Here is a 72,089-nt window from a genome sequence, read left to right as displayed (position 1 = left end):
ATAGAAGGGGTGCTGGGAGAATTTATTAGCTGATGTGTTCCTTTATTGCAAGTTTTCTATGTTTTTTGGCTTCCAATTCTGTTTCTGCTACACAAGTGACTGTTGCAACCTGTCCTTTCCCTTGAACTATTTCTGTCATTTTTGTGACCTTGCTTAGCTTTCAGCGTTAGGAAACTTACGTAAATGTATCCTTCGGCCATCTACTTTACCAACATGGCCCAAATATACACTACCTATACACATCGGCTGTATAGGTATGTATATTATATGTATATCCAATGTAAAGTATACATTGGGCTATAATTTTCCAAAAGTAACCTTTCACTATTTAGGTGGGCTGATTTGACAGTATATCATTTAATGATTAATTTCTTGCTGTAATAGAAAAAATGTGAATATTATAGATACTATTATGTATTTTACCAATGTATGAAATTTATAAAAAGAAAATGTTTAAGCCATTTATAAGATTTTCTTTATAATATATATATATATATATATATATATATATATGTGGAAACCCCAACATTATTCTAATGTTATTTCATCTGTTAAAATATAAAACATTAGTCTGGGGAAAAAGTTAAAAAGATTTTGAATGATTTAGTTGGTCACAACACTATAATAACATGATGAAAATACACCTAAACTATCACTTAATATATTAAGAATACCCATTCATTTATTTAAATATTATTAATTATTTGATAATACAAATATTTAATTATATTTAATTGTTGAATCCTCTTGACAATAAGGAGAATTTCCCATATATAAAGTGGTAAAAGGTTGCTCAAAAGTTATTTTAGATTGCATACGTTCGATCCCAGTTGGGACACAACATTGTTTGTTTTTTCAGGATCCTTCAATTTGTTAGAATTTTTGACTTCGTCACTGGTCCTCACTCCGCTGCAATAGTGTGATGATGTACATTTTCTGTACTTGGCTCTGGCATTACTCTTTTCCTTTTCCAACTACCAGTTCGTATTCTTACTGGGGCAAATCGATTAGTCTTCTTGAATCTTGCTAAGGTAGCAAGTTGATCAAATGATTCCACCATCTTTATTGTATAAGAAACTATGTCTATGAGTAATGAAGCTACTGTGGCAAGTGGAATGACATCAGAAAAATTTATATCTTCCCATGAACTATTTGTGTGGAGCAAGGTTTTGAGATTTTCAGCAGCAAGTTTTGCATTGTCAATGTGGACCATAATGGTGAGTGGATATGTCATTGTCTTCATAGCCAATGATAATGCTTTCAAAACATGACCACATTCTGTACTCACCTTCATGCATGGTTCTTGAATTCTAGTTCTAATTTCCTGTTCAATCTGCAATGATTGTAGTAGATTAATTAGTCATTTCACGTGTTTAAGTAGGACGATGCAAAGTGGTTTTGATCTTTTGACAGTCTTTGGCCAACAAACATTCAAGTTCAAAAGTCAAAACCTATTCAACTTTGAAGTTCTGCATATGAGAGATAATCGAGGTCAAAAGTTCAAGACAGCGACCATTAAGGACATTCTTATAAATAAGACTTTTGACACATGTCGATGAGTGGTATAGTAATAATTAGCCTCTTTTATTTGTTTGATAAATATAATTAGTTACCTGAGTTTCATAGTTAAGATAGGCATTTAGGGCGTGAATTCGGTAAGCACAATCTCTAGCAGTGCCACCAATTTCCAAATATTGAGCCCAAGGATGGCGATACCTAAATTTTCCATGCCTAGGCTCCCATTTTGCAAAATTAGCCTGCAAAAGAAGAAGAAAAATAAACTTTAGAAGGAGAAAATTACGAGTATTTAATATTTTTGAATGATCTTTTTGGAAGAAGATCATTGAAAATAACATAAGAATTCTCCGTATGTGATTTTATTTTAACTTCAAATTGTAAGTGGTTATAAGAGATCATATCTCCTCCTTCGAATCAGTATCACTCATGCTTCTAATCTGCGTTGACACAATATAACATCAAACAGTTGTGACATTAACATGCACACTCCCATTGTTGTAACACGTTACTTATCTTAATTTCAGATCACTAAATCCACTTATCGTAAAAGTATTACTTATAATTACTTTTAGGTGATCTGACAGTCAATATATAGAAGTTAAACCCGTCGATTAAGAGAGCTGTTACTCACCAGTACTTCTTCAGAGCTTTTTGAATTAAGCACACTTTTATATCCCTGCAGATCCGATCCCTTTTGTTCACTGTCTGCCCCATGTGCGGTGTTCAAGTATTCAGTCCCAAACACTGTCAAGTTCACAAAATTGTGGATCTAATAAGTCTCTCCTCTTTTTGGATACTTAAATATATGTCACGTCAGTACAGAAAAATGGACTACATACCTTCAAGAAAAGATCCAAGTTTTTCAAGATTGGAGGAAATTTTGTTGTGAAGTTCTTCACCAGCCCAAACAGGACATATGAAAATGCAAACAACTAAAGCAGAAGCACATCCTATAAGAATTGTGGACAACCTCGTATGCGCAATTTCCAACACTTGTTTATCGTGATACCCCGAAACAGACACCAATGAGAATGTCAAAATAAAAATAAGGACACCATAGTCATATCTTGCCTTCAATTTTGGCAGAAATCTCAAATATGACACAATTGCAGCTGCATATCAAGTTACAAAAAGGACATTACAACGCACATTATACGAAAAAAAAAAATTCAATTAAGGGTATGTTCAGTACAGAGGAAAAAGTATTCGTGTGATAATGAGTTTCTTTAATAATTTAATTAATGTTGTTGAATTACCAATCGAGAAGAGAAAAATCCCAAGTAAAATAGGTTCCAATGTCTTTGAGCTAGAGAAACAAGCTAAACGATGAACTCCACCAGCTAGTGAAGCACCTAAAAATGTTGCAACCCCTCTATTTATAGCTCTTCCAAGTGTTGCTCCTGCAAAAAAACACAAATGTTAAAGAGATATATAATCTTAAAAAAAAAGAAATTATATGGGAAAATTTAAAATATAGCCTCGTAAAAAGAGCAAAAATTCAAGTGAAATGTGTAGTAACATTAGTACGTTCTCTAGATTGGTTAGTTAATATGATCTTAAAAGATAAACAAACGTTCATAAAAAACTTGAAACATATATTATATGACTATGTTGCGTTAAAGATAAACGTATTATCAGTGTATCTAAGTTGAATCCGTATTTCTCGAAGATTGATAATAAGTTAGGATAAGCTAGCTTACCAACAGTAAATTCGAAGACGAGGACGACAGTGAGAACAGCCCACATTGCAGAAACACCAAAACCTTCGTAGTGAAATTTAGGTTCGAAATAGTAGAAGAGTGAGACTAGAGTTATGGTAAATCCTACTTTGAGAGAATGAACAATTCTTCGAGGATCTTCTTTTCCTAATTTCTTTGCACTTTTTGCATTATCAACAACCTTAAACATTAACTTCTTTACAAATTTGTTGAACCAAAGCCATGCATTAAGGAAACATCCACACTCAGCAACTTCTTGATTTTCAACAACAGTCATTTTAGCTTTAAGTTGACCCTACTTGTTTGTACCTAATTTGAAGAATAAAGATTGGTTGGAACTTAATATTAAAACTTTCCTAATGCACTTCTATTTATAGAAAAAGATGAGAAATGACTAAGACTTAAGTTGACGACAAAAGAAATTATGAGTATACATACTTCTATTTATTATTATAAAAAATTATTGTTTATTTTGTTGGGATGCATTTTCCAGCTTTCTTTTAGCTACAAGCCTCTAGGAACACGTTTTTGTGTGCTAGCTGTATCATTATTAACAATGAAATATAATTATTACCAAAAGTTGTAGGTGGGTGGTAAATATTCGTTCAACCTAGTTAATTAATCAAAGATCTCAAGTTTGAGCTGTTATGTTTATGGACTTAGGGTTGCAAGGGGCGGAAGCTTCCTACAATGTAGGAAGCAAGAGGATTGGATCACATTGAGAAACAAGGGTTACTTATTGTATGTGTATTATCTTTCATGGAGAAATAATTAAAGCAAGTGACTTGCGTGAAATTTCTTTCCTTTGAGGATTTTTCACGTAAAATTGTGTGTTCATTCTTTTCATCATGTTGATTTCATTAGCGGATGTATCATAAGATGAGAATTACATAATTATCAAGAAATTAAAAATGTACATTTTGAGTCTAATGAGAATTACACAATTATCAAGAAATAAAAATATCATATTTTGAGTCTAATATATATGCTTCATAAATATTCTTCTATCCATCTTCTTATTTTACTTTCCTTTTTAGCCTATTTAAAAAACATCACATGTTTAGATTTAGTAATTTTTTCATTATTTCAATGGTGTAAATGACATCATAAGATTAAAAGAGTTTAAGTTCACAAATTAAAATTTAAAATTTCATTCTTCGCATTCTTTCATTAGTCAAAAACTTCTCAATAAAATTAGTGACTTAAAATTAAATTTTAATCTGAAGCTTTAAAAATATATATATACATAATAAATAAAAAATTAATGTTGCTTTTTCGTGTTTTCATAATTATTGTTTTTAGTGTAATATTATATTTCACATAATAATATCATTATTTATAATAATAAGAATTGATTCAAGTTACTAAGACATTAATCATACATTTTCAATATATTACCTTGTATGTAATTGTAAACATATCATATATTATCATAAAGATTTAATTAGTTTAATCCAAAGTGATAAAATATTTCTCTATATTCAATATTGTCAAAAAGAAAGAAAATCATAAAATTAACAATTAAAATTTTTAAGACCTTGAAATTTTGGGAGCCTAAAAGCAAAGATTTTACCAAACTCATTTTTGAGCAACCCCTGAAAGTAGTCCATTTCAGTCATGGAAAAACACATAAAATTATACGGAGTGTGTCGGTTCTATAATTATAATAAAGTAAGTAATAAAATAAGATAAATGTGGCATCAACGTTCACATACACATATATAGTCACTAGCTAATTACTGATGTTTAAGTGACCTAAATCCTAATTATATTATATAAATATATATTTTCACCATCATTACGTGACACATAAATGTACGTATAGTTAAATTCAAAATACATTCAGATCTACTGATCAAATATCGAGTCCTAAAGATCATGAAATGTGTGTCTTCTTGCTGGTCTAAGTTGTACAACGTAACCCTTTGTCAGAATATCACACGGTTTATAAAAATAAATAAATAAATAAATAAATGTACAATATAAGTCAGCAATTTGTTTCTTTCTACACAAGAATTTATACAGGTATGGATAATTTGTCTGGAATCTTTTCTGAACTACCATATACTAATTCCAAGAATGATTGAGCACCTAATATTTGAGATCTGTTTTTCAATGTTGCCATGCTAAAAATGGGAACTCAACTATATTTTAAAGAAATATATGAAGAAGCTCTTATCATCGAGCTTAGACGAGTTTCATGAGTTCAACTGAATCATCTTATATTGCTTTTGACTCAAATCATGCATGCAAATGATATAACCAAAAAGTAAAAATTTGTACAGTAATAATAGTACATTAGTAAAACTTATTTTGGAGATCATAGATCTTGGCATTTTTAGCTCTAATTGTTTGATCCCGGATATTGGTTCATTTTCTGGAGTTAGTTAGTATATATATATATATAGTATAAAATTCCTTCATGGCATTTTAGAGTAATTGCATGATTGCAAAGTTCTTCCGTACATACTTTAGCACTTGTGTGAACATGCCTTCAAACTTTAAAGTAGATACAATATAGGATATGCATGTGTGGAAAAGGGAATAGAATCACATGGTAGATCTACATCATCCCAAGCATACTTGTTTAGAAATTATTGGGGGTCGGTTGACTGTACTTGCTAGTTAATCATCACTCCCAAACGACCCCATTTCAGGTGGCACAAAGACTTTTGAAATCGGTGGTTTAAAGTAATTCTTAATATTTATGTTACTGTAAATTATTTCATTAATTAAATCTATTTTTTAGGCAGATTATAAAAGGAATGGGTGTTACATAATATTTTTTATATATTGAATACATATTTTATTGAGTATAAATTTTGCGTTAGTAATTTGTTTCTTCAAAGAATTCAGCATTATCTGACTCAATTACCGTATTTTCATTGATATCCAAATGTTTGAATTTATGAACCAAAAATCGGCATGCTTTACTACTTTTAGCATATTCTATGAAGACGTAGTCCACTGTCTTAGGTCCTATCTTTATCCTTTTAGGCATAGGAAACTTAGATCTTCGCTAGACACCCCCACACTTTGAAATATTTCAAGTTGGGTTTCCTTCCTTTCCAGTTTTCATAATGGAATGATTGTGTCTTACTATGGAGCACTCTATTGAGTAAGGATAGCTTCTCCCCACAAGTTTTGCGGTAAACTTGAACTTATAAGTAACACATTCATCATTTTCTTTAAGGTTCGTTTTTTTTTCTTTCCGAAATTCCATTAGATTGAGGTGAATACAGGGCCGTAGTTTGATGGACAATTTCTTTCTCTACACATATTTACGCAATGGGAGATTCATATTCTCTGTCCCTATCACTTCTTATCGTTTTGATCTTTTTCTCTAATTGATTTTCAACTTCTGTTTTATATTGCCTAAACGCATCTATTGCTTCATCCGTACTATTTAGCAAATAGACATAACAATATCTAGTGCAATCGTCAACAAAAGTTATAAAATACTTTTTTCCACCACAAGATGGTGTTGACTTCATATCACAAATGTCGGTGTAGATTAAGTCTAAGGGATTGAAATTCCTTTCAACGGACTTATATGGATACTTAGCATACTTTTCTTCCACACACGTTTGACATTTTTATTTATTGCACTCAAAGTTTGGCAAAACGTCTAAGTTAATCAGTTTTCGCAATGTTTTGTAATTGACATGTCCTAATCGTTCATGCCACAAATCATTAAACTCAAGCAAGTAAAAAGAAACTGAATTTTTATTGATTTCAACATTCATTTTGAATGGGCCCTCAGTGAGGTATCATTTTCCTACATACACCTCTCTTTTACTAAGTATAATTTTTTCGAAAGTAAATACATATTTAAATTCATTTTTGTCAAAAAGTGATACAGAAATCAAGTTCTTCCGTAACTCCGGTACATACAGGACATTGTTCAAAGTCAACACTTTGCCTGATATCATTTTCAAGCAGACTTTCCCTGTTCCTTCAACTTTTGCAGTTGCGGAGTTGGTCATATATATCTTCTCTTCGCCCTGAGCCGGAGTAAAAGCAGCAAATAACTTATAATTAGCACAAACGTGGCGGGTGGCACCGGAATCCACCCACCATTCTCGAGGATTTTCCACCAAGTTGCATTCAGTCGGCATGGAACACAGATCATCCATTTCTTTCTTGGACTCAGTCATATTTACTTGATTCTTCTTTTTTCTTTTCTCTGGGGTACGACAATCTGTTGACTTGTGCCTAATCTTGCCACAGTTAAAGCATTTCCCCTTGAATTTCTTCTTGGGTTGATTGATTTCTTGTCTAGCTTTCTTCCACTTTTTGGAGTTATTGCGACCGTCTTCTACAATATTTGCTCTACTTATTGCAGAATTTTCTTTCAACCTTCTTTCCACGGTTTTATTATCTTTTTCAATGCGCAGTCTTACTATAAGATCTTCAACTGTCATCTCTTTTCGCTTATGTTTCAAGTAGTTCTTGAAGTCCTTCCACATAGGTGGTAACTTCTCTATTATTGTCGCGACTTGAAACGCCTTATTCACAACCACACCTACAATAAATTTTATGTGAATATTAAGAACATTTTCAACATGTTCAACTAAGGTATTCATTAAACTCATACCTTCCGCGAGGAGATCGTAGATGATTACTTGCAGTTCTTGGACTTGAGATATAACAGATTTGTTGTCAATCAATTTAAACTCTAGGAATCTTGCAACGAAGAACTTTTTGGTTCTGCATCCTCAGTCTTGTATTTTCTTTCTAGCATCCCCACAATTCTTTTGTCGTCTTCATTCCACTATACACGTTGTATAGTTCATCTTGGAGGCCATTTAGAATGTAATTCCTGCATAGGAAATCTGAGTGTTTCCACGTCTCCATAACGATAAATTTCTCCTGGTCCGAAGTTCCTTCGGGCATCTCTCGAGCTTATTCAGATGTAAGTCGTTGAAGACATAAAGTTATAAGGTAGAAAAATGTCTTCTGTTACCACCTTTTGAAATCAACACCCGTGAATTTTTTGGGTTTCTCCGCTAGTGCCATTGCCTGCAGAGCACTCGTACGACTCGTTGTGGCAACATTAGTTGTGCCACAGTTGTTGCAGGATCATGCACATGACTATCCGTAGTCATTTTCCTGTCACAATGAGAGTAAATTTTAGTATATGAAAATACTACTTATAAAGTTTTATCAACTTTAAACACCTCTTGTTTCTAGTTTAATGATGAAGTTTTTATGACTTCCAATCGTCAATCGAGTGATCTTTAACTTGTGATGAAGATTTTATTTCTTCAAACCACTTGTTAAGTTAAAACGGAGTAGAAAGCTTAAAACTTTAATCTCCAGAAATCAAACAATATAGATTATGAAGAAAAAAAAACTTTAGTGAAAAGAAAATTTCACCAAACAAGCAAAAAAAAAAAATAATTTCTTTCCCAATTATTTCCTTAAGATTATTGTTTTCGGGTAAATAAAATTCTGTATTTTGGCAAAATAACTTCAACACAAATTCAAGAATAAATCAAGAACACTTATGAAGTTTCCAACACCTTCAACACAAGATAAAAAATGACCTTTCAAATAAGTGTGTTTTCAGTATTTTAAAGAAAATTAGATGAAGCAGAAAAAGTCAAGTCCTCCGAATTCTCGTAGTGTCCTTAAGGAAATAATTCCCCTCAAGTGCCCGAGGTAGCAGAATTTTCCTCCCATGATAAAATGGCTTAATAATCCAACTGTAGTGGTACCTCAAACGATCGGATTCTCTTCGAACTCACTCAACAGTTAGATGATCACACAGAGTATTTTAGAAGACAAGAAATGTTTTCAATTGCGAAAAAGTCATACTAAATCTGTGAAAAAATACACGTTTATATAGCCATTAAGTACCCCTTCCGAAAGGTGGCAATGGTTCACCGGAAAGGTATATCCTTTTTGAACAGCCATGTCTGTTCATTCGAAAGAGTGTTTTTTTTTCAAACAGTCACAACCATCCAAACAGTCATATCTTTTCTCGAAATAGTGTGTCTTTTACTCGAAGAGTTGTGTTCCTTCCAAGCAACTTTTTATTTTTTCATTCACACGAATATACTCTTTCCGTTTCGTTTTAGTTGACCCACTTTCTGAAAATATTTATTTCAATTTAATTGTCTATTTGATGAAATCGAGAGAATTTTATTATGTTTTTTCAATACTATCCTTTTTATTAAATAACTAAATAAGATGTATTTACTTAAATTTGTATTTTCAGAATATAATTAATAAAATTAATTTCATAAAATAAACTTCTAATTAATATTTTGTTATGAGTGTGTCAAGTTAGGGGTATCGGAGGGAGTATTATAATTCTATTTATATGTACTACTAGCCATAAAAAAAGCCGGAGAAGGAAAAAGGTAAATAAACATGAATTCAGGCATGTTCACTCAACCCCAGTTGGAAACAAGACCAAATTCTTGTTCCATCACTAACATATTTCACCATATTTGCAACTCAAAGAATCTCAAATCCATTAAAGTATTTCATGCGCACCTAATTACAACTGGCTTAATCTTCATCTCTCCTAATCCTCAGTTCAAACTCATATCAACATCCGCAACTTCACTTCAGACCTTAAACAATTTCTTCAAATTCCTCCAACCCAAAAAAAACCCTTTGCTCTTAAATTCAATTCTTTCTCATTTTTCAAAAAATGGGTTTCATTCTCTTACTCTTCATACATTCTCTTTCATGCATTGTAGTGGCATTGACATTGATTCATACACGCTGTGTAGCTCAATTACAGCTTCATCTGCGATGAAGAATGTAAAATATGGGCAAATGATGCATACCCTTGTGCGGAAATCGGGTTGGCTTTCTAGTGTTTATGTGGGGTGTGCTTTAGTTGATTTGTATGCGAAATCCTCGTGTATCAAGAATGCAGCTATGATGTTCGATGAAATGCCTGTTAGGAATACTGTGTGCATGAATGCACTTCTTTCGGGTTATTCTGAAGCTAAGATGTGGATGGAGGGACTGGCACTGGTGAGGAAGATGCCATGTTTTAATCTATGTTTTGATAATTTTACTTTTTCGGCTGCTTTGCGTGCTTGCGTTGGGCTCTCTGCATTTGAGTTTGGCAAGCAGGTCCATGGATGTGTTATTCGAAAAGTTCATGACATGGAATCTGATGCGTTTCTACAAAGCTTGTTGGTTGAAATGTATGGTAAATGTGGGTTAGTCGATAAGGCTAGGCATGTTTTCGACATGGTAGGCTTTAGATACGGAGAAAGAAAGAAGGATGTTGTTCTTTGGACATCAATGCTCGGTGTTTGCGGAAGAAATGGGAAATTTGATGAAGCGATTAGTTTGTTTAATGACATGGTAATGGAAGGAATCAAACCAGATTGTATAGCGTTATTGACTGTTCTCTCTGCGTGTAGTCACACTGGCCATGTAAATCGTGGAATGCAGTATTTCGAATCAATGGCATCTCGTTACGGTTTGGAACCCAGTCCCGAGCACTACAGTTGTGTGATTGATTTACTGTGTCGTGCAGGTGAGTTGGATAGAGCATGGAATTTAATCACAGACTTATCTTACAAAGAGAATGATAATTTCACTGTTACCATGTGGGGGACCTTGCTTAGCGCCTGCCATAATTTTGACAACGTCGAACTAGGTAAATTAGCTGCTCAAAGGGCACTGGATTTGGACCCTCATAATGATGGGGTTTATGTTCTGCTATCGAACATGTATGCCAGGAACAGCATGTGGAATGAAATTGAAATATTGAGGGAACAGATAAAAGAGAAGGGATTAAAGAAAGACATAGGACATAGTTTAGTAGATATAACTAGATGAGATAAAGGCAATGATCAGAAATAAGCCACATTCTTCTTCTCATGGATTCATTTAGTTAGGAGAAATGGTTTACGAGAGAGTCCTTGTTGATTTCCTTTGCAATAAGGTACATAGCTAAAAGTGATTAGAGCATACTGTAAGAGCAGTTATGATGTTCGAGGCAGTTGACAAAACATAGATTCTTGAAAAACCATGCTTCAGTGTGGAGTAGTTTCTTGAATGTGTTGAGTGCCCAGCAATTAAGGCTGCCGAATGCTGGGGAATATTCTTGAAAATCCAAATATTTCGGGACAAGGAAACCTAAAATACTCATCAAATTGACATTTACCTAAATAAGGAGCTTCCTAGAGCAGAGGAGCGCTTTTTCATCTCAATAAAGAGCTACATGGAAAATCTTCATTCTACTGGATCGGATAGTCTTAAAATTCAATTTTCATTGGAGCTCTTAAAAATTTTGCTGGGCTCGAGGGGATGAACCAAATTCTTATTTGTGAAGTGACAACAGAGAGGATTTTGGCTGGGCCATGACTCTGAAATGCTTGGACTTGGTGAGCAATGTAAATTCTGTTGGACATCCAGTCGCCAGGTCTCGATGAAGCACACAAGATGACAAGAACTAGCTCATCTAGAAGAGTAAACCATAATCCTTCATAAATCTCCTCATACTTGAAGTGTAAAGATTACAACTAAATATCTGAAAATGACTTTGTAATTCTTAAGTTCTCTGATAGTGTGGAATCAAATGAAATGGGTCCTAATTGGAGATCCATCTGACATATGATGGACAGATGAGCTAATATGAAAGGAAGATGTAATCATATTATGATACAAAATATGCTTGCCTCCTGATACAAGATCGACAAGGAAGACACGAAAATATACACCAAAATAGTCAACGATTTGAAGAATCGAGGACCCCTTTTGATGACCTCTCTCGGATTCACAAGAAGAACAAGAAAGGAAATGATATCAAGAGTAAAACACACCAAAAACAACAACCCTTGATGAACAAGATGCAATAACAACAACACACGGTTACAAGACAAGAACTCAAATGGATTACACTAGATATAGACAAACAATTACAAGAAAGTAAAGATAGATAGATAGGCAAATGAAGATGTCATATTAACAATCCAAAAGCTTATTCCACTTTTGGACCTTTAATATCACACACAACCTAAACCTATCTCTTACGTGACCTCAAGGGAACCGGAATGTCCAAGTAATCTCCGTTTCTAAGCAAATCATCAACACAAGGATTCCACCTTACCCAAGGATTCCACCTTGAAAGAGGCTCTCAAAAGAGGCTACAAATACGTCATCTAAAATCTCCCTTAAAATGAAGGCAAACTAGCTATTTATAGGCCATGGGTCTTTATTACACAATGGACCCAAAAGTGACCCTAAAAGATATTGGGCCCAAAAGAGACCCAAAGCCCAAAATAATGTCATGAGCGTCCATACTCTCTCGAAGCCCACGCTATCTTCCAAACACGTCGTGGCTCAATGCTTCCGTGGATGACATCATCAAATGTAGCTTCTCCCGCGCTCCAAGCTATAATCTACACACGTATTTGTTCCCCTAAAACAACCAAATCTTGGATCCATAGATGTGATCCTTAAAGCATCGATCCCAAAGGAGTGAAGCCCATTGATCTTGTATCATCCTCCTTTTCTTGAAGAGGATTCGTCCTCGAATCCAACTCCTTTATCAACATGTCGTTGCACCTTTCAAGTTTGGAATTCTTTGGTAAGAACTCCGTTAGGCTTTCAAGCTCATTTTCATATGGCATTCTTCTTGCATCTTCCTTTAATATTATTTGTTCATGAACCTGCACAAATGAAGGAGTGATGCTAGGTAAAATGCTAGCATCTTGGTTAGCGAGTAACAAAGGTTTCATGTTAGAATTGGTCTTATCAATTTGGATTTGGGTTGGATGAATAATATCGTCGGGAACTTGGTTTGTAGTGGGAACATGTTCTTGAAGTGGAATCGAATGTGGTCTTTGGTAATGAGGTGTTTGTTGGTGGAATTGTGGTGGTTGGGGTACATTTGGTGGGCTTTGAGTAGTAAGACATGTCACCTTTTTCATGTTTCCTTCCAAACATGACCCATCCTTCTTCCAACTATTCAATTCTTGTCACCAATCCATGAGAGCTTTCATTATCGCCTCTTTTAAGATAGGTTGGATCTCATCTCCCAAAGCCATGGTACCTATAAATTAGGCACTCAACATAACTTTTTCTTCAATTCTGAGGATCAAACACCACCTTTTGAAAAGAATTCAAGATGAAGGTTTGAATCTTCTCAAGAACATCAAGAACTTCAAAAATCTCTAACTCTTGAACCGATGATTGGAATGCGATGAAATTTTGAAACAAGACTATTTTCAACCTTCTAAACACATTTCAAACATCAATTTGTTCAATTTCTCAACCAAAAATTCCAGATCTCGAACCCACCTCTCTTTCTTCAAGTTTAAGCCCATATCAAGGGTAGAACACTCAAATCAACTCTGATTTAGCTCAAATTCGAACCCTAGATTCCTATAGTGTTAGAGAACAATAATCTAGCACTAAAAACACAAGAAAACAACAAAATCAAAGACTCAAATTTTGACCTAGGGTTAAAACGAGAATAGTACTTTTTTTTTTGAAATTTTTGATTTTGACACTTCTTTTCTTTTTTGCAATTTTCAAGATAACAAACCCAAGATTGACTTCGTAGGAACAAAATCAAGCTCGTCTCTGATACCAAATGATACAATATCGACAAGGAAGACACGAAAACATACATCAAAATAGTCAACGATTTGAAGAATCGAGGACCCCCTTTGATGACCTCTCTCAGATTCACAAGAAGAACAAGAAAGGAAATGATATCAAGAGTAAAACACACTAAAAACAACAACAACCCTTGATGAACAAGATGCAATAACAACAACACACGGTTACAAGACAAGAACACAAATGGATTACACTAGATATAGACAAACGATTACAAGAAAGTAAAGATAGATAGATAGGCAAATGAAGATGTCATATTAACAATCCAAAAGTTTATTCCACTTTTGGACCTTTAATATCACACACAACCTAAACCTATCTCTTACGTGACCTCAAGAAAACCGGAATACCCAAGCAATCTCCGTTTCTAAGCAAATCATCAACACAAGGATTCCACCTTGCCCAAGGATTCCACCTTGAAAGAGGCTCTCAAAAGAGGCTACAAATATGTCATCTAAAATCTCCCTTAAAATGAAGGCAAACTAGCTATTTATAGGCCATGGGTCTTTATTACACAGTGGACCCAAAAGTAACCCTAAAAGCTATTGGGCCCAAAAGTGACCCAAAACCCAAAATAATGTCATGGGCGTCCATGCTCTCTCGAAGCCCACGCTATCTTCCAAAGATGTCGTGGCTCAATGCTCCCATGGATGACATCATCAAATATAGCTTCTCCCGCGCTCCAAGCTATAATCCACACACGTATTTGTTCCCCTAAAACAACTAAATCTTGGATCCATAGATGTGATCCTTGAAGCATCGATCCCAAAAGAGTGGAGACCATTGATTTTGTATCATCTCCTTAGTGAAGAATAATTTATTGCTTGTTTTTCCATCATTGTGTTTTTAGATTCATTTGGTAAGTTGTGGAGGACTAGAGTATTACTAATAGTAATTGGAAGTTAGAGAAGTTGTGGAACCTGATAATTATGTATGTATAAGGTAATCCTTATGGTTTAGTTGGAATGTTCAGTTTTCGTGGTATAGCAAGATTAAACAAGATCCAATTCATGAAAAGATCTGGATTCCATCTACTAAAACCATATATCTAGATGGAATTGAGCTATGCTGTTAAAGATCCCCAGATATCTCCAACAGTACTACCATTAGCTACTAATGCATAATTCTTCCAAATAAAGATTCTACCTTAACAAGTTTTCTCTGTGAATTTCTTTTAGCTATTTATTGTAATAAATGTACTGCTGCATTTTTGTAACGCCCCAAAGTTTTTCTTAGCTAAAATTTGTCCCTAAAATATCAAGCATTGGCTTCTAGAATGATTTATACTTTTTTTCCGGTAGAATCCCTTAGATTTCAACTTTTTATTTCGTAGATGATTGAATAAGTTTTCCGTCGACATAAGATGCGTCCAAAACGGACACTCGGTGAAGGAGTTATGGTTAATTTAAGTCCTAGTTGAAAAACATTGTCATTCCTGTCCTTGGCCCATCGCGGAGAGGGTGTAAATGACGATGGTCAATTTCCAGTAGGACTCTGCGATGGTGGTGCATCGCGGAGTGGGCCAAATTCCCATTCGTCAATTTCCAGTGAGCCACCGCGATAGTGGCGCGTCGCGATGGCCCATGAAATCGGTCTCTAATTATATTTTAATACCGGTCTCATAAGGGTATATTGGGTATTTTCCCACACCTTTATCAATCCAAACACGAGTTTTCAACCCCAATTGAGCATATTACTCATACATCCACCAAAAATATTCAAGAACACTCTCTAGGGTCCATATTGATAATCTAAATAAATCAAGATTCAACCGTGGGTTTTCAAAACAAATTGAAGATTTGGAATCCCCAAGCCGTGGAAATCAAGAAGCATCCTTTAAATTTCTAGATAGAGGTACGTGGGGTTTATCCTAAAACTACATGGGCTTAAAACCATTAGAGCATGATTTTAAGATTTTTATGCATGAATTTCAAAGGGGTTTTGGAATCTATATTCTAAATTACGTACTCCGAATGTTTTAATGTTACTATTGTTTTGACCTTGTGGTCCTATCCCCTAAATTGATTTACATGTATACGTATATGTACGGAATTTGAGATTTAAGATCATTGAGAGCATAAATTATGAACTTCCTCTCGTATAACGAATTAAAGATTATGATTTTGTGATTTGGAAGATATTTTCGTAATATTATAACATTTGAGCATGATTTGAAATTGTTGAGAGGGTGTTTCTTGATATAAATGTGTTTCTTGTGTTTAAGAGAAAGAATTGCATGTGAATTGAGAACTTTGACATGACCACCTTGTACTGTACTACTGAAATACTTGACAAAGATGAGTTTCTTGCATGTGTTTACATGAGGTTTGAGAAAGAGTTTCTTTGAATTGAATTATTGAAATGGTGGTCCCAAAACTTGTGTTTTGAAAACAGAGATTTACGATAGACTAATAATGGCTCAGAGATGTGACTTGCAAGTCAATGGTATGACGATATCATATGTATTTATGTCATAACAGATTATGTTTTCAGAGCATGTTTTCAGAGTATGTTTTCAGAGACTGTATGTTTTGATAGAGTTTTAAAAAAGGGCTTAAAGAGGGTTAGGTGGTTACCCGAAGAAGGCGCGAGTTCAAGCAACTCTTAGCCTGAAATCGTATTTGCTGATACGGGTAGATTATTATTGTACACTGGCGACAGTCGTGTGGCGTAGTTGATTCAGAGACTCCGACCCTTGCGGCACACTTGGGTTGGGGGCTTCATTGCCGAGTTAATAGCAGTTTCCATATAGCCCATGAAATTTTTCAGAGTTGTAGGGTATACTACCAAGTGCAAAAGTAACACAGATTTCTCAAAGTTAAGATGATTTTTACAGAGTCTTTAAAATGCCCATGTGAATTCTTACTATATGATATACTTATGAACTGTTTTAAATTTCTCTCCTATATATTGAATAATAAATGATTATTTTGGATATGCTCTACATACCAGTACATCTGTATTGACCCCCCTCCCCCTACCTCTCAGGTTTTGAGACTCAGTCTGGGGGTCCAGATAAGCAGTAGATAATTCAGACAGCTGATCAAATTGTGTAGTGGTGAGCCTTCTCTATTCTAGAAGGCCTGTCTTTTCAGATTATGTCACTGTAGACACCTAATTTTGTCACTCCCCGATATCACTTCTACTTATTTTTACTTTATCCTACAGTGTACCCTTAACCATGTAATAACCCCTCCATAAAATAACAAAAATAAAAACCCCTAGCTAATTTTATCTTATCCTAACAACCTACCTAATCAAAATAGGACACCTCACCCCTACCCCACATGACCCCCGGGATATTTCTTCTTCATAAAGGAAAAGAAGGCGGGGATTTTTTTGGGAAGGGGGAGATACACAGAAAGGACCATGAGAGAGAAAAATGGACAGGATTTTCACTCTTTTGCTTAGTAGAATAATCCACATACACAAAAAATAAAAATGAACAACAATCTTTTTCTCCATAGAAGACACAGAGAACTAATACAGAGACACACAATTAGAATACCTCATATACAGATACTCAAAAATTACACTTCTTCATTTTCTTTTTCTTGGACTATTCACCTCACAAATCGAACACACATAGGAGATGTACAACTCGCTCTTGTGGTCACGCATACACGCACAGATCGGGAGAAAAGAGAGAAGAGAGAAGATTGAGTGACAAAGAGGGGGGTTTAAGAGAGAAATCGAAGTAAGGAGAGATTGGGGAGAAAAACAGAGAAGGAATAACGGTATAAACCCAGCGCCTCGATTGTTTTCTGGTGAACCTTCTCGTCGGAATTGGTTTACAGATTGTCTCGCTGATCGGCCAAGCTTGAAACTCAAAAAAAATTCTTGGTTTTCATTTTTCAGTTCCCTGTCGTGATCGATAGTTTCGGGTTTAGCTGTTTTCGCATCTCCTTGTCGAAATTGTGTTACGGGTTCATTGGTTTTTTCTCCAGGTTTGGAATTTGGTTTTTCTTTTCATTTCAATCAGTCCATCAAGACCAGTTTTGGGGTTTCAAATCTCTCAATATTGAATTTGGAGTTGGTCGCTGCTGAGGTTCTATTGGGAATTCTAAGTCCGGGTTTTCCTAACTTTATTATCAATGAAATCGGCTCTTCAAAGGTCCATCTCTTAACTCTATTTTTTTATTTTATCAAATTTGTTTAATATCGTGATTTTGTGGTGTGATTTCAAATATTTTGAACAAATGTTAATTATTATTGCAGATATGAATGATTGGTATACTTAAATGTTTGAATCTTTGTTCGGGTATGGGTTTGATGTTGTTTCAGATTTTAAAAAGGAATTTGACAATCGAATTGGTTTAATCACGTGGTTAAAGATGGATTTGGGGGTGAGAATTGAAAACTTAATAAAATTGGAGAATTTTTTCTATTTTGACTCATTGGTTGTTTGATTTGAAATGAACATTTACTCAAATTTGATAACATCATGTTTAGGTCGATATTGAATAAGGCAAAGAGTAGGTTCGGGTAAGCAAAAGTAGGACTGGTGATTTTGAATGTAAAAATATTTGTTGAATGGTTTTGATTTTATGAATTTGATTCAAATGTATTCATTTGGCCGGGGAATGCCTCGAAGGATCTGTATTGATTTATCCGGGGAATGCCCCGAAGTACCTTGTACTTTGAAGATGTTCGTGGTGAAGGCCCGAGGCGTTGGATGAAGCAATGGAGCGTAGTATAGGATTAATCTAGAGTAGAATAGATTTATATTTCCGCATTATTTATTCCCGGACTGTATAATTTGAACTGAACATTATTTTATTTTTGAATTTTGTTTGATTTGTTTGTTTGCTTGTTTTGCATGTTTGTGTGATTTATACATCCGTAATGTCAAATTAGCCGATACACTTCACCAAGAGACTGTGGTTGAACCACGGGATCAAGGGGTGCCTAACACCTTCTCTTCGATCAACAGAATTCCTTAACCGGAATCTCTGTTCGTGGATTAGTTTTAAAGTCAAACCGTTTTTTGAAAAAGAATTTCCAAAGGTGACTTGGCACACTCGATTTATGCCAAGTGGAGATTCTGAGTTTAAATGTAAAAAGTTCTTTTCAAAATAAATTTTCAATTTTCAATCATTTTGTCACTTTAAAAATAAAACCCTTTCAAACTTAAAATCTAATTCTTTTTTTTTTGAGTTAAAAAAAAGGGGTGTGACAGCTCGCTTATTTCAGTTTTGGTCTACTGGGGGCCTTGTCCTAGTTTCAGACAATTGTCAGATTTTCATGTAGTACAGATTTCACAGACTGAGTCATATGTTGTTTAGATGTAGTCGATTTACAGTTTCCATACTTATGTTTAATTCAGAATTGACCATGTTTTCGTTGAAGATTATGTTTCTGCATCTTTTTCTATTATATGAATGTTGTGCATGATTACCAGATAGAGAAGGGCGTTCCGGGCCTTCATGGTTTGGGATGTCCGTCACGGTCAGGCCTTAGTTTGGATTGTGACAAACTTGGTATCAGAGCACGGTTCATGGTCCCAGCGTATCTGCGAAATCTTGTTTAGTAGAGTCTTGTTTATGGGTATGTAATGCGTCACACTTATAAGCAAGAGATTACTAGGTGTTTAAGAATGTTTCTCTTCTTTGTTATTTAGTTCGTGCTTCAGAGTCTAATTTGTCCCCTAATCAATGACCTTTGGCTTTTAAAAAAACTAGCGATTCCTCCCCGTCGCACCAACGTTAATGCTCAGGATGATGAAGTCCATCCCACCCATGGGACGCGGACCCTAACAGAGCTCATACCCCAGAACCTGTTCTTACTTCGGTAGTGTCTCCTGTACCAACCAGTCCTCCTAAAGATCCTCGAACGGGGGCCAATCGCACTCATTCTCGTGAAGGAGAGGTTTCAAATGTTGAATTCAGATAGTCTATTCATATGCTGGCACAGCTGGTAACCATACAGACTCAGAGGTAGGAGGATACTAGGTCTACGTCTGTTACTTCTGAATTTACTAGAGTGGGCTAGTTCATGAGAATGAACCCGCCCAAGTTCTCTGGCGTTAAGGTAAGGTAGAAGAGGATCCGCAGGAGTTCTAGATGAAATGGAGAAGATTTTCAAAGTAATGCATGTTGATCAGGCGAAGGGTGTTGAACTAGTAGCATACCTTCTAAAGGATGCAGCGAACCAATGGTACAACGAGTGGGAAGATGCGAAGGGTGACAATGTTGAGTCCACAGTTTGGGACGAGTTCGTGGAAGTTTTTCTTAATCGATTCTTTCCTCTGGAGCTGAGGAAAGATAAAGAAGAAGAGTTTATAAACCTTAAGCAGGATAAGATGAGTGTTCAGAAGTATACTTTAAAGTTTAACCAGCTGGCCCGTTATGCTCCTGAGATGACGAGTAGTATGAGGGCCCGAATGAGAAAGTTTGCTTTCGGCCTTTCAGATGATCTGGTGCTTGAGTGTCAGGGAGCTATGCTGAAAGAGATATGGACTTTGCTAGACTGTCAGTCCACATGCAGCAAGTTAAGGAGAAGAAGAAGAAGATAGCTGACTCTAAGGAAAATGAAAGGCAGGCAAAGAGAGTCAGAGCGACAGACCAGAGTCAAAGTCATCAGCAAAGCGATAATTGGGGTGGCAAATGGCAAAAGAAAAAAAATTGGGGTAATGCACATCGGCAGCTAGTGCTCCTGTGTCCAGACCCACAGCTGAGCAGCGCACCCAAAATTTTCAATCTAGTCAGGGGCCGAGGATGCAGGGTACACAGTTGCAGGGAAGTGTAGCCCAGACCTCTCGGTCCTATCCATGTTGTGAGAGATGCGGGAGAAATCATCTAGGGAGATGTCAGTTTGGCGCTTTGGTGTGTTATTCATGCGGCCAGCTAGGCCATATCCAGAGAGACTGTCCGACAGCAAAGAGTGATGTTGGAGGAGCCAAGTTGCAGGCGAATTCATCTGCACCACCACCTCAGAAGGGTACCACTTCAGCCGCCGAAAACTGTCAGAATCGGTTGTATGCTTTGACCAACTTCCAGGAAATAGAGGCCTCACCAGATGTAGTCACCGGTACGTTGCAAATCTTTTCTCATGATGTGTATGTATTACTTGATCCCGGGTCTACCTTGTGTTATGTGACCCCATACGTGACTGTTGGTTTTGGGTTTGAGCCTGATGTGATTGCTGAACCTTTTATGGTTTCTACCCCAGTGGGAGATTCCGTTGTGGCTAGGAGGGTGTATAGAAATTGTGTTGTGTCTATTTTCAGTCGGGATACTGAGGCAGATCTCATAGAACTTGATATGGTTGATTGTGATGCCATCTTTGGGATGGACTGGCTCCATTCGTGCTATGCCACCTTGAATTTTAAGACCCAAAGAGTCACCTTTTCTTTTCTGAATGAGTCTATGATAGAATGGGAGAGACATTCTCTAGCACCTAGAGGGCATTTCATATCTTATCTCAGGGCCTGTAAACTTATTTCCTAAGATTGCTTGTATTATCTTATTCAGGTTTAGGATTCTAGTACCGAAAGCTTCCCTCTTCAGTTTATCGCCATAGTGAATAAATTCCCGGAAGATTCCTGGGAGATGCGGGAGAAATCATCTAGGGAGATGTCAGTTTGGCGCTTTGGTGTGTTATTCATGTGACCAGTCAGGCCATATCCAGAGAGATTGTCTGGCAGCAAAAAGTGATGTTGGAGAAGCCAAGTCGCAGGAGAATTCATCTACACCACCACCTCAGAAGGGTGCCACTTCAGCCACTGAAAACTGTCGGAACCGGTTGTATACTTTGACCAACCGCCAGGAGGCAGAGGCCTCACTAGATGTGGTCACCAGTACATTGCAAATATTTTCTCGTGATGTGTATGTATTACTTGATCCTGGGTCTACCTTGTCTTATGTGACCCCATACGTGGCTGTTGGTTTTGGGTTTGAGCCTGATGTGATTGCTGAACCTTTTTCGATTTCCACCTCGGTGGGAGATTCTGTTGTGCCTAGGAGGGTGTATAGAAATTGTGTTGTGTCTATTTTCAATCGGGATACTGAGGCAGATCTCATAGAACTTGATATGATTGATTTTGATGCCATCTTAGGAATGGACTGGCTCCATTTGTGCTCTGCCACCTTGAATTGTAGGACCTTAAGAGTCATCTTTTATTTTCTGAATGAGTCTGTGATAGAATGGGAGGGACATTCTCTAGCACCTAGAGGGCACTTCATATCTTATCTCAGGGCCCATAAACTTATTTGTAAAGGTTGCTTGTATCATCTTATTCGGGTTAAAGATTCTAGTGCCAAAAATCTCCCTCTTCAGTCTGTCCCCGTAGTGAATAAATTCCTGGAAGTCTTTCTAGATGATCTCCCAGGTATACTATTTGATAGGGAGATAGATTTTGGTATTGATTTATTGCCAGATACCGGTCCTATTTTTATTCTGCCATATAGGATGGCTCCTGCAGAGCTAAAAGAGTTGAAAGAACAGCTAGCAGATCTTCTAGATAAAGGTTTTATCCGCCCCAATGTGTCTCCCTAGGGTGCACCTGTACTTTTTATGCGAAAGAAAGACGGTTCCCTTCGTATGTGCATAGATTACCGCCAGTTGAATAAGGTCACGATTAAAAATAAATATCCCTTTCCTAGGATTGATGATTTTTTTATCAACTTCAGGGTGCTAAATGTTTTTCAAAGATAGACCTTCGTTCGGGATATCACCAGTTGAAAGTTAGAGAGTTAGATATTCTCAAAACAACTTTTCGAACCAGATACGACCATTATGAATTCTTAGTCATGTCCTTCGGGTTGACTAACTCCCCTGTAACTTTTATCGATCTAATGAATAAGGTTTTCTGTCAGTTTTTGGATCTATTTGTCATTGTATTCATTGATGACATTTTGGTATATTCTAAGAGTGAGGAGGACCATGTCAATCACCTCCGAATCATCCTTCAGACCCTTAATGATCATAAGTTGTATGCAAAATTTTCCAAGTGTGAATTTTGGTTGAATGCTATTGTGTTCTTGGGGCATATTGTGTCTAGTGAGGGGATTAAGGTTGATACCCAAAAGGTTGAGGCAGTGAGGAAATGACCCAGACCCGCAACTCCAACCGACATTCGGAGCTTCTTGGGTTTGGCGGGTTAATACAGAAGATTTGTCGAGAGTTTTTCTTCGATAGCTGCACCACTGATACAATTCAAATGGCCACCTTAATTTTTGAAGACATGATTGGAGGTCATCATTTAAAGTCTCAAGACTTGGTCACCCCGAGGGCACAAGAATATGCAAAGAAGACCCGTTTTGAGCACAAGTAAGGCCGTGTGTGAAAGATTGCTTGGAGCATTGTAGACTTGAGGACTCACGGTTTTGGACAACACTTAATGGGTCATGATTTGGTCATCTTCATTAAGGGTATTTTGGTCACTTCATTGGGTCCAAATGCACTCCATGACCACCCCATCCTTTAAGGGCATTGTTGTCATTTTGCCTTGTCTTGTAATAGAATATAAATTAAAAAATTTAGGTATTTTTCTCATTAGTTGTTCATTGATGTAAGACTTGAAACATGAAGCACCTTTAGTTGTAGGGCTTGGAATAGCCACCACACCAAAATGAGGGCAACAAGTGTGGATATCACTTGTGTTGTAATGTTGGCTTGAGACGTTGGTGTTTAGAGGAGGTAAAGTTCCTCTTGTGTCAACATAGGATTTAGGTTAACCGTTGTGTGTAGTGTTAAGGGTCCAAGATTACCATATTCTTGGATTCTTAAGATTATACCAACTAAGTTCTAACTATCTATCCATTTTGTTTATGTTGTAATCGTTTGTTTGTGTTCTTGTAATTCAAATTCACGACTTGTTGTTCTTGTTCCATTGTTGTTGTTCTTCATCTTGTTGTTGTTAACATAGTTTGTTGTTAGCTATTTTTAGGTGATAAACACATCAATACATTGTGTTCTTGTTGTTGTTTGTTGAATCCGAGTGTGGTCTTCAAAAGGGTCCTCGAATCTTTGATCTTGTGGACTGATTTTGAAGTATGTTTCATGTTGTCCTTGTAATTATTGTATCATTTGGTATCAGAGCCATCTTTGATTTTGTTCTAAATAAATCAATCTTGGGTTTGAGAGTTGAAAAAAAATATCAAAAAAAAAGTTGAAAAACTGAAAAAAAAAATTTCAGAAAAGGAGTAATCTGCCCGTTCTTGTTGTTCTTGGCCGAGAAAGTTGTTGTTCTTGTTGTTGTCTTGGTCGTGACATGTTTATTTGTGATTAGATCTTGTAGTCTTTTGTTGTTTAGAGTTTTTCTAGTGTTGGTTTTTTTTCACCAACACTAAAAAGTGTCCAAATCTAAGCTTGAACTTGAACTTGTTGATGTTGTTAATGCGAACAAAGTGTGGCTGATTTAATGTTGTTGTCATTCTAAGCCATGACCGCGTTGAAGCCCTTGTTGTTGTGGAGTTGGGCATTGGAATTTGTTGTTGTTCTTAGAGAATATTGTTGTTGTTCTTGGTGTTGTTATTGTGTTCTTGTTGTTCTTCACCCTTCTCATCTTTGGTTAAAACAAAAAGTGAACATTAGATCCACAAAAGGTGAAAGACCAAGTTGTAGTAATTGTTAGTGAAAGACTTGATCACATCACTCAAAAGACTTGACAACCACTTTTCACCTACTTTCCTTGATTTAAGGACCTTGTTTCAAAGAGAAAGTACCAAGAAGGTCAAGTCTTGTTTTGAACTTGAAAATGAAGCTCCAAGACCAAATTTCCCTTCATTAACCAAATCCACCATTTCTAAATTGTAGATTGGTCAAGACTTGAAATTGGAGAGTTAAATTTTGACAAAACCGAGGCCAATAGTGAACTGCCACATCACTAAATTACTGTTCACACAACATTTTGAGTTCAACTTTTAGATTTCTTAGTTTCATTTTATTATTTCTTAGTTTCGTTTGTTCGTTTGAACACTAATTGATGACCTAATAATCTCCTACTAGCTTGTTAGTTAGTTTTTGTTCCTGTTTGTTCGTGTTAGCGTTATTTTGTGCTTTTCTTGTTTTTAAATCGTAGAATTTCTTGGTTCAAGTTCGAACATTATTTCCTTGAGTCTTCAAATAAAGAATCCATTCCGACCAAGGAGTAGACTCACTCTTCGACTCATTACGAACTACAAGCCGACTTGCAACACTTGTGAATCCAAGTGTGAAACGATCAAGTGTGTGAGAGCGTGGTGAGGTTGTTTTGAACTAACTTGTGTTTTATTTTGTAGACTTGAGGTTGTTTTGAACTAACTTGTGTTTTGTTTTGTAGACTTGTTCTTTTTTTTAGGTGCAATTACGATGGAACCCGCAGCTGCAAGTGCTATTTTGGCTAAACTTGAAGCCATTACCCGTCAATGGGAAGTGATAAATGAAAGGTTGGATCATATGGGAGTTTCAAGGGAGCAAGTGGGTTACCTGGACACACGTCAAGATGAAGACCGTAGCTCAAGTGAGCTATGAGGTAAAAATGTTATCCCCTACACTCATATGAACGTATTTGTGGTTTTACCTAGTGTAGGAGTGCATGCGTCTTCATTTTATGATACTCTTGATATTGTTAGGTCACATGAGAACCAAACTCTTGTTGTAGGTACACAAACACGAGTTGATCCTTTAGATGATGAAATTGATTCTCCTCGTGAGAATGATTTGTGTCCATCTGGTGCTAGCACTTCAACTTGACTAAGGTTCCATTACCAAGTGACGAGAGTATTCACACACTCGTTGACCCTTGTGGAAAACAAGGTGAGTCTACGTTGGTATGCGAATTGCCAACAACTAGTGAGGGTGAGAAAAATGATCAACCGAGAGTAAATGATCTTGATTTGCTTGAATATTTAGAAAACCTGAGTTGTGATTGTCTTTGTGAAGATGATTTTGATTGTGGTCCTTTGGCTTCCCGTGATGGTTTGTACGTATGTGAGGAAAACTCTTGTGAAAGAGAAGGTGATATGTGCTTAGAAATGTCATCTACTTCGTCTTTATGTGTTTCTTATGTTGGGCATATTCCTAGTGAAAATTTTAAAACTAGTAATAAGTACATGCACGGGAACCCTTTATTTGAAGTTGACTTATGAAACACCTTTCTCAACCCTCTTTTAGTTCATGATATTTTCAATAGTGATAGAAAGGGCCTGCTTAATTTCGAGGATGACACCCTAGGGGAAAGTGAGAGTGGTCGAGACCTAATCCTTGGTTATGTCTCCCATTCGATCCCGGTAACTTCTTAGGGTGTGAAGGATGGATAGTTTTTGGTCGGTTCACTTGTTTGAGTGATATTTCTAATGTGTTAGGTGGACTTTACTTTCAATTAGGACACCACCCCTTGATGGTGATTCCTTTCGCTAACTCCTTTGTAATTTTTTTCTAAGTCCCTCGTGATTATAATAAAGGACATATGGTTATATCTCAAGTGTGTACCTCCTTCACATGTTGATGTTGTTTATTGTACTAACTCTAACCCTCATGTCATGAGGATGTGATACTTGTTTGTCTTCTCTTTGTTCTTGCAAGGTCTGGATTCGAGGTCGAATCCTTTTCAAGAAGGGAAGGATGATACAAGTTAAATGGACACCTTAATTTTTGAAGACATGATTGGAGGTCATCATTTAAAGTCTCAAGACTTGGTCACCCCGAGGGCACAAGAATATGCAAAGAAGACCCGTTTTGAGCACAAGTAAGGCCGTGTGTGAAAGATTGCTTGGAGCATTGTAGACTTGAGGACTCACGGTTTTGGACAACACTTAATGGGTCATGATTTGGTCATCTTCATTAAGGGTATTTTGGTCACTTCATTGGGTCCAAATGCACTCCATGACCACCCCATCCTTTAAGGGCATTGTTGTCATTTTGCCTTGTCTTGTAATAGAATATAAATTAAAAAATTTAGGTATTTTTCTCATTAGTTGTTCATTGATGTAAGACTTGAAACATGAAGCACCTTTAGTTGTAGGGCTTGGAATAGCCACCACACCAAAATGAGGGCAACAAGTGTGGATATCATTTGTGTTGCAATGTTGGCTTTAGACCTTGGTGTTTAGAGGAGGTAAAGTTCATCTTGTGTCAACGTAGGATTTAGGTTAACCGTTGTGTGTAGTGTTAAGGGTCCAAGATTACCATATTCTTGGATTCTTAATATTATACCAACCAAGGTCTAACTATCTATCCATTTTATTTATGTTGTAATCGTTTGTTTGTGTTTTTGTAATTCAAATCCGTCACATGTTATTCTTGTTCCATTGTTGTTGTTCTTCATCTTGTTGTTGTTAACATAGTTTGTTGTTAGTTGTTTTTAGGTGACAAACACATCAATACATTATGTTCTTGTTGTTGTTTGTTGAATTCGAGTGTGGTCTTCAAAAGGATCTTCGGATCTTTGATCTTGTGGACTGATTTTGAAGTGTGTTTTGTGTTGTCCTTGCAATTCTTGTATCAACCACTTACTAAGTTGACTTATAAAAAGGTAAAGTTTTTGTGGTCTGACTCTTGTGAGAATAGTTCTGTGAAGTTAAAAGACAAGTTGACTACTGCTCCTGTTCTGACTCTTCCATAGGGTACAGAAGGTTTTGTTGTATACTGTGTTGCATCCCAAGTGGGACTTGGATGTGTTTTTATGTAGCACGGTAAGGTAGTGGCTTATGCATTTAGGCAGTTGAAGGTGCATGAGCGGAACTACCCTACTCATGACTTGGAGTTAGCGGTTGTGGTTTTTGCACTTAAGATTTAGTAGCACTATTTGTATGGGTACACGTTGATATATTTACTAACCACAAGAGTTTATAGTATGTTTTCTCGTAGAAAGAATTGAATATCAGGCAGAGACGGTGGTTGGAACTTTTAAAAGACTATGACATGAGCCTGCACTATCATTTGGGCAAGGCGAATGTGGTAGCCGACGCCCTCAGCAAGTTATCTATGGGCAGTCTTTCTCATGTGGGGAAAGAAAAGAGGGAGATGGTGAAGGATATTCACCGACTTGCAAATCTAGGAATGCGACTTTTGGATTCCGAGGATGGAGGAGTGGTTGTTCATGAGATAGCTAAATCTTTTCTTTGTGCAGAAGTCAAAGATAAACAGGTTGAAGATCCTATCTTGATGCAGATCAAGAAAGATGTGGGTCAACAAAAGGTATTGTCTTTTGAAATTGGTGGTGATGGTGTTTTGAGATACCAGGGTAGATTGTGTGTGCCATATGTAGATGGTCTAAGAAAGAGAATCCTTAACGAAGCTCACACGTCGAGGTATGTTGTTCACCCTGGCTCTACTAAGATGTATCAGGATTTGAAAACCATTTATTGGTGGAATAATATAAAGCGTGATGTGGCTAACTATGTTGCCAAGTGTTTGAATTGTCAACAAGTTAAAGTGGAACATTTGAGGCCAGGTGGTTCTTCTCAAGAGATAGCTTTGCCATTGTGGAAGTGGGAGATGATTAATATGGACTTCATTACAGGACTTCCGAGGTCTCGAAACTAGTATGATTCCATTTGGGTGATTGTAGATAGGTTGACAAAGTCAGCTCACTTTCTACCTGTTAGGACAAATTATTCGGGAAAGGATTATGCCAAGCTGTTCATTGCAAAAATAGTTCATTTGCATGGGGCATCTATGTCCATCATATTTGACAGAGGTACACAGTTTTCTTCACAGTTTTGGAGATCATTTCAAAAGGGTTTAGGTACCCAAGTGAATTTGAGCACGACTTTCCACCCTCAGACAGATGGGAAAGCTGAGCGCACCATCAAACCCTTGAGGATATATTGAGGGCCTGCGTGATTGATTTTAAAGGTAGTTGGGTAGAGTACTTGCCATTGATAGAGTTCGCATATAATAATAGTTTCCATTCCAATATTAAGATGGCACCTTTTGAGGCATTATATAAGAGAAGATGTAGGTCCCCGATAGGATGGTATGAAGTAGGTGAGATGCAGATATTTGGGCCTGATCTTGTTCATCAGGAAATAGAGGATGTGAAAGTCATTAGAGAACGACTTAAGACAACTCAGAATCATTAGAATTCCTACGACGATATTAGGAGAAGAGATCTAGAGTTTGAGGTTGGAGATTGGGTGTTTCTCAAGGTTTCTCCTATGAAGTGAGTCATGTGATTCAGGAAGAAAGGTAAGCTGAGTCCTCGCTATATAATACCTTATCAGATTGTGAGAAGGATAGGTGGAGTTGCGTATGATTTAGAATTGCCAGCTAGTTTGGGTTCGGTTCATCCGGTATTTCATATATCTATGTTGAAGAAGTGTATTGGAGACCTATTCTTTAGTATTGCCGGTCGAAGAAATCAAAGTGACAGACTCCTTATCCTATGAAGAAAAGCCTGTAGAGATTTTGGATCGCCAAGTTAGAAGATTGAAAAACAAAGAGATAGCCTCAGTTAAAGTGTTGTGGAGAAACCAGAAAATTGAAGAAGCGACTTGGGAATCAGAAGTTGACATAAGAGCTAGATACCCAAACCTTTTTGATCCAATGGATGACGAAATTGAAGGTACAATCCTTTCCTTATTCTTTCTACGCCTTAGTATGCTTGAAATTATACTTGTCTGTATCCCACATCAACATTCGGGGACGAATGTTCCCAAGGGGGATATTGTAACGCCCCGAAGTTTTTCTTAGCTAAATTTTATCCTTAAAATATCAAGCATTGGCTTCTAGAATGATTTATACTTTTTTCCCTGTGGAATCCCTTAGATTTTAACTTTTTATTTCGTAGATGATTGAATAAGTTTTCCGTCGACATAAGATGCGTCCAAAACGGACACTCGGTGAAGGAGTTATGGTTAATTTAAGTCCTAGTCGAAAAACACTATCATTCCTGTCCTTGGCCCGTCGCGGAGAGGGTGTAAATGATGATGGTCAATTTTCAGTGGGACTCTGCGATGGTGGGCGTCACGGAGTGGGCCAAATTCCCATTCGTCAATTTCCAGTGAGCCACCGCGACGAAATCGGGCTCCAGTTATATTTTAATACCGGTCTCATAAGGGTATATTGGGTATTTTCCCACACCCTTATTAGTCCAAACACGCGTTTTCAACCCCAATTGAGCATATTACTCATACATTCACCAAAAATATTCAAGAACACTCTCTAGGGTTCCATATTGATAATCCAAATAAATCAAGATTCAACCGTGGGTTTTCAAAACAAACTAAAGATTCGGAATCCCCAAGCTGTGGGAATCAAAAAGCATCCTTTAAATTTATAGATAGAGGTACGTGGGGTTTATCCTAAAAAATACATGGGCTTAAAACCATTAGAGCATGATTTTAAGATTTTTATGCATGAATTTCAGAGGGGTTTTGGAATCTATGTTCTAAATTACATACTCCGAATGTTTTAATGTTACTATTGTTTTGACCTTATGGTCCTATCCCCTAAATTGATTTACATGTACACATATATGTATGGAATTTGAGATTTAAGATCATTGAGAGCATAAATTATGAACTTCCTCTCGTATAATGAATTAAAGATTATGGTTTTGTGATTTGAAAGATATTTTCGCAATATTATAACATTTGAGCATGATTTGAAATTGTTGAGAGGGTGTTTCTTCATATAAGTGTGTTTCTTGTATTTAAGAGAAAGAATTGCATGTGAATTGAGAACTTTGACATGACCACCTTGTACTGTACTACTGAAATGCTTGACAAAGATGAGTTCCTTGCATGTGTTTACATGAGGTTTGAGAAAGAGTTTCTTTGAATTGAATTATTGAAATGGTGGTCCCAAAACTTGTGTTTTGAAAACAGAGATTTACGATAGACTAATAATGGATCAGAGATGTGACTTGCAAGTCAATGGTATGACGATATCATACGTATTTATGCCATAACAGATTATGTTTTCAGAGCATGTTTTCAGAGTATGTTTTCAGAGACTGTATGTTTTGATAGAGTTTTAAAAAAGGGCTTAAAGAGGGTTAGGGGGTTACCCGAAGAAGGCGCGAGTTCAAGCAACTCTTAGCCTGAAATCGTATTTGCCGATACGGGTAGATTATTATTGTACGCTGGCGACGGTATTGTGGCATAGTTGATTCAGAGACTCCGACCCTTGCGGCACACTTGGGTTGGGGGCTTCGTTGCCGAGTTAATGGCAGTTTCCATATAGCCCATGAAATTTTTTAGAGTTGTAGGGTATACCACCGAGTGCAGAAGTAACACAGATTTCTCAAAGTTAAGATGATTTTTACAGAGTCTTTAGAATGCCCATGTGAATTCTTACTATATGATATACTTATGAACTGTTTTAAATTGCTCTCATATATGTTGAATAATAAATGATTATTTTGGATATGCTCTGCATACCAGTACATCTATATTGACCCCCCCCTACCTCTCAGGTTCTGAGACTCAATCTGGGGATCCAGATAAGCAGTAGATAATTCAGACAGCTGATCAGATTGTGCAGTGGTGAGCCTTCTCTATTCCAGAAGGCCTGTCTTTTCAGATTATGTCACTGTAGACACCTAATTTTGTCAGGCCTGTCTTTTCAGATTATGTCACTGTAGACACCTAATTTTGTCACTGCCCGATATCACTTCTACTCATTTTTATCTTATCCTACTGTGTACCCTCAACCATGTAATAATTCCTCTACAAAATAACAAAAATAATAACCCCTAGCTAGTTTTATTTATCCTAACAACCTACCTAATCAAAATAGAACACATCACCCCTACCCCACATGACCCCGGGATATTTCTTCCTCACAAAGGAAAAGGAGGCGGGTAATTTTTTTTGGAAGGGGGAGATACACAGAAAGGACCATGAGAGAGAAAAATGGACAGGATTTTCACTCTTTTTCTTAATAGAATAATCCACATACACAAAAAAATAAAAATGAACATCAATCTTCTTCTCCATAGAAGATACAGAGAACTAATACAGAGACACACATTAGAATACCTCATATACAGATACTCAAAAATTACACTTCTTCATTTTCTTTTTCTTGGACTATTCACCTCACAAATCAAACACACACAGGAGACGCACAACTCGCTCTCGTGCTCACACACACACGCACAGATCGGGTGAGAAGAGAAAAGAGAGAAGAGAGAAGATTGAGTGATAGAGAGGGGGGTTTGAGAGAGAAATCGAAGTAGGGAGAGATTAGGGAGGCAAACGGAGAAGGAATAACGGTATAAACCCAACGCCTCGACTGTTTTCCGGTGAACCTTCTCGCCGAAATCGGTTTACGAGTTGTCTCGCTGATCGGCCAAGCTTGAAACTCAAAAAAAATTCTTCATTTTCGTTGTTCAGTTCCGTGTCGTGATCGACAGTTTTGGGTTCAGCTGTTTTCGCATCTCCTTGTCGAAATCGGGTTGCGGGTTCATCGGTTTTTGCTCCGGGTTTGGAATTTGGTTTTGCTTTTCGTGTCAATCAGTCCTCAAGACCAGTTTTGGGGTTTCAAATCTCTCAATATTGAATTTGAAGTTGGTCGCTGAGGTTCTATTGGGAATTCTAAGTCCGGGTGTTCTTAATTTTATTATCAATGAAATCGGCTCTTCAAAGGTCCATTTCTTCACTCTATTTTTTTTATTATATTGACGTTGGTTAATATTGTGATTTTGTGGTGTGGTTTCGAATATTTTGAACAAATATTAATTGTTGTTGCGGATATGAATGATTGGTATACTTAAATGTTTGAATCTTCGTTCGGGTATGAGTTTGATGTTGGTTTCAGATTTTGAAAAGGGATTTGATAATCGAATTGGTTTAATCACGTGGTTAAAGATGGATTTGGGGGTGAGAATTGAAAACTTAATAAAATTGGAGAATTTTTTTTAGTTTGACTCATTGGTTGTTTGATTTGAAATGAACATTTACTCGAATTCGATAACATCATGTTTAGGTCGATATTGAATAAGGCAAAGAGTAGGTTCGGGTAAGCAAAAGTAGGACTGGTGATTTTGAATGTAAAAATATTTGTTGAATGGTTTTGATTTTATGAATTTGATTCAAATGTATTTATTTGGCCGGGGAATGCCTCGAAGGATCTGTATTGATTTATCCGGGGAATGCCCCGAAGTACCTTGTACTTGGAAGATGTTCGTGGTGAAGGCTCGAGGCATTGGATGAAGTAGTGGAGCGTAGTATAGGATTAATCTAGAGTAGAGTAGATTTATATTTCCACATTATTTATTCCTGGACTGTATAATTTGGACTGGACATTATTTTGGTTTTAAATTTTCTTTGATTTGTTTGTTTGCTTGTTTTGCATGTTTGTGTGGTTTATACATCCATAATGTTAAATTAACCGATACACTTCACCAAGCGACCGTGGTCGAACCACGGGATCAAGGGGTGCCTAACACCTTTCCTTCGATCAACAGAATTCCTTAATCGGAATCTTTGTTCGCAGATCAGTTTTAGAGTCGAACCGTTTTTTGAAAAAGGATTTCCAAAGGTGACTTGGCACACCCGATTTATGCCAAGTGACGATTCTGAGTTTAAATGTAAAAAGTTCTTTTTCGAAACAAATTTTCAATTTTCAATCATTTTGTCACTTTAATAATAAAATCCTTTTGAACTTAAAATCTAATTCTTTTTTCTGAGTTTAAAAAAAAAGGGGGGGGGGGGGGGTGACAACTCACTTATTTCAGTTTTGATCTACTGGGGGCCTTGTTCCAGTTTCAAACAATTGTCAGATTTTCATGTAGTAGAGATTTCGCAGACCGAGCCAGATGTTGTTTAGATGTAGTCGATTTACACTTTTCATACTTATGTTGAATTCAGAATTGGCCATGTTTCCGCATCTTCTTTTATTATATGACTGTTGTGCATGATTACCAGATAGAGAAGGGCGTTCCGGGCCTTCATGGTTCGGGATGTCCGTCACGGCCAGGCCCTAGTTCGGATCATGACATTCTTCTACTACTACTAAATATATAGATATATAAGAGAGATTAAGAAAATAGAACTTCATTCCTATTTAAATTTAATTTAAATTCAATTTGATATATATAGATATTTGATCCTATAATCTATCTTGTTATTATCTTTGCCTTTTCATTTTTCCTTGAGCAAGGATCTATTGAAAATAATCTCTCTCATCATCACATAGTAGGGATCAGATAAGATATGCATGTATACTACGCTCAGCAGACCCTTGGGATCATACTGGATTTACTAGGATTTACTAGCACCGTAAGGGAAAGATGAAAAAAACCCTCACAGGGAGTGAAGTAGCACCTATAATTGGAATGATATTTCAAGCTGGCTTTTATTCATGTTGTTGCAGCAACCATAGAAATGGGATATGCTAGTTCAACTAAAAGTACTTTATTGAAAAGGACTATCATAGTCTAAAATCTAAAATACAACTGAAATATACTAGCTAGCAGCAGCACTAATTAAAGATCTAGAATGAGTATCTGGAGAAAGGGAGGAAAACATGTATTGCTCTGGGACAACCACCCTTTCAACGTTCGTTCATCATTTGAAGCTCAAATTCTTGACAAACCAATAAGAACAACTAGTAAATTCCGGGGATGACCCGGTAAGGCACCTTGTCGCAATACTTTTTCCAGTATTTGCCATACCTGCAAAGAAGCAAAGCTTAGTCAAACTTTCACTCTCACTAGATTTCATAGACACAACGATGCCAATAACACATTAATAATAACTGTTCAAACATCTTTAATAAGGTAGACCATAACATCTAACGTCCTGTTGTTTACTGACATTAGGGGCAAAATGCTTGCACTAAATCTTTTCATCACTTTAGTACGATCTAACGTTATGCCTCGAGCTGCTTATACCTCTCGCTTATCAAAACAAGCCCATCTTAAAAGTAACATCTTTTATGAGGGACCGGACAAGGAAACCACCGATAAAGATGTCTCTTGATGCTACTTTTCCTTATCAAAACAAGCCCATCTTAAAAGTAACATCTTTTATGAGGGACCGGACGAGGAAACCTCGGATAAAGATGTCTCTTGATGCTACTTTTCCATCCCTATGTTGCTTGGATCCTCCAAAAAATGTATAAATTTTGGAAGATCCGACGTGGGTGGGCAGCATTTTTGGAGGATCCAAGCAACATAGCTTCTGGCAAGAACTCTCTGTATTGCTCTCCGCCGGAAGTAATATGGAGTATAATTTTTCTATTTCCTTAACTAAAAAATGAAATGGAGTTCCATGGAAAATAAAAGGCCCTTTGTCTATACCTAAGGAGGTCAGGGAAAACAGTAGCAAGTATGCACGAGGGAGAGTGCGCAAGTTTTCAAGTTTAAAAACAATAAAAATGTCTTTTTGAATGCACACAAGGTTCTTTATGTATTGAATTGCGTAAAGATCAAGCTTTTGTAAAAGAGTGAGAATAAGGGTTGAGTTGCTTACTTTGACTTGCACCGTTCATCATCCCTTTTGGCTCGATCAAGAAGGAGGACTATCAGATAGATTACATAGAAGTAGGGAATGAACTGCAGGGAGTAAAAGTAATGAAAGAGGAGGGATTGGTTAGATTCCACCAGCACACCTTAAGTGAACAGCGAAAAAATGAAAGAAAAGAGGCAGAATACTTTTAAATTTCTTCTTGATATATATAAAAATGTCGGATTCTGTCTATTTGGTGCAAGTGAACGCTTACATGGTTGAAAAGAGCCGGCACACACCAGAAAAATGAAGCTAGTATTTCTGGAACATAATGGAAGTGTCGGGATAAGCCCCACCTGCAAAATATTTGAGGTTTATATTGAATGTTGCATCTCACGTATAGACTCTCAGATCGGGAGCTTTAGAAATAATTAAAGAGAAAATGAGAACAAAACAATGTTCGTTGAACTACACATGCTAGCTCATTTAGCATTCCTTGAAACTGCAATCTGGGCTTATAAAGAACAAAATTCATGGTTCCATTGACTACAACTTGTAAACAAGAAAATTGGTGGCAGAAAGAGAATAACTATCTGGTCCTATAAAGTTAAAAAGGTTAAGAGAAAGGAACTGACCATCCAGATGTCAGGAGAAGGCTGGTTTTAGTCTCACCAGTGGTAGTAGTGTATGAGGCAACAATCTACAGGACAATAGAAACCAAATCAGATATTATTACAAAGGGGAAAGAAAATTCTGTAAAGTAGTTTGACTACAAATGGAGTTTGAAACATCAAGTCGACTTATGTATTATATTAGTGGTAATGGAAGTAAATATAAGGATTGATCAAACTGGTTAGATTAAGAAAATATCACATTAAGTTAGAAAATTGAATAGCTAAATTAATTTGAGTTCTTGAAAATTGTGAAAGTTGGTTAGATTGATAACACTAAAGGATGCTATCAAACACTTTAGGATGTCATAAAAAAAAGAGTATCACAAAAGTTGGGACCGAGGGAGCAAATCATAGATGCTATCCTCCAACCTTCGATGGAGGCCTTCCCCAGACAAGCGCTTTGCCATTTGTTTTGCGGAACTCTTGCCTCTGTCTGTCACAGTCATAGTTTATGTATACGCAGAGAATACCAGCTACTAGAATAGAAATTGCAAGCTGCAAAAAAAGAAAAAGAGTCAGCACCATCACAAGAACAGAGCTAACAGACTAGCGATGGTCAAAGAAGCAAGTACACTTACAATTTTTTGTTAACCATACAGCTTGGAGAAAAAAATATACTTATATTTTTAGCTTATTCAGATGTTCTTTAATGCTTGTAATTTCAAATTCTATGCATTCCGTACTGGACATTCACATTGTAATATGAGTAGTTTCTTTTTGTAGGTTGGTATAATGCAAGAAATGTTCCACTGCAAATATCCTCTCAAAGCAAATTTGGGTTTCTTCTTTCATTTTCCCTTCCTGCATCTGTCTTTCTATCCATAGATCGGCTTCGCGTGGATAGATCTTTGCCGGGGGAGATTGGTGCCCCTTGAGGTATGCCCTTCCGGTGGGTTGTACCTTTATCTGTCTTTTCCATCCAGTGTCCACACTCAAAAAATCATCATCTCCGATCTCTCTTCGCAACTCATTTGTTGGGCTAAGAATTTCTCTCGACATCTTTCTTTTATTATTGTCGTTAATCTCATATCTAGTTGCATGAGGTTTTACAGCTAAGATCTTTTATCCTACACTACGTAATAGATAAGTTTGTATGTATAAACAAACTGCAAGTATCAACATATGGTGGAACAACCTCACACATGCCAAGAGTTGAACCTCTGAAGCTGTAACCTTACAGATCTTTGTTTTCCCATTAGAGTTGTGCACCAAGAGTGTGTTACTCATCATATCTTCTAACAAAGAAAGGAAGATGTGGTTTTGTTTCATATCTAAGAGCTCTTTCTATGTTTTGTAATTCAATTACATATGGCATACCTTCCATATAGATCTTAAAAAATTAAGTTTAATTATTTTCATATTCATTGCCTACATATAAATATGACTGCATTCAACATGTTACGGAAAGCATTCCTCCATCATCGCAAGCTACCCACCATCTTTAAGATTACACCAGTTTCCAGTGGATGAAAAAGAACAACAGATTGTTCACAAAGAAAACTGTTCATACAAATGATAATCTTGGTATAGAAAGATACTAAATCAAAACCTTCGGTACAAATGGATAGAAGTAACATCCAGTGGACAATGAATTAACATCAAACTAACATATGGCAGAGTCTTAGAGGAGTCAAAAGTACCTGAGGTCCAAGATTTACAGGGTGTTTGACAAGGTACATGCCGGGAGAAGTATATATACATGGAAGAAATACCAAACAACCCCAGCATATGTAAAAGCCGGCTGCCAAAACAAAATTAAGAAGCAGAAAAGATTATACCTTGCACTCATAGTAGGGAATAGGAAACCAACACAGCACGGGAGAACAAAGGTAAGGTACTAAAAACGACAAACTAGTAAACAAGACAAATAATACAAAGCATGTACAAACCTCTGTCATGTGCAATATCCATGGTGTTCCAGTAACCTGCTTCCCACCAAAAGAATTTCGTGACATACACCAACGTTATTATGGTATGTACAAGCATGGAATCAGAGAGATTTCCATATTCTTCATACTGCCAAATTGAAAAGCGTACATCAAAAAATGTTGTGAACTGTCAAACTCCAAAAATTGGAACTGACTATTGAACAGGTCCTTATACTGATTGTAACCGAAATTATTTGGGACTCCTCAGATGAAAGAACAATAACATAGTTTAAAACCTCTGAGCCATGGGACTTCTAGAATATAAACAAGAAGGTACTTCAATTAATGCCTCTCCCTCCCTCTCGGAGGGTCTACCGCATTTCAAAGTCAAATAACGGAAAGCAAGTAAAAAATTATTCTTTCTCATTGCCTGACTATAGAAACCAAATACCAGCCATCAACAGTGTTAAGAGAGCTAGCAACAATAACCAAATTTGAAACTCCGGAACTGCAAGATATAGAATAGCCTTCGTCCTCACTTTTGAGGACTTCCTTAGAGCATTTACCTGCTTTATACAGTAGGTAATAGGGAGGACTGCCCAAGAAATCATGCCAAATCGACAGTTTGTGAAGACCTTGATATCAAAGTGCTTGCCAATGCGAGGATATAGCTCCATCCCCTAAAAGAGTAAAAGAAGTAAATCCCTAGGTTAAGATATATGAGATCACTCAAAAAGGATATTGCAAGATGCAAGTACAAGATCCAAATCAGGCCTTTCTAGTATAACTGGTTATCTAGTATCACCAATTTCATTTTTCATTGAGAAAACAAAAGACAGAATAAATTAATCAAGACAGTAATCTTTATGCATACTTTCGACAACAGGTTGTTTGACTTATCAAAGAAAGACAAGAAATAGTCCTCATGTGTATTGCATCTTAAAGACAAGAAGTCTTCATGTGTATTGCAAAAGATGCTTACCCAATAGTAGTCGATAATTATGTTCCCTGATGAACCGTGATCAGTGGAAGATGGTGCAACATGACCCTTGTAAATGTCAACGTCACGTATCAGAGAGGTATATGAATAAATAAAAACACATTATGACAGGATTAGTTTATATGTTTACTTTTATGTATAAGAAGAGACAGAAGATTAAGCTTCCAAAATTTAGAGTAGAAAGAATCTCTCCCAGATGATCATACACAATGGTAGGATTGAATATTCCAAACCTGACAAAGAGGGAAAAGTATAAATAAGGACCAGAAGGTGATTAATTTTCTAGACTTAATTACTTGAGAAGCACAGCTCTCACAATTAATAATCAAGATGGTACTGAATCATGACAACCAAATAAGTAGTTACATGAATACTGCACAAGAAAATAAGCATTTTCCTGGCAAAACTAATGATCAGCTTCACAGAATGGGAGGACAGAGAGAAAGGAGAAGTTTCACATTAATCAGACACCTAATTATGGTGAAGTTGGACATTCACAAACTAGTGCAGTAAAGATACTCAAGAATTGATATTTTAACTAAACAGACAAATAAGTTGGGGCTATACCAAATTTATTATGTGCTGTGCTAGCTTCAGTTATTAGACAAGAGAAAATCATAATGCTTTCCCATGCAAAGCTGCTATTCCCAAAGAGAACCAGTATCATTTACAAAAACAGCACTCTATAGATCAAATTTTCAGAACTCTACAGAAAGTAAAAAATGCCGACAGTATGTGAATGGAACTTCTTACCACCAAAGACTGAGATAGGTAATTAGCGTCACTATATATGCTGCCACGCCATTTGCCTGCAATAAGCAAAACATGAATTTCAAAATTTTAAGTGGCTTAACTGTAAAACAATTGCAGAGAAGTCTTTTACTGTGTCAGGAAACAAATTAGTGAAGTAAACTAGCCACAGTAACATTTGCAATTCAAGAATTCACATAATGAAACAGGCCACAGCGAAAATCATCAGAAGAAATATCGTCAAGTACCTTATAGACTGGCCTGTGTCCAGTTGGAGATATCGGTCCTTCGACCCTTTTACCAGGCAACAAAAGCTGAAGTATAGCCTCAAATAGAGCATAGCAAATTATTATTTTTCCCGCAACCGCAGTGGGTCTTGGCCAAATGTCAATTAGTCCTTGCAGGCCATTCTCCTTTAGGAAATTAAATGTTTGCAATACAGATCCGTCAGCATGAACATTTGTATACCACCTGCATGTAACACATCAAGTTTCCAGAATTAAATCAATCACATAAAACATATCCTCATTAAGAGACTATTCAACTAAATTAGCAAGTAATAAGCTGAAACGTTAGTAGACTTCATGTCGTTTAGATCCATTTCTCAGCCTTGCTTTCTACACCAACTATACTCCTTTCACATGTCTAAATGTATTGCTTTTGTTGTAAAACTGGAATCTTTATCACTTTCCAGGTTCATTACCATTCTCTTCTGCCTATGTAGTCAGCCTAGCAATGATCTCTGGAAGGAAAGAATTGAATCATGGAAAAAAGAACTACTCCTTCCACTTTTACTTCTCTACTAACAGTGATCTTTTCAGAGCTAAATTGAATTAGATCAGTTCAATATTTTTAAAATTTAAATTTTAGATATTCAAGAACTATACAAAATACTCTAAGTTGCAATCTTTCTCGTATTAATCTATCCTAAAACATTGGTCAAAGTTTAAGCAATTTGACTCTCGAGAAGCGAAACATGATAATTAGCACCAAAATGAGGAAATATTTTGTTTTTCCAGCACCCCATAACAATGGGAACAAGGTTTCAAATTGCAATAGAGGCAAAAACACTAGGTTGATTTTTCTAATCTACATAAGCCTTGGTAGACAGAGTTAATTAATTAGCAAGAACCAAGGAAATGGGAACAATAGAGGTGTGCACAAGGTGGTTGGAACACCTCCATTATTTTCTTTTAGAAAAATCTCTTGCTGTATGCATCAAAAGAAGCAATCTTGATCAAAACCCCACAAAAGAAACGGTCAAATCTTGAAACAAAACCCCATAGAACACATGCAATTCAAAGATCTGTGAAATTAACAAAATTGTAAAGAGGATGGGAGCTTACATGAGAATAACAAAAGGGGGTACTATAGTGAGAAGAGTGAGCATTGAGATATAAGTGAATAAAGGAGGGTGAACCAACTGAGAATCCCCCATGCTTCTTCCTCCCTCCGTGCTCTTTCCACTTCTTCTTCTAGTTTGTATAACTTGAACAACGACACCAAAGATATCTCCACCACTTCCAGTTCTTCCCTGATTCTTTACATACAATATTTTATAAAAGGGAAATCTGTTGATTCGCTAATGCCCACGTGAGGAGTTGCTGCTGGCGGGCTGCATTAAACAAATCACTGAATTCAGTAAGTCGTGAAGTCGAAAGAGACGCATAATTATAATATATGATTGATTATATGGTGAGAGTTGGTGGCATTACTATTTTCATTTTTTTTTTTTAATGTTACACCTTGTTTGGATGTTTGTTACCTATTTTATTATACTCCCTTTTACATCTGTTTTAGTAGAGAAGTACTCTTTTTTCTCTGCTAATATTAACTCTCTATCTAAATTTGATTATCTGAGACTTATCAGAAAATTGAAGAAAGTTAAAAAGGAAAATTACTATTAGGTCATCCTAAATTATAGCTATGCATGAATCCTATAAACTAGAGATTAATGGTGTGCATTAAGATATGTATAGACTTATGAACAACAATTTAATACAGTAGCCCTAGCCCGACTTTGGCGCCGAGTCTTGGCCCCAACAATGGTAACTTTATATTTAATTAATTAATTATAAATTAGTTACTACCTCCCAAAATAAGATTCTCCATGTGTGTTTCTCTTCTGCTGCTGAAAGTGAGTTAATTTCTTAAATTGTCACTCCACTTTCATTAAAGTAATTTTTAGAGTAAAATCTTTTTAAATAATATTATCACTTAATTTATAAAAATATCTCACTAAAATAACTTTTAAATTTTTTTGAGTCAATACTAACAGTGAACTTCATATACATTTTCAATAAGGTGAAAACAAACAAAAAAATTATTTTTTTAATGAAATTTTATTTATATATATCAAATAACCATTAATTATATAAAATTTATTTAATTCATTTTAAATGTATCTTTAATAAAATAAATTATATTTATGTAATTAGAGCAAAATGATGGTGTAATCTTTCGTTAAAAAGCGATACATATGTCTTTTATTTTTAATGAAAATTTATATATTTCTCATTTTTTATATTTTTTTTTGTAAAAATTCAATCTAATTATAGAATATATTGTACAAATGTGCACAGATGAATAGTAATTATGCGTCATCATTTTTGTTTAGATAATCTTTATTTTTTGTTAAAAGAAATTTTTTAAATATCAAACCTTTTTAATTACAAACTTAAGATTAGTATATAGGGAAAAGGGGGGGGAGGGGGAGGGGGTATGATCTGTTATGAAAATATTATTTTAGACAGCGCCTCAATTTTTTTTGGTAACCATGTAAAGTATCATTAACCAACAAAATAATACACCTAGAGAGCCCTTACCCTTTAACCGTCTCAAGCAGTACTAAGGGTAAGCCTCAAGTAGTCTATTTACACTTCCATCAACATCTATGAAAAAAAAAATACATCAAGTACAAAGAATTTGGTTTATGAACTCTCTACTACTCTGTGCTTTCTTTGAATTACTCAATAGTTCTATTCTATGTACTATTTCTTCTTTTATTTGCCTAATCACTTCAATTACTATCAAGCTTTTCTGCTGGAACAACTTCTAGTTCCTTGCCCTTCACGTGTGGTAGATAGTTGCTTCAAGCAGTGCTGCAACCACCTCTTTTTTGAACTTCTTCCGGTGTTTCTTCTTAATGTCATGAAGCATTTGCTGCACAGTACCATATTGAAGTGTAGTATTGGTTCACAACAGTAAATCATCTAGAATTGTCTTGTACCAAGTGCACTAAATCATCTAGAATTGTCTTGTACCAAGTACACTCTGCAAACAAATGGTTGTTAGTTTTCATAACGTGCGCATCACATAAGCAGCATATAAGATATGGGATTACCATCTTAAGCCTTAGCATCATTTCTTTAGTTAGTAATCTCCCCTTCTCTGCTAACTATGTGATCATCCTATATCGAGGTTGAGCTACAGCAGTCTAGATGAGCTCAGCAACATTCAACTTTGTTTGTGCTCCCATCAATTGCAAATAACTACTTGTAATGGAATAAGCTCCATTTGCAGTTAGCTTATATACATTCCCAGTATACCAGCCCTTCATTTGATCTTTTAGGGAATTCAATTTCCTCCAATAGCAACTACTATCTTGGGGTGACCTATGCTCCCAAAAAATAGTTGCATCTTTCATATACACTCCATATATCCATCTCACCCAAAGAGAAGCTTTATCAACTACAATTTGCCATAAAAGCTTCCCAACAGATGCAATTTTTCATACTCTACAGTCTTTGATGTTCAGGCCCCCTTGCTTCTTGGGTACACAGATTTTTTCCCAAGCGACTAAGCAAGGCTTCTTGTTTGCCTTTGTTTTTCCCTATACATAGTCTCTGCACTTCCTATCAACTTCTTTAAGGACACACTGAGGGAGGATAAAAACTGATCCCCAGAAATGGTGAATAGAGAATAAAACTGTATTCAATACTTACAGCCTTTCTGCATATAACAGTTTCTTGGCATAACCTGTAGTAATCCTACTAGTGATCTTATCCACTAACTGTTAACAATCAAGCTTATTCCATTTCTTTGAGGTTAGAGGCATTCCTAGGTATTTAATTGGAAATTCACCCAAGGTATAACCAGTGATAGCCAACAGGTATGATTTCACATGGTCTGTTACTCCAGCTATGAAAATACTAGACTTTTCCATGTTTGCTTCCAATCCAGTTGTGCTGTAAAATGATCCAGTGCTTCTTTCACTCTTGTGACAGCAAATTCTTCTCCTTTACAAAATACCATTAAATTATCAGCAAATATCAAGTGAGTCAATTTAGTATTCTTGCACATAGGGTGGAATTTGAAGTCTGGCAGCAAGCTCATGCAATTAAAAGTTCTTGTCAGGTACTCCATCACTAGGACAAAGAGCAAGGGTGAAGTAGGGTCCCCTTGTCTCGGCCCTTTTTGACCCTGAAAGAATCCATACTCCTCACCATTCAATTTGATAGTGTACTTAGGAGAAGTAACACACGTCATTATCATCTTAATAAATTTGTCCGAAAATCCATATCGCTGTAACACCTCCTGCAGGAACTCCCAACTCAACATATCATATGCTTTCCAGAGATCAATCTTCATTAAACACCTTGGTGTTGTCTTCCTTCCATAGTTCCTGAGTAAATCGTGGCATATAAGCACATTATCCACCATGGATCTGCCATGCACAAATGCAGCCTGGTTGTCTGCGACTATGTGTCCTACTGCTTCTTTTAATCTGCTACAAAGCATTTTAGATATGCATTTGTATAGGACATTACAGCAAGAAATGGGCCTGTATTGACTAGCATTCTCAGGACAATCAACTTTGGGAATAAGAACAATGTTTGTAGCATTTAACTGTTTGAGCAACTTTCTATTATTGAAGAACTCCAGAACTGCCTCCATTATATCTTTCTCTACTATCTCCCAGGATGCTTTAAAAAATGCACTACCATAACCATCCGGACCTGCGCTTTTAGTATTTGCAATCCCGAACAAAGCTTCTTTAACATCCTTCTTAGTGAACCCCTTTAGCAGCTTCATCTGGTGTTCATAATTTAGTACATTACCCTGCTGTATAATATAGTTACTTGTTGTTATTTTACCTACTTTCTTCTGCCCTAGCAAGCTCACATAGTAGTCCACAAAGGTTGCAGCAATTTTAGGAGGATCATGCTCCATTTCTCCTTGGGTATTTCTGACTTGAGTAACTGCATGCTTCAGTTTTCTATGCTTAATTACTGCATAAAAATAGCTGGTCTTATCATCACCAAGCTTAACCCAATTTACCTTACTTTTTTGTTGTAAGTACACCTCTGCAAGATAAGATAACTTCTTGAAAGCCAGGTACTTAGCCTTTTCTTCCTTCTGTAGGTGCGCATTAAGGGGTTCTATCTGTAATCTCTGTTGTACCAATTTCAAAGTTTCTCTATCCTTCTCAGCTTCCATTACAATATTTCTAAACTGTTGGGAGTGTAGATTTTTCAGAGCTGGTTTTAGCTTTTTAAGCTTCTGCACAACTTGATACATCTTACAACCTTTCATTTTTTCTCTCCATTTGTAGGTTACAACACCTTGAAACAAAAGATGATGACCCTAACTATTATAATATTGGAATGATCTTGATCCTACCTGTCTTACTTCATTTACCACTGCCTTTGTAGGGCAGTGGTCACTTATACCTTCAAGCAAAAAAATGACCTTACTAATAGGCATATCACCCAACCAGATGTCATTAATAAAAACCCAATCAATCTTTGAGAAAATTTTGTGTTCTCCTTGTTTGTCATTCCATGTATACCTTCCACCCTGATATGGTAATTCTATCAAATCACATTCTTCTAAGAAAGTAGCAAAATTCGTAGTCTCAACCCAAGTTATCGAATTTTCACCTATTCTATTATTTGCTTTCAAGATTGAGTTAAATTCGCCTAAGACCAGCCAAGGCACACACATTGACTGATTCAAGTTCTTCATTTCATCCCATAAGATCTTTCTTTCCTCCCCTGTATTGTGTGCATACACAAAGCTGATCACAAATGTTTTCTACAAAGGTACATGAATGACTTTGCAGGAGATCGTTTGAGCAGATTTTCTAAGTACGGTTATTTGGAAGAAATCAGGCCTCCAGACAACCCAATTTTTTCCATTATAGTGACACTTCAGATTAGTCTCATAATTCTACCCATTGAAGAGTTTGGAAGCTACATCCTCCATCTTATTCTTCGTAATTTTTGTTTCTAACAGCCCCACCAAACCTATTTTTTCATCATTGCAAAGAAGTTTGAGTTCTTTTTATTTATTAGGGGCATTAAGCCCCCTAATATTACAACTAAGTATACCCTTCATCCTCACATTTGGGATTGGCCTGACCTGTATCCCTCTCCGCCGCATCAACTTCATCTACAACACTTTCAGAGTGGTTGAGAGCCTGAAATTTATTCCCTAATTCAGTGATAAGCTGTTTGACGTGCCCATGGCTGGACTTAGCAGGAGTGATCCACGTTTCCTTAGTCTCATTCTGTGCACTCTGGCTTGTGGTGTGTGTCTTAATTTTGATTGCTCCCTGCACGGCTGGTGGTTGCTTCATGTTGTGACCTGGAGCCTGCTTAATGAGCTCAACTTGATATGTTTTGGCCGTTTCCCCTGCTGAAGTAGTTGTATCCCCTGGTGGCACACTTTTCTTTCTACATTGGTCCTCATAATAATGACCATACTTCTTATAGAATTTACACTTAACTGGCCTCCAATCATAGGTAATTCTTTGCTCCACAATGTTACCCTTTTCATTCTTAAACATGATCAGCTCAGGAAGGTCCGAGTCTATCTCCACTTCAACCAGCAACTTCGCATAGTTCAGCCCTACCTTTTTTCAGTACTCTGGTCCACCGTAAGCGGTTTACCAACCAAACTCCCAATCTTACTCAACCCTTTTTTGCTCCAATATTTGAAGTCAAGGCCAGGCATTCTAATCCAAATAGGCATCCCTGGTGAACTCCATTTCATGACTTCAAGCCTTAACTATGAAAGGCTGATTGTCTAAACACTTTATTAAATATACATTTGAAATAGGTTAAATAAATTTTATATAATTAATGGATATTTGTCTAAAAACAAAATTTAAAACATACATGAATAAATTTTCATTGAAAGTGTAACTTTTTCGTTAGTTTTCACCTTGTTAGAAATACATATGTAGGTGACAATATTGTTTTAAAAAATTAAAAAGCTATTTTGGTGAAATGTTCGTTGAGTGGTAATATTATCTTAAAAAATTCAAAAGTTACTTTAGTGGATATTTCTATAAGTTGAGTGACAATTTGAGAAATTAACTTCACAATGATTAAAATGATCCTTAATGCAGAAGCATATTCAGAATTTCGAGAGGAATGATGTATTATTATGAAAATACTTCGTGTCTGAGTTCATACATTTTGGTTTAAATATTTTATTTAAAAAATATAACAATACTATATATAATATAGGAAGGGGGGCATGAATTCACGTGAATTCGATGACTCCGGACCACCTAGATACGCCTCTGCCTTAATGTATGGAGATTGGCCCATTTTGGTCTTTGATGTAAGAGTTGCATACTACAGCATGGTATGGTATGAAAATATAGATTTGTTATGTTTGGTTTTAATATTTTGCGGTATGATAAATTAATAATTATAGTTTGTTCAATTTTAACTTACATATATTTATATGATAGAGAATTATCATTTTTTTCCTAAATTTTGAGATCTTGAGATCTTTATCAAGACTCATAAATTTTTTGATCAAACAAATTTTGCCAAAATCTACTTGCAAATCTATGGCCAAACGAATTCTCAGAGTGGTGGGAGTGGGATTTCGGAATCCAATACGTTTCGTGCAAATTTTATATTCACGTGCAGAAATTTATTAATTATATAAAAAAATTAATTAGGAATTCAATAACGAAGTAATTTCTTGTTTCAATGATATATAGAAACAAAATATGCCTACCCTCCTTGACGAGGGATCTATTCCTCTTGGCGTATATAATAATTTCTTAAAAAAGTTAAAATTAGTTGAAATTCATAAACTTCAAATTTTTGGATTAATAAACCTTTTAGATATTTCCACTTTTCTAGATTCTAGCTAGTTAGGTTGTCAAGAAAACGTCCTTAGGATGAAGTTGTTAGAAAATAGAAGAAGAAAAAGAAAAGGAAATTATATTAAAGGCAAAGAGTAATTGTTTGAGCAGATAAATACTTCTCTGACATACAATAACAACCTTATTATGTTGAATTAAAAGTGATCGATATGGAATAATTGACATCTCGATTTATAGAAAGTATAAGCAAATTGAAAGAATTTTTTATTTTTACCATTTGCTAGTTATTTCAACGATGATACCCTCAGAAAGTTTAGTATTTTTGGTTTATGTAGTTTTTAGCCTAGAACTGTGACTTTTGTGGGGCAAAAAATGATAATTGTGTGACCACATATTTAAAAGAAGGCGTTTTAAAAATATTCAATGAGCATATGGGTAGAAATGTAAGACAACAAAGAAATTGTGTTGGTAAAGGTTCGTTTTCCAATTTGACTTTTTACTCATAAAGAATAGTTCGTTTTGCAAATTCTTGTAGATGCATGTTAAACTAAAACAAGAAAATAATGTACGTATTAAATTCTATTTTTCTCTTAGACATCTTATTTTTTATGAAGTATTCCCTTCGACTTTTTTTAATTGTTTTTTTTTTTTTAAGTTAAACGATACAAATTCAATTAATATTTCAAAATATATTTCTTAATTAAATTGAAAAAAAAGTGTAATCTATAGTACTTCTTATGTAGTTTTTGAATATTTTAATTTTAAAAAATTAATGTAATCAAATTTAGATTTGAAATTTAGTCAAATTAAATTATGAAAAATAAGGAAAGTAATTTTTAAAAAATAAAAGGAGTAAGTTGTTGATTTTCCCCTTAAACATCTTAATTAGGAGGAGTTTTAATTGAGGTGCGAACTTTAAGGTGTTTAAAATGAATTAATGTATCTAATTAAAAAAGGATAGTGATAAATGGCCATAATTTTTTTGCCACAATTTAGCTACAATTGTGAAAAGACTTAGATAACCTTGTGAGTTTTTTCTTAAATAAATTCCCTCTAAATTTTCTTAATCAATGCAATAACTTTTTTCTATTCCCCAAATTCATTGAACAACTAAAATTGATTTATACAAGAATGATTAATGAATTTAAGGAACATATATTATGTATTAAGAAAATATTATTTAAATTATATTTAAATATATAGTATAATAAATGGCTATTATTATTATACAAGAAATAATAATAATGAATAATATTAATAATTCCCAAAGTTACACAATTAGCTGTTTATATAGTATAAGCTGTTTATTATAAATTGATTTTCAAATACTAAATTTATTAGGATAAAATTTATAGTATAAATTAATATATTTTAGAAATTTATCGTATTATAAATTTATTAGGATAAATTTTTTTTTCTATTTTTAACGTAGTATCAATAAAAATTTTAAAAATATAATTTAACTATTTTTCTATCCTGATATACTCATTTTGTTGTAAATTTTGCAAAAATAATAAAATAAATTATGAGTGATAATTTTAAAGATGGAATACTTTTATGTGATAAATAGCAAAATATTTTTGTATAATTATTAAAACTATGTGATTTTACGTAACAAAAAAAGGATTGAAAGTAATTTTTTATGTAACAAACTCAATGTTAGATGATCATCGATAAATTTTTGACCAAAATAAACTTTAGTTTAAATATTTAATTTTTTCAATTTTTACCTACAATAATATACCCAATGTAATCCCACAATTTTCACTTACCTTAATTATTTTTTAAAATTATGAAAATAAAAATAAGAATTGATTACTCATATATGTTAAATAAAAAAGAGTGAGACATGAGTGTTGATCGCACAAGTCTTTTGCCTTTATGTTACGCCGATATGATAAATTGCGGATAGTTACATATATATTATCAAATTAATCTATAATTAATTATTATATTTAAATAAAATTAAATTTCATATTTAAATAATTTCTACCATATTTCGGAAACAACCTTACTACTTTCCCGGGAGTGGTGGTATGGACTGCATACATATTACCCTCCCCAAACCTCACTATGTGGGAATACATTGGGTTTGTTATTGTTATTGTGTGTGTGTGTATATATATATATATATATATATATATATATTAACCACCAATTAATTATTTTTAATTGTTATATTTAAATAAATGTAAATTGTATATTTAAATAATTTTTAAACATAATTTGTGAAGTATTTCAATAACAACAGCTTAACACACTCTAGAACTGATAAATGTCGACACATTATATAAATTATGCATATAGTTCATATATGTTGAACCAAAAAGAGTGAGACAGAAGTGTCGATTGTCTTTCGCCTTTATGCTATGCCGATTTGATAAATTGTGAATCATTTTTTATATTTATTACTAAAATGACTTTTAATTAATTTTTTTTAATTATTATGTTAAATAAAAATCAAACTATATATTTGAATATTTTTACACATAATTTGTGAATTATTTCAATAATGACAGCTCAACAAATTTTAGACCTGATAAATCTCGGCATATATAAAAATCATGCATATAGTTCGTATATGTTGAACTAAAGTGAGTGAGACATGAATATTGATGGTACAAGTCTTTTGTCCATATGTTACGCCGGTTTGATAAATTGTGAATCATTACTTATATTTGTTTCTAAAATGACCTTTAATTATTTATTTTTAAGTATTATATTTATATAAAATTAAAATATATATTTAAATAATTCTCATTCATAATTTGTAAGATATTGCAATAACAACAACTCACCACACTTTAGATTTGGTAAACATCGACACTTATAGAAATCATGCATATAGTTCACATATGTCGAACCAATAAGTGTTATACAATTCATTTGCCTCTATATTACGCCAATTTGATAAATCGTGAATTATTACTTATATTTGTTACTAAAATGATCTCTAATTAATTATTTTTTAAATTATTACGCTTAAATATAATTAACGTATATATTTAAATAATTTTCAAGCATAATTTATAAAATATTACAGTAACAACAACTCGTCATATTTTACATCTGGTAATCCAATAAATCGAACCATTAATTCCATAATCAAATTATTATTAAAGATTATTGGTTTCGATTTGATTTTGAACAGTCATAGCTAGAGTCAAGGGTGTTATGTTCAAACTAAAAAAATGCGAATTATAGTACTGGTTGTTTTTTACTGTCACAAATAAAATTCTTACTATGAAAGAATAAACATTGACTAAGATTATATTGAAATATTGATATCTCTACATAATTATTTTCTTCTTAACATGAAAAGGTGTAAAATCATACTAATTAAAATTAGAGATTTCTAGCTAATATATTTTTCAGAAATACACATATTAAATATGAATAATACTTAAACAAATATATTTACCTAAGAAAAAGGATTATTGAAAACGTATTTGCCCAATTACCAATGAATATAAATCATGAAACAAACACTTTTCCATATTTGAATTAATCATAATTAATCTCATTAACACAATCAATGTAGTGGAAATAAGATAAAAAATATATTCAACTTTCAAGATAAAAGGATAAAAATATCTAAAATAAAATTAGTTTATAGTGTAAACATGTGTATTTTCTATTGCGGTCAAATTTGGGCCAAAAAGACTTTTCCAATTAAAAAAATAATGTCAATTTTAAGGGGCGTCCTTTCTTCTATACTTGTGATGTTGCTACATTCATAGGAACAGAAAATCATACGTGCCTATAATTTGATGACAATTTGAAAAAGACACTTGAACCAAACCAATATGCTACTGAAACAATATCAATATACTGAGCTTTGAAATTTGTAACAGTAAATATCACTCCTCCTCCGTTCGTCCGTTTTTTTTTTTTTTTTTTTCGGTGTTTGGTGTCCGTATTAGAGTTTCGATTAATTCAAATTATGCGTTGCAGGGCCCATTGTTGCAGGTTAAACGTCCAACCTCTGGTTAAGGGTGAAACAGCCCCTGGTTCATCCGTTTTAATCTATGTGATTTTTTTTTAATTTATCAAAAATTATTAATATTAAAAATAATTTAATTTTAATTTTGTTTTTTACGTAGTGAAATAATTTCTGTAAAAATTGGTAAAATGTTTTTAGACCATAAATCAAAGTACTAATATGTGTTTCAAATTACTTAGCCTATTTTCTATATCTGTTTGTTTCAAATTAGTTATCCTACTTATAAAATGAAGATTATTTTAGATTCTTTTTTTTTTTTAGTTTTTTCTAATTATCACACTCATTAAAATTTTTAAAAATAAAATTATTGAATTTCAAAGTTATTAAATGTAAATGGCCCTTTTTCTTAGTACTATTCTTAAGTCATTTCTGTTTAATGAATCTAATTTTTTAAATAAATTAATTTTTGATTTTTATTTCATATTGTAATAATTATTGTCGAGTTATTAAGGTATAAAGGTGAAAAAGTAAAAATATTCCGACTGTTTTATCCTTAATCAGAGGTTGAAGATTCGATTCTGGGTATGTAGAAAACTCTGTTAGGGAGCGCTTATACGCAGCGTGAATTAAAATTAATCGGGCTTCAATGCGGGTACTGGACATGAAAAAAAAAAATACCCCCATCAATTATTATTGACATGTTAAGGTATGGCAAGTGCTAATCTTTTGTCAGATCAAACAAGGTACAAAAGAGTACTCCTCTTTGTGATCAAATGGGGATCTTCCTTTGTATTCATTACCGTGTCAGTAAACTTAAGCCAGGGAACAAGATTGGAGTAAAAAAGAGTGAGCACCACAAAACAAAAGTTGTACCAAGTTTCAAATTTGTCCATGGCTTCATCAGTGGTGGCTCTGCCTGCAGACAACCTTATTCACGTATTCTGGGACGAGGGCATGCTGAAACATGACACAGGAAGAGGTGTTTTCGACACAGGAATGGACCCTGGTTTTCTTGATGTCTTAGAAAAACACCCTGAAAATTCAGACAGGGTAAAGAATATGTGTTCCATTCTCAAAAGGGGTCCTATTTCACCTTTCATTACTTGGCACCAAGGTCGCCCTGCTCAAGTCTCTGAATTGTTATCTTTCCATACCCAAGGTACCCACTTTAACTTCCTTTCACGATTATTTTTTTCCTTCTGATTTGCTACACTTGAGCCGAGGGTCTTTTGAAATCAGTTTCTCTACCTCCGTGGCGGAGCTACTCTTTGGCCAGCGGTTCATCCGAATATACTATTTATACATTATTAAATTTATTTTTTATGAGTATACAGTAGATGTTGATGTTGAACTCCCTTCAGTTTGTTCGCATGTTTACTTTTGAATCGTCGTAGTAAAAATCCTGGCTCCGCTAGCGGTATGATGTGCCTAAACAATGCCCTCGTCAGACCCCACTTATGGGATTTCACTGGCTATGTTGTTATTTTAATTTTTTTTTCTTTTGTTCTTGGATTGGTTTTAATTTGATTTCTACCTGTCTTGGTTGACTATATTGCTCTATCTACGATGAGCTGGATTGTTACTCCACTGTCTCAGAATTTGATCTTTTCCCCCCTTTTCTTTCATGAGTTAACTAATTTTTGGAGTGAAATCATGAATTTTTGTTAGGTAGCATTAAAAGATTTATTCAAAGCAAACTTTTTACTGTTAACAATTACGACCTTTTCCTTTCTTCTGAAGGTTAAAAAATCAAAGAAGGCAAGTCTTGGAGTAACTAGTAGTTAAGTTGTTGCCATGTGATCAGAGGCACAAGTTCAAGTCGTGGAAATAGCCTCTTGCTTAAATGCGGGGTAAGGCTTCATACAATAGATCCTTGTGGTCCGACCCTTTCCCAAACCTCATGGATAGCGGGAGCTTTAGTGCACCGGGCTGCCCTTCAAGGGGTTAAAAATTAACATCTATGAAGGCCAAAGTTTATTTGTTGGACTATTGGGAAGTGAAAGCCTCAATCTTTTTTGGTAAAGCTTGAACTTTAGGCATTTATACTAAAGGATTCGGGGTTGTGAAGAAAAATGTCCTTGAGGAAATTGAGTGTATGTGGAAGTTGTTCTTAGTTGATGGCTGTAGAAACCTTGCCGAGGTGTGAAGTTTAAGCATAGAAATGCAAATTATGCTGAGACAATGGGAGTGAACCATTCTAATTGAGAAACTGAATTTTCTCCTCATTCTGAGTGTGGTAATTCTTAACGCTGAAAGATCATTAAGTTAATTACCATGATAATACCAAACCATGGATAGCATCATAGCTCATTCAATATGGTTTAAAAGAACGAAATTATGGAGAAAGAAGAAAAGACAGCACATCATAACCAGATTAATGGATTGATTGATTTGAAGGAACAAGAGGAAAAAAGGTGTTGATTATTTTGAAGGAATTGGACGAAAGGAAGGGGTTGATTGGTTTGAAAGAACACGAGGAAAATAGGAGTTGATTTTTTGAAGGAATTGAACGAAGAGAGGGTTTAATTGGTTTAGAGGAATAGAAAGAAAGTAAAATAACGCATGCTTGATTTAAATTGTTTAATCTTTACTTATCGTTGCTTTCCATCCAACCCAGTTCCCAATTGATCACAAAATGATGGAACATACTGTAGCAATATTGAATTTACTCTCAAGTAAATAAAGACCTTGCGAAGAAACAGTATTTCGTTATTCTATCAAGAGTTGGCTTTGGTTATAAATCCTACCCTATTCTGGAATATATTCTCATTGCAAAATTTAAGCCTCTCAGCTTTTTCATTTTCAATTTGTCAGAATATGTAAACGAACTAATTGAAGCTGATAGAAATGGCGGAAAAGAATTATGTGGAGGGACATTCTTAAATCCTGGGTCATGGGATTCTACACTTCTTGCTGCTGGTAGTACATTATCAGCTATGAAGCATATAATTGATGGACAAGGGAAAATTGCGTATGCATTGGTCAGGCCACCTGGTCATCATGCACAACCTACTCAAGCTGATGGCTATTGCTTCCTTAACAATGCCGGTCTAGCTGTACAACTGGCTTTGGATGGTGGCTGTAGGAAAGTTGTTGTCCTTGACATAGATGTTCATTACGGGAATGGAACAGCAGAAGGATTTTATCGTTCTGATAAGGTTCTTACTATTTCCCTTCATATGAATCATGGTTCTTGGGGCCCTTCTCATCCACAGGGTGGAACTATAGATGAGCTTGGTGAAGGTGAAGGTTTTGGGTATAACCTCAATATACCTTTGCCAAATGGAACTGGAGACAAAGGGTATGGTTATGCCATGCAACATTTAGTTGTTCCTGCTATCGAGAAATTTGAGCCTGATATGATGGTTTTGGTTGTTGGGCAGGACTCAAGTGCTGTAAGTGCATTATCTTATTGCAGTTCAAATTTTGTATTTTGTGATGAAGTTGAAAGGTATTTGTGGAGTGAAGTTCGTTAATCAATGCAATATCATCTTTAAACTGTGAGAAAGGCATATTCAAACATAATAGTTGTCGATTAGTGATTAGTAACACCCACATAAATGCTTCTGATAATGTAAGTGCTATTACATTTCCATACATCAAAGTTATTGCAGGAATGTCAATGAAATGCTCATTCGCTAGTGGCGTACTAAAAACTTGTCTTGGCAGAATCTCAAGATTTGAGGTTGCATGCGACAAGCAATGTAGCTTATGAAAGATTTTAATATCTATTTTTTAGTATTACTCAATGTACCCCAAAAGAAAAACTAAAATGTATGATTAGATTCTGCTGACCCTGAAAAATAAAATGTTATTCAGCAGAGTGTTAAACTTCTTTTCAGTCCTTGTGACTAGTAATATTCACCGATAGTCTGTTTAACAAACAAAAAAGCTAGAGTTTTTCAAATCATGATACTTGTATGCACTATGTGCACCATATTTGACTTCTCTACTTTAAAGATACTTTCTTGGTTGTTCAGTTTGTGGTCAGTAGGATAACTGGAAGCACTTTTTCCGAATGGTAATCGTTACATTACTGTCATGTTACTATGTTGCATAGTTTAGATCTGTAGTTTTTTGGTATATATTTGTCCATAGCCATCTACAATCGTATATAATATACAAAACGTCCTGCTTCTTATTAATGATTGTAACTGCAGGCCAAAGTTTAAGGATATACTAAAGTAATGAGCTTATTGAAAATTCAGGCGTCGAAGTTATTAGGAAAACTAGACCTCAAAACTGGTTTATGTCTGTCCATTCCACTAGTCATGGTTGTCTCTTAGCTATACTTATTTTTCTCATCCTGGCCCTAGTGTATTAGACGATAAAAATGCAGCAGGTTTATCTTCTCTCCCATGAATATGCCGAATTGTCTTAAGACTTTCATTACAGAAGCCTAACCAATCTCTGCAGCTAACCATCCATTAATCACATTGATTTTACATGCACCTCGTTTGGCATACTTCTATTGCATTTCCTTGGCTAGAAGTGCCTTTCCATCTCCCTGCTGATAATTAAGACCCCAGATGCTGCAATCTGAAACTGGCATCTAATTTTGCACAGTTGATGTCAGAGGCGGAGCCGAATTACAACTAAGGGGGTTCAATATTTGAAGAAAACCTAGCCGAAAGGGATTCAACACCTACTATAGATACATAAAAATTAACTTTAATCATGTATAAATGATAGATTTTTTTGTCGTAGGGGAACCCCCTACCGAAGGGCTGGCTCCGCCCCTGGTTGATGTGGATTAGAATTTTCCCATATCGCTCTTCATGAATGTAAATTACCACAGCATGTCAAATTCCAGATGTGAATACACTGGGTTTGTTGTTGATGATGTCAAATTCCAGATGTGAATATTGGTTCCCAAAGTTCCATGCATTTGGTGTTAACTTTTTTGAGATGCAATCATCAATTTTATACGCATCATGGTGATAAATCTGAGTGGTGGTTTGCTTAGTTCATAGATCTGTCATACTCTGCTAACTAAAAAAGCTTCTTTCACTCAACTTGCATTTCAGTTTGATTCAAATGGAAGACAATGCTTGACAATGGAAGGTTACAGAGAGATTGGTCGGACAATTCGTGGCATGGCAGACAAGTATAGCAATGGAAGGCTCTTGATCGTCCAAGAAGGTGGATACCATGTCACATATTCAGCCTATTGTCTGCACGCCACTCTTGAAGGTGTGCTCGATGTTTCAGAGCCTCTATTGTCTGATCCTATTGCTTATTATCCTGAAGATGATTCATTTCCAACCAAGATAATCGAAACTATCAAAAAGTATCATAAAGAAGCTGTACCATTTCTTAAAGATGCTTAGTTGGGATCTCTTTCGTTTTGCTTATGAGCTCAAACACTTGAAACTGTGTCGCAACAACTCAGTGATTGTACTTCTGTATTGGTACCTGATTCTCTACACATTCTTGTCCTCGAGGATGTTAAGGTGGAAACAAAGTTGTTGGGTCGAAGGGAAATCATTCCAAAAGATACATCTACTAGCAAAATAGCTCATTTTGAATCAACCATCTGAGGATCCTTGATCATTTTCTCCTTTAAAATGTCATTCCTTTTAGTTGATTTTATGTCAACAACATCACTCTCACTTTGTAATTTGATACTCTTTTCATTCTCCAGGCCTGGTTTTTGAAGCTGACCTGTTGGACCCTGATAACGTTAATTGAGTAGTGTTATTGTAGTGACTTGTTGAAAGGTTCACACTGCCACTAAGTTTAATTTCACTATACTGTACTAAGTTTAATAATTTCACTTTTTTTTTTTTTTTTTTTTTAAAATAGCTCTTAAAAAATTTACAGTATACAATCTACAAGGCTCATCAGTGGACAAATTTTGTGAAACTGCACATTTTGCCTCAAATGGTTGATTTTTGCCCGTCGTTTTTCGCCCTTTTAGCAATTAAATTTATGCCCATTGAAAGCATAAGTTCCTTGAAACTGAAGTTATGTCTAGACATAACTGTAGGATATTATAATATGAAAATATAAATTTATGTCTTGCGAAAAAGTTTTTGTGTTAGAAGGGATAAAAATTAAAGACCAACACAAAATAAAATAGGAACAAAAATGCAAATGACTTTCCCTTTATTGTCCATCCCATTTGTTGTTGTTTTTTTGGGGTGATTTTTCCAATCCAATGTCTATACCTTGTCTAATTTTCGCAATAGTTAGGACCTACTCAGGAGTAACACCTCAAAAGAATTTCATACCTAGTGCTTGTGTTTTCTTTGTCTTCTTTGCCTTGCCCGCTCCACACTACCTGAATCGCCCCATCTAACCTCCTAACCTCCTGAGGATCGGAGGAGTTTGGTTTCAAACCCTGGTTCGAACAGAAGTACGCCATGCTAATGTGCCTTGGATGATGCACATCTCAGGGTCAGGCATTGATGAGCACATTAAACTATCCATGTGGCTGGGAGTCCTCACAACCCAGGCACAACGATGCAATTATCAGGGACGCGCTCTACCACCGAGTTAATAGCCCGTCGTGCGAGCCTCCACTGGAGGCCAGCTATGCCAAAAGCGAGAGAAACCACATCCCTCTTTTTCCTTTTTTGCCCCCATGTTGCCACAAGGGGGAGCATTATTTGTTGGAGGGAGGATATGATTGTCGAAGTTAATTACCTTCTTATTAACATGCCTACCAACTAAAATGAGGACAGACAAGCTCACCGTAAAGAGAACTCTCACTCGAGAAAGTGTTCCCCCTACCAACTAAAATGAGGACAGACAAGCTCACTCTCACTCGAGAAAGTGGCCCCCCTTTCTCTCATTCTTAGCCCTCGATCTGAGTAAGACTAGGCTACCATTTAAGACCAGGCTAAGATAATAAACGTAATTTATCCATCCGTGTCTACTCGAGTGGTATTTTCTATTTTTTTAACTGTTAATATATATTCTTCAAGCTACATTCGTCAACCCATTCAGCCAAAATAGGAATTTGGTCGAAAAAGAAACAAGCTACAGATTCCATGGATGATCACTAGATATAGAGAAGAAAATGATATAACATCCATAATAGAAATGAGAATTTTCTCTAAAAATATCCTTATTCAAGTGTTTTAAACCCCCCTCCCCCCCCCCACCCCCCCAAAAAAAAAAAAAGGTAGTCTCATAACAAAGTTTTCCAACTCTTTTTTCAGTACCTTTTAAGTCACATCAGGCGTTAACATTACATGGGACGATTATATTTCAAATACCATTGTATTATGCAATAATATGTTAAATTAAACTAAAAAAGAGAGAGAGAGGATAATATGTTAAATTATATTGAGAAAAGGGATGCTTGTGATAGTAACTGGCAAGAGATCCAAGATTCATAAGAATTGAAAATAATAGTACATCCTTGTTTGGCAGAAATTTTTTGAAAAAGACATTTCACCTAACTTTGTCCCCAGTATTAAAAAAAATAAAAAAATAAGAAATATCAGTACTTCAGTTGCATGCAGATTGCAGACGTATAGGAATTTAGTTTAGACAGAGACATGATGGTGCATACATAATTAGCACAATATATATCCTATATACTTTCTCCATGTAAAAACGAAACGGATTAAAAGAAAAATAGGTCATTCTTTTTTAAACGGAGGAAGTATTAATTTTAATTTATCTATTTAGACTTTCTTGCATTGTTGATATAAATATATGCTGAACTTACTAATCTATTATCACAATAACCATTCATTGTATTAAAAAAATTAGAGTATGCCTTTAAATAATAAATGAAAAAGACTCAAAAATACCCCTGAACTATCTGAAATAGCTCAAAAATACTCCTCGTTAGACTTTTGGCTCAAAAATATCTCTCCGTTAAATATTTGGCTCGAAAATACCCCTCTCTCTAATGGAATTCGAAAAAGGATCAAAAACATCTCTGAACTATATGAAATGGATCAAAATACCCCTCGTTAGTTTTTTGGCTCAAAAATACCCCTCCCCTTAACGAAATTCCACCAAGCATGCCACCTACATAAAAAAAAAAAACACGTGGCTCTGCCACATTACTATCCACATGTAAAATATTATATTTTTTAATTATATGACATTCCTTTCTTCTTTATTTTTATTTTTATTTTTTTGCAAAGCATTTTTATTGATCTGAAAAAAAATGATCAGTAAAATTAAAAATTTCTAAAAATATTTAAATAAAATAAATCATTGTTTTTACTAGATTTAGTTTAACATTTTTGGAATTTCTCGACATTGAGAAAGTAGTAAATAAATTTTGTTAAAGGAGTACAAATTATTCAATTTTTTCATTATATGATAAAATTTTCACTTAAATTATTAAAGAAAATTATATTCATGTTTTTCTAATGATTAAAATATATTAAATGTCATTTATTTTTCTGAAAGTGGAATTTTCAAAATTTCTAAGAATACTTGATGATTAAACATAAAATTAGAAAAACTATCAACATCCATTGAGTTCAGAAAAAATAAATCAATATCACTAAATATAATTCTTTTATTTAACTCTTTCATCAAGAAGAAACGAATGTCATATAATTAAAAAATACTAACATTTTACATGTGGATGGTAATGTAGCATAGTCACGTGATTTTTTTTTACGGAAAAGGCTCAAAAATATTTCTACTTTGATGATCCTAATGGGATTAGGTCGATCTTGTCTTTTAGGGAATCCATGGTGCAACAGTGAAGTTGTAGCCATGTGATCAGGAGGTCCTATGGTTCAAACTCCTAATCATAGAAACCACCTCTTTTGTATAGTTGTGACCTATAAGGTGAAATCGTGCATTTATATGATATGTTTCTTCCCTAATCCCTGTTCATAGTCAGAGTCTTTAACTAACAATTCTCATCTCAACGTGTGTTCTATGTTTTGTTATAACCACTTCACTGGTAATATTAAAACTATAGTTACAATCTACAATGTATTTATAATTTACTCACTATGCTATTGCGCTGCTGCTTTATGTGTTAAACTTTAACGTTCAAGAAATTTTAGAGGTCGATGTAATAAGTTGGCTAACTTTTTCTGGTGAAGTGAAACAATTTCTTTCTACTATTATTCATTCCGTACGTATGATTAGATTTTGAATTTCGTTAGAAAATACTACAACGAATAATACATCAAGATATTTTTGAGCCTTTTTTGTAAAAAAAAAAAATCATGTGACTATGCTACATTACCATCCACATGTAAAATGTTAGTATTTTTTAATTATATGACATTCATTTCCTCTTGATGAAAGTGTTAAATAAAAAGATTATATTCAGTGATGTTGATTTATTTTTTTTGAACTCAATGAATGTTGATAGTTTTTCTAATTTTATGTTTAATCCATCAAGGATTCTTAGAATTTTTGACAATTCCACTTTCAGAAAAGTAAATGACATTTAATATATTTTAATCATTAGAAAAACATGAATATAATTTTCTTTAATAATCTAAGTGAAAAGTTTATCATATAATGAAAAAAATTGAATAATTTATACTCCTTTAACAAAATTTATTTAGTACCTTCCCAATGTCGAGAAATTCCAAAAATGTTAAACTAACTCCAGTAAAAACACTGATTTATTTTATTAAAATATTTTAAATTTTTTTTAATTTTACTGATCATATTTTTTTCCAAATCAATAAAACTGCTTTGCAAAAAAATAAAAATAAAAATAAAAATAAAGAAGAAAGGAATGTCATATAATTAAAAAATATAACATTTTACATGTGGATGGTAATGTGGCATAGCCACGTGTTTTTTTTTTTTATCTAGGTGGCATGCTTGATGGAATTTCGTTAAGGGGAGGGATATTTTTGAGCCAAATATTTAACAGAGGGGTATTTTTGAGCCAAAAAACTAACGAGGGTTATTTTTGATCCATTTCAGATAGTTCAGGAGTATTTTTGATCCTTTTCCGAATTCCGTTAGAGGGAGGGGTATTTTTGAGCCAAATATTTAACGGATGGGTATTTTTGAGCCAAAAATCTAACGAGGGGTATTTTAAAGCTATTTTAAATAGTTCAGGAATATTTTTGAGTTTTTTCGAATAATAAATAATACCGGGAGAAGATACTTTTTTTCCTTAGAAATATTATGCCTTTTAAAGAAGAGTGGAATAGTTATGCAACATCTAACATCGGCTTCTACGTTGTTATAGTGGTGATTAATTTAAAATAATGATTGATGATGGCAGCGAAAAATGAAATTATACAATTTCGAAAGATTTAGGGGCAAAATTGAATTATTTTGCAATAGTTCAAGCCTTCATTGGCATAAGACATTTTTCCTTTTTTTTTTTTTTTTAAAAGGGTTATGTGTATTAAAAAACCTCCACATTTAAATACAGATATTTACAATCAATATTATAACGGAAAATGTATATTTAACCGTGAATTTTAATTGAAAGCATATCATTTGATATAGGCCTATTTTTCTCCCGTTAATTAGTCCACTAGCACCCTACTCCCTTACCCTTATTAAATTCCTTTATTCACCAATCAATTGAAGAATCATTAATTATAATAACCTTCCAATAATAGTGTCCTTCCTTTAATTTACTCAGTAGATTTGAAGCTGTAGATGAAACCTAATTGAACGAAAATTCAAGTTTTTCATTTAAAAAAAATGTGATTCTTTAAACCATTTCACAAAGTCTAATGGAAAATTGGACTTTTTTCTAATATTTGTTTGATATTGCCGAATTGAACAAGTTAAACAGTTAACCTCTTTGGTATATATTCACACAAATTAATAATACGTGACAATAGGTCACCCAAAAAAAATAAAAATAAAAATAGATAAAGCTTTAAAATTTAAATGCAAACTAAAGTAATGTGGATTGTTATCAAGTTGTTTAAGGAGGCGTGAAGTACCCGTGATGGGTGGACTTATATTTTAATACATATGGTCCAACTAACCTACATGCTACAACAGTGCACCGATCAATTCCCCCACTCTATTTTTCCATGGGGTAGAAACTTGTCCAAAATTTTATAATTAGTGTGTGTTTCACTTTTACAAGTTTCAATCGTTGAATACAACATATATATGTTTCATATTATAACCACTAGAGTTGGCATGGTGGTTCAGCGTCATGTCCCAAGGTCGGGGGTTCTATCCCCGCTTCTGGCGAGTGGAGCAAACTCTGTGGTCAGTTTTCTACCGCTTAGTGTGCTAACAGAGGAACGAATTATTAGTCTCACGGCTGCCGGCTGCAGTGGCGGAGCCACTGCCGACGAAGGGTGATCGGATGAACACCCTTCGTCGGAAAATTTTTTCGAGTATATAGATTAACTATAGATATTTATGGTTATATACATGTTGTTGCACACCCTTGACAAGCTAGAGAAGCATAGTCCAGTGATCAAGAGTGTGCATTTCTGCATCAACAACCCGGGTTCAAACCTTGGCAGGTGTAGCAGTGCTTTAGTGCTTTATTTACTTTGTGTTTTAAAGAGTCCTTAAACAAAAGTCCTGACCGGCTGTGGAGATACTTGAGAAATCAAAAAAAATGTTTCATATTATAAATTCAGAATTTAATATATTTTATAAATACTACTATTTTTTCTCACCATTCTATATGCTTGTACAAACTTTTCCTACACACATGTTGCCATATTGAAAGACTATAATTAGTTGATACTTCTTTTTTCCTTTTCGTTTCCCATATGATGTTCAGGGCTTGAAACCTAGATATCTAGTTAAGTAGTAGCAATCCCATCCACTATATCACATATTTTGTTAGTACTTTAAACTATTTCTAATGCCACTTTCCGATGGAGTAGTAAGACTGTTTCCAATGCCACTTCTGAAGATCAGAAGACAGTCTCTCAGACACAACTCATACTTAAATTTGTTTAGTCACCAAAAGAAGTTAAGAATTACAATCGAAGCATTCATTTGTTTATTTCCTTCTATCTTGCTTTAGGCTTTCCATACCAGAATGCCAATACAGTGCTGTGAAAATGTCATGTAGTATACTTATGATCAAAATGTCCAGAATGTCATTTTCATGCAACGCTGCTCATGTTGCAGTTTGGCTGCAAACTTGCCATTAACCAATAGTTACGTGATAATACGTTTTTTTTTTTTTTTTCATCACAGCTACATTGGGCTAAAAAAGAAGCAAAAGAGTATAAACATCATAAGTTGTAAAGTAGTGCATAACTTGTGTGGACAAACCACACTAAAAATATGAACCAGAGAATCCTTGAAATCTTTTGGGCTTTACATAATGCTGCAAGTGCGAGAATCTTTGTCGCCATATACACCTGACATGGGCTGGGCTGGCTGATAAAAATCATAATCTGGACCATGATATTGATAGGGAGGGAGCATATAACCAGCAGATCTTCCATTGAAAAATCCTACAGGGTACTGACCTCCCATTTGCATAAACATATCATACTTTTTCTGTCTTTCTTCTTGAGTTACATAATCTCGCAAGCCTCCACCTCTTCTGTGTATTTTGCAGTACCGATCCCTGCAAACATGGTCATAAATTAAAGTTAGAGATAGGAAATTACGTATATTTGAAAAACTTAAAACTCATAAACAACATAAAAATATAGTCTCTCCATTCAAATTATGGTTTAAGAATGAAAGGAGACTTTTGAAACTTGTGGCATGAAATAAGCTATAAAAATTTGTGTAGCTATAAATCATCTCAAGGTAAAATGAAAAGTTTAAAGTCAATTAGTAATTAAATATAGCTAAAAAAGTACGAGCATCACATAAGTTGGGACGGAGGGTGTATAACTTTTTCATTTTTTAATAAGCAAAATAGATATAACTATAAGAGGTAGGAACATGACGGATGAGTTGACTAGCCACTATTGACCAATCTTAACTTGTTCTGATCCAAGAAAACATTAATTAGAATGATGGATCATGACTCTTTTTAATCCGTTCAAATTTAACTCGACTCGCTAATTCATACCAGCAGATGGCTTCATCAACTCCTTTAGGGCCACATAAGCTTTAGCTTTATGATACTTTTTCTTGTCTTTGTTTGACACAAAATCTTCACACTTGCTATTCTTTGCTGACACATAATCTTCACACTCATGAATGTGATCATGATCATGATTATTAGGATTCTCATCATCATTACTGCTACTACCATGCAAACAATGTTCATTTCTTTTATTGTCATCACCAACTTTAGTTTTGCCCTTGTCCTTAGTGTTACAGTAAGCAGCAACCTCTTCTTTTTTGTAATGGTGATTGGAGTTTCTACATGTGCTATTATATGCGTCATTATAAAGAGGATTCTTGGAATAAGATATCAGCTCTGCATGCTTCCCCTTTCTCTTAATGGCCTCAATCACCATCAAAGGATCAAAATTGCCTCTAATGGTAGCCAAATTTGTTTTTGGATCATAAGAAACTTCCAATACACCTAGCATAAGATTACAATATAAGCATTTAAGTTATATCGCAAAAATCTTTTACACTGGTTATATATATTTTTACAAGGTTAATAATCGATATTGACTAGAACAAAAGACTTATATGTAACTATCTTATAAGTGACCTGATTGTATAAAAAAGGTTACATGGTATCTTGGACGACTACAAAAACCACATCTATGTAGAGGGAGGTAGTATAACTAGCGCATTTATGCCAAAAGACTCTTTATTCAAATTATTTTATCAAATACCTATAAGTTTTAAATCTTTTACCAAATAACCACTTAATTCCACCTCACCACCAATTTTTCCAACTTAACAATTTTAGCCCCAACCTTTATAATAATTTACTTTAACTCAATACTTCCAACTTAATAAATTCACCCATAAGTTTCTAATAATACACTTCAACCCACTCCATCATCCACCACTATAGATATAAAAATAATATCTAGGTTTTCAAAAATATTAAAAAAAATAATTCCAAAAGCTAAAAATAGAAAGTGGTCATTTTTCCCACCAAAAAGCTCTGATTCCGGCCTCTTTTCCGGCGTTATTTTCCGGCGATCAGCTGTAAATTAGTCCACAAATATCATAAGCTTGTCCATTGCATCCATTGTTACCCCATTTGTTTCTTATCTTCTCAAACACACTTTCCACCATTGTTAAAAAGTTTTAAATCACTCACAATACTCAAAACCACTTTAGAAAGTGCATTACAGCAGCTCAGGCGACTCCAAGTTCATTTTTTTATTCCATAAACCCAACAATCATTGATTACAAGCAATATTTGCAATTTCAAGTATTTGTACGAAAATCTGCGCAGTCATCGACCCGTCCTCGCCAGTCATTGACTGTGCATACAACACGACATAGACTATAAGCATAATCTACTATCGACCGAAGCTTAATTCTAGGATGTCTATTGCAGAATTTGTTATGGTTTCTGGTGATTTCATGGGAGAATGGGTGGAGACTTCGAAATGTTGGAAATGGAGATCATTTACCAAGGTCACAATTCCCATTCCTGTTCGCAGCAACAGTTCGTATGACGAATTTGTTGCAAGCGTAATGCAGAGTGGGGATCTAGATTGCGCGCAGAGCGACGTGGTGATTAGTTATGTAATGCATTCGAGGGAAAAGGTGAATCCTACGATCATAAATAGTGATGTACGTGTGCTAACGTACATAATGGATGTTGATGCAGATGGCTTTAGGCCAATTTTGAGGATAAATGTGGTTGAGAGGTCCTTTGAAGGACCTCTGAATTCATCAGCACCCCCACCGCGGCGCCCGGCAGTCGATGATGATTTGATCGACGACGATTTGAATGATTACAAGAACGATGTTGATGATATAATTAATATGGAAGATTATTCTATACATATGGAAGACTTTTCATCGAACTCGCAAGATGATGAAGAAGACCGTGAAACAGAATCACAAGCAGGATACTCCTTCACCGACGGAACCAATTTCTGTTGTGGACAAACATTCGTCAATAAAAAAGAGCTAAAAATGCAACTAGACACAGCAGTGGCGAGGTAGTTTTTTGATTATTATATGAAGAAGAGCTGCACGAAATTGATGAAGGCGCAATGCTTATCTCGTGGTTGTGGATGGCTGTTGCGGGCAAAAAAGTACGACACCTCGGATAGATTTCGCATATACAAGTATGTCGGGATGCACACGTACGACGTTGAAAACGCCACCCGCAGGCACAAAAAAGTCTCATCTGAATTGATTGCTTCAGTATGCGTAAATCATTTTCGGGATGGTAAGGGTCTAAGCATAAGAGAAATTCAAAGAATTGTATTTAAGGAGTTGCGTTGCAACGCAAACTATTGGATGTGTTGGAAAGGAAGTGTAATTGCGAAGAACATCATTCGCGGGACACCAGAGCACAGATATGCTTGTTTGCCGGCTTTTTCCCACATGGTGGAGTTATTGAATCTCAGGTTTTCTTACTCTATCATTGTAGACACGTAATTTTGTCCCTCCCCGAAAGGTTTTTTCCATTTGTTTACCTCATCTTACCGTGTATCCCGCACCATATAATCATACCCCACAAAAATACAAAAATAACAACCCCTTAACAAATTTTATCTTGTTTTAACAACCTAACAACTCACTCTACTCTACCTACCTTATACCTCCACCCACCTACCTACGTGACCCCCTCTCCCCACCTTTCTTTCTTAGTTTACAAGTTTTCTTGCAATTGAAGGAGGGAGGAAAAGAAAAACGCGTACAGGGGACTCTATTTTTTTTTTTGGTAGGGGGGAGGGGGGGGTTTCTTTGGCTTCATTCACACAACAAAGACAACAACCATTCTTCTACTCCAATTTCCATCAACACAAGGAAAAACACCACTCTCTCTGGGTCACGCTCATCATCACCAACATACACACACACTGATACACCAAAATTCACACACACAAGACACTCAGGAGTAAAAGGGAAAGATCGAGAGAGAGAGCTGCGAGAGAAGGAAAGGTTGAGATAAGAGAGAAAGAACTGAGTGGAGCCGGTCGAAAGAGCGAGAAAGAGGGAATTACATCGGAGTTGAGGTCTTTTACGGCGATTTCTCGCCGGAAACGTCACTGTTGTCTGCGTCCGTCGCGATAGGAGTCGCAACCCCAGCTCTAACCCGACCGGACCGAACCAATTTCAGTCTAATTTCGGTGGTCTGTCGGTGAGCGATCAGAACAAAAACGAGCATATATTGAGTTCGCGATTGAGGTTCGATTTGAGGCTTTCAGACCCGGTTCTATTTTTTAATCGCATTATTTGGCACAATAAAAGCTTCAATTGAGGTCCATTTCTCATCCCTTTTCTCGAATAGTTTTAAAAATCATATTTTTGATTTTGTGATGTTTGAATCATGAATGTTGGTTGCGTTGAATTCGGATTATGAAGATTAAATTGATAGTCTAAAGATTAGTTAATCGCTTGATTGAGAATTAAAGTTGTTGTTTGGGGTCGGGATTGAAAAATCGATAAAAATGAATAAGATTAGTCTTGATTTATTGTTGTCGGTTTATTTTGAAATAAATATTGATGTTAAGTGTAATTGTATCATGTCTTAGGTCGGGCATTGATAGGCAAGTTCTAGGTTTTGGAGGGTAGGCAACTCGTAGGATTTTAATCATCGAATGTGTAAATATTTGTGTTGAGTGCTTTTATTCATTTTCATCACATTTCATTAATGTATTCATTTGGTCGGGGAATGCCCCGGAGATTGATGTATTTATTCACCGGGGAATGCCCCGACATATCATGTTGGCGAAGGCGGATCGTGATCAAGGCCCGAGGCATCGGGTAAAGTCGGGGAGCGTAGTTAGGATTAGTATAGGTTAGATAGGATTTATTTTCGCATTTTTATTTATTTTTTGGGTTGTAATAATTGGACTGGACACTATATTTTTGGATTGTTTTATTTTATTTGTTGATTTGATTGTTTTACGTGTTTTTGTGTGGTTTATACATTCGTAGTGTCAAATTAGTCGATACGCTCCGCCAAGCGACCGTGGTCGAACCACGGGATCGAGGGTTGCCTAACACCTTCCCCTCGGTCAACAGAATTCCTTAGCCGGAATCTCTGTTTGCGGATCAATTTTATAGAGTCAAAACCGTTTTGAAAAAAGATATTCATGGGTGACTTGGCACACCCGATTTATGCCAAGTGGCGACTCTGAGTTTTGAAACTAATGAATCCTTTTCGAAATAATTTTCATCTTTGTCACTTTAATAATAAAACCCTTTCGAAACTTAAAACGAATTCTTTCTTTTGGAGTACGAAAAAGGGGTGTGACAGCTCTGGCGACTCTGCTGGGGACCTATTCAGAATTTGAGCTTATTTTAGAGTCGTATCGGCTTTGTTTGACACTATAGGTGTATAAATATTTTTTTTGTGTTGTTTTGTGTTATTGTTTTATCATTATGGAATGTTTTCGTGCTCTTTGTGTACAGTATTTATCCTATGTGTTACTGCTTTTATATCTGGCATCATGTGTCTACCCCCGGCCTTCTTTCTGCAAAAAGTCCATAGTACATGTTTTGTACACGACCTCTAGTTTAGTCATCCTTATTTTAGGGGTGGATCCGTCGATGTTATGGAGTAGGTGAAAAGCTGTCGCAGCCACTATCGACCATACGCTCCCCCGAACAGCCTTGTTAGTGAACCCCAACGTAGGTCAGCCTTTAGGTGATGCTTATGTGCATCATATTGAGACCTAGCAGGGCCCACTTGGTCCTTTGTAGGAGACTCACCTCTAAAGCATCCATACGTGCTAAACGTTGCATCTTTGAGAATAACGTGGTCATTTGACGGACTGATTTGGGAAAAACATGTGTTAGAAGTAAAGTATGTGGGTAATGAAAAAACAAGAAAAAAAAAGAGTTTCGTAGTTTTTAGAGTTTTTTATGGATTTTATTTTTCACAATTCCAAAATTTAAAAGGACTTTTTTACCTTTCGCACTCATTTTCTCAAAAACATAAAAAAAAAATTCCTTTGTCTCGTTTAGCATACATTCATAATTCAAAAACTTCAAAAAGATTTTTCATTCATAGGATGTGTTTATAAAAGAAAAATTCAAAAAAAAAAATGATGTTAGAAATTTTTTACATTTCGTATAACGAAAATAGCAAAAAGATTTTTCTTTCATAGTTGTTGATGTCATTTTTCTATGAAGTATCAATATGAAAACTCAAAATATTTTATTAACATGGTTCATCGTCTGTCTTTGGTCGTGTCTCTTAAGTCAGGGTCTAGCCTGTTATTTAATCATTAATTGTCCAATCTGGATGAACTACGCACCCCTGATTCTCCTCTTTCAGGAGTGAGATACGTAGGCAGCCTATTGTTGGTTTGGGGATCTTATTTGAAAAATTCAAAAATATTTCTTCGCTCTTCATTTAGAGTAGGTGTTTCATATACGTCTTTAAAAGAAAACTACAAAAAGATTTTCCTTTAATAGGTTCAAGTTTCATTTTCACATGAAATTTAAAAATCGAAAACCCAAAAAGATTTTTCTTTGGTAATCGCAGGTTTCATTTTGTATAGAGATTTAAACCCTAAAAAAAAAGATTTTCGTTAATTCTTTTGACACTTTGTTTCAAGAACGAAAAAAGAGTTTAATTGTCCATTTTGGCAAAACTTCACGATTTACGCACACCTGATTCTCCCCTTTCGGGGGTGAGATACGTAGGCGCCCTTCTAGGGTTCGATGATTTTTTTTCAAGAAAAAAAAAAGAAAAAGAGGCTTTGAAAAATCGTTGAACTCTAATGCATTTGTTATCTCTTGTCCAGTTAGTTTAAGGTGGTTGGTTTGTGGCATTTTGGCTGGTCCTCCATATTGCTCCAAGTCGCAGAGAAAGTTATGACCAATAAGGATACCGAGTTTGTTGTCACTAATCAGATGAGGAGTTTGGGGAATGAGAATGTAGGAGCTAATGAAGAGATTCAGAAATTGAGGCAATAAATGATAGAAATGCATCGAGCTTGGGCTAATGGGTTGCCGCCTCCTCCATTTCCCGCAAATAATCTGGAATATCTTTCTAGTTTGCCTCCAGTGTCACATGCACAATTTTCTATTTTGGTCGACACACCATAACATGCATTAGGACCTACTCCAGAGAAACAGTATCCAAACACTTCCAATATTCATTTCCTCACTCCTCAATACAAAATTACCACATGCTCGGCTCCGCCTGCTATTCATGCTTTTGCAACCCCACTCCCATCTGAAGCTCCTACTTTTAATGTCATTCCAACGGTTGTGAATCCTCACTCTACAAGCGATCCTGTATTGAACATTTTTAGTGATCAGCATTACGCTCCCGAGCCCATATTTAAGTCGACTGGTCCTTACAATTGCCTTCAACCGCCTGAATTTCCTCCTAACACTAAGAAGCCTGTTATGACAGAAGAACAAGAGGAAATAGCCTGAAAATTGAGAAGTTTGGAACTGACTATGAAAAACTTGCAAGGACTTGGGGGGTACAAAAGTGTCTCATATAAAGATCTGTGCATGTTTCCAGGTGTACATCTTCTTCTTGGTTTTAAAATGCCAAAGTTTGAGAAGTATGATGGGTATGGCGATCCTGTAGCATATTTGAGATGCTATTGCAACCAGCTATGGGGCGTTGAAGGGAAGGAAGAATTACTTATGACATATTTTGGTGAGAGTCTTTCAGGTCTAGCTTTAGAATAGTTTGTTGACCAAGACATTGACAAGTGGAATAGCTGGGATGACCTGGCTAATGAATTCGTGCAACAATTTCAATACAATATGGAGTTGATTCCTGACGAGAAATCCTTAACTAATATGAAGAAAAAGAGTACTGAAACTTTCAGAGAGTATGCGATTAGATGGCATGAACAAGCTGCTAGGGTGAAACCGACAATGAAAAAAAGTAAGATAGTGGAGGCGTTTATTCAAGCGCAGGATGAAACATATTATCAACACTTATTACCTGCATTAGGCAAGTCATTTATTGAGGTCCTCAAAATGGGGGACATGATAGAGGATGGAATTAAGACTGGTCGCATTGTGAGTTTTGCAACATTGAAAGCGACTACTCAAGAAATTTAAAAAGGTTTGGGAAGTGTTGGAGGAAAGAAGAATGAGGAAGATGCATCTGCTATTATAGTTGGACAACAGGCACGGGCAAGAGGACCATACCATCATTATCCACGGGATCAAACCCAAGTTTATGGCCAAGTGCCATAGGATCCTTCCCAAAATCCATTATATTCTATTCCCCTATCTCCATATCAAGTGTATAATGCACAACCATAAGTTCAACCCCCATCTTACCTATACTAGTACGCGCCAACTCTGCCGAGTTATTCTCCAACTTCACATACATATCGAAGCCCTTCTACTCCTGGTTTTTAATTTAAGCCAAATAATGAAATGAGATAGAAGTCTAGGGATAGCTTCACACCCATTGGAGACTCGTATGCAAGTTTATTCCAGAGATTAGTACAGCAGCGCATAATGACTCCTCTCCTTTGGTATACTACTGACCCACATTCAAAAAGTTTCGATCCTAATGTACGATGTACATATCATTTCGATGTTCAGGGTGACAATATTGAAGATTGTCGTGCTTTGAAAAGATAAATTGAAAAGATGATTCAAGATAAATCAATCATGGTGCAGAACATTGACAGTGAGGAAAGCTCTAGTCATGCTGATATGCAAATCAGT

The 72,089-nt window shown here is 35.3% G+C and overlaps 5 protein-coding genes and 1 long non-coding RNA gene across 7 annotated transcripts in view; 4 read left to right on the top strand and 2 right to left on the bottom strand.

The window, feature by feature from the left end:
* Positions 1–76, top strand: part of LOC107875675 (transcription factor LHW) — a 6,757-nt gene extending 6,681 nt beyond the window's left edge. For both annotated transcript variants that reach the window (XM_016722480.2, XM_016722481.2), the window contains exon 10: positions 1–76. This exon is cut by the window's left edge and continues 498 nt beyond it. The gene's annotated coding sequence lies outside the window, so the exon portion shown is untranslated.
* An 825-nt stretch (positions 77–901) lies between these two features.
* LOC107875678 (aluminum-activated malate transporter 2-like) lies at positions 902–3,513 on the bottom strand. Its single transcript, XM_016722484.2, has 6 exons — positions 3,219–3,513; positions 2,775–2,918; positions 2,358–2,630; positions 2,150–2,262; positions 1,614–1,757; positions 902–1,333 (listed from the first exon to the last, which is right to left on the bottom strand). Exons 1-6 carry the CDS (start codon positions 3,511–3,513, stop codon positions 902–904), a joined length of 1,401 nt encoding a protein of 466 aa, XP_016577970.2.
* Positions 3,514–9,595: 6,082 nt separating this feature from the next.
* Positions 9,596–11,827, top strand: LOC107875676 (pentatricopeptide repeat-containing protein At4g21300-like). Its single transcript, XM_016722482.2, has one exon. It carries the CDS (start codon positions 9,615–9,617, stop codon positions 11,049–11,051), a length of 1,437 nt encoding a protein of 478 aa, XP_016577968.2. The 5' UTR covers positions 9,596–9,614; the 3' UTR covers positions 11,052–11,827.
* A 19,550-nt stretch (positions 11,828–31,377) lies between these two features.
* Positions 31,378–33,053, top strand: LOC124899357. Its single transcript, XR_007056812.1, has 2 exons — positions 31,378–32,359; positions 32,700–33,053. It is a non-coding gene; the product is annotated as an uncharacterized LOC124899357 (long non-coding RNA).
* A 992-nt stretch (positions 33,054–34,045) lies between these two features.
* LOC107875679 (7-dehydrocholesterol reductase) lies at positions 34,046–41,272 on the bottom strand. The gene is made up of 13 exons (XM_016722485.2): positions 40,803–41,272; positions 39,705–39,927; positions 39,460–39,515; positions 38,837–38,939; positions 38,689–38,754; positions 38,273–38,386; positions 37,728–37,854; positions 37,479–37,579; positions 36,208–36,333; positions 35,800–35,864; positions 35,439–35,520; positions 35,189–35,271; positions 34,046–34,389 (listed from the first exon to the last, which is right to left on the bottom strand). Exons 1-13 carry the CDS (start codon positions 40,892–40,894, stop codon positions 34,323–34,325), a joined length of 1,305 nt encoding a protein of 434 aa, XP_016577971.2. The 5' UTR covers positions 40,895–41,272; the 3' UTR covers positions 34,046–34,322.
* Positions 41,273–52,192: 10,920 nt separating this feature from the next.
* On the top strand, positions 52,193–57,241 carry LOC107875680 (histone deacetylase 8). The gene is made up of 3 exons (XM_016722487.2): positions 52,193–52,629; positions 54,285–54,865; positions 56,498–57,241. Exons 1-3 carry the CDS (start codon positions 52,362–52,364, stop codon positions 56,798–56,800), a joined length of 1,152 nt encoding a protein of 383 aa, XP_016577973.1. The 5' UTR covers positions 52,193–52,361; the 3' UTR covers positions 56,801–57,241.
* The last annotated feature ends 14,848 nt before the right edge of the window (positions 57,242–72,089 follow it).

Source organism: Capsicum annuum, chromosome 6 (genome assembly GCF_002878395.1).
Source record: "Capsicum annuum cultivar UCD-10X-F1 chromosome 6, UCD10Xv1.1, whole genome shotgun sequence".
NCBI classification, from domain to species: Eukaryota; Viridiplantae; Streptophyta; class Magnoliopsida; order Solanales; family Solanaceae; genus Capsicum; species Capsicum annuum.
Note: the sequence above shows the minus strand (reverse complement) of the source record. Positions and strands in the feature narration are given on the sequence as shown.

Bases quoted from the DNA above. Each gene is read 5' to 3' on its own strand.
- LOC107875679 (XM_016722485.2), bottom strand. From the start codon at position 40,894: ATGGGGGATTCTCAGTTGGTTCACCCTCCTTTATTCACTTATATCTCA. The intron at 37,580-37,727 runs GTTTGTACATGC...TTGTTTTGGCAG, and splicing joins GGATATTGCACATGACAGAG to CCGGCTTTTACATATGCTGG. The intron at 36,334-37,478 runs GTACTTTTGACT...CTTTTTTTGCAG, and splicing joins CTGTAAATCTTGGACCTCAG to CTTGCAATTTCTATTCTAGT.
- LOC107875676 (XM_016722482.2), top strand. From the start codon at position 9,615: ATGAATTCAGGCATGTTCACTCAACCCCAGTTGGAAACAAGACCAAAT.
- LOC107875678 (XM_016722484.2), bottom strand. From the start codon at position 3,513: ATGACTGTTGTTGAAAATCAAGAAGTTGCTGAGTGTGGATGTTTCCTT. The intron at 2,631-2,774 runs GTAATTCAACAA...CTTGATATGCAG, and splicing joins GATTTTTCTCTTCTCGATTG to CTGCAATTGTGTCATATTTG. The intron at 2,263-2,357 runs GTATGTAGTCCA...TGAACTTGACAG, and splicing joins ACTTGGATCTTTTCTTGAAG to TGTTTGGGACTGAATACTTG.
- LOC107875680 (XM_016722487.2), top strand. From the start codon at position 52,362: ATGGCTTCATCAGTGGTGGCTCTGCCTGCAGACAACCTTATTCACGTA. The intron at 52,630-54,284 runs GTACCCACTTTA...TCAATTTGTCAG, and splicing joins GTTATCTTTCCATACCCAAG to AATATGTAAACGAACTAATT. The intron at 54,866-56,497 runs GTAAGTGCATTA...CTTGCATTTCAG, and splicing joins TTGGGCAGGACTCAAGTGCT to TTTGATTCAAATGGAAGACA.